This window comes from Rhinoraja longicauda, chromosome 37, assembly GCF_053455715.1.
Source record: "Rhinoraja longicauda isolate Sanriku21f chromosome 37, sRhiLon1.1, whole genome shotgun sequence".
NCBI classification, from domain to species: Eukaryota; Metazoa; Chordata; class Chondrichthyes; order Rajiformes; family Arhynchobatidae; genus Rhinoraja; species Rhinoraja longicauda.
In genome coordinates this window covers 4161354-4233040 of record NC_135989.1, presented here as the reverse complement: position 1 = coordinate 4233040, position 71687 = coordinate 4161354, and the positions used below count along the sequence as shown (strand labels likewise).

Below are 71687 nucleotides of genomic sequence, written 5' to 3'. Positions count from 1 at the left end.
GGCTGATCATTCTCAATCAGTACCCCGTTCCTGCCTTCTCCCCATACCCCCTGACTCCGCTATCCTTAAGAGCTCTATCTAGCTCTCTCTTGAATGCATTCAGAGAATTGGCCTCCACTGCCTTCTGAGGCAGAGAATTCCACAGATTCACAACTCTCTGACTGAAAAAGTTTTTCCTCATCTCCGTTCTAAATGGCCTACCCCTTATTCGTAAACTGTGGCCCCTTGTTCTGGACTCCCCCAACATGGGATCGATGGTCAGTGCAGACTCAGTGGGCCGAAGGGCCTGTTTTCATACTGCATCTCTAAAACTAAACTAAACACCTTAAAGCTCCGCCCTCTAATCTTTGACATATCCACCCTGCGTTAAAGGATCTGACTGTCTACCCTATCTAGGCCACTCACCACTTGATAGACTTCAGTCTGGCATCTCCTCAACCACTGACTGTCATTCCAGACTAAACAATCCAAGTTTGTTCAAGCTCTCCTAAATCTAATAAACTTTAATCCAGATATCAGTTTAATTTAGTTTAGTTTTGAGATACAGCGCGGAAACAGGCCCTTCGGCCCACCGGCTCCGCACCGACCAGCGATCCCCGCACACTAACACCATTCTACACCCACTAGGGACAATTTTTACATTTGCCCAGCCAATTAACCTACAAACCTGCACGTCTTTGGAGTGTGGGAGGAAATCGAAGATCTGGGAGAAAACCCACGCATGTCACTGGGAGAACGTACAAACTCCGTACAGACGGCGCCTGCAGTCGGGATGGAACCCGGGTCTCCGGCGCTGCATTCGCTGTAAGGCGGCAACTCTACCGCTGCGCCACCCTGGTCAAATTATGGTAAAGCTCTTCTTGAAGGGAGGGACTGGGGAGTGAGTGGGGAGGGAGGGGGAATGAGTGGGGTGAAGGGGGAGTGAGCGGGACAGAGAGGGTGTGACCGGGGTCGAGAGGGAGTGAGCAGAGTTTGAAGAGGGAGTGAGTGGGATGAGAGGGAGTTCCGATCCATTCATATACGGTTCCATTGTGGAACAGCATTGAGACCAAACATGAGCTGAATCGAAGGTAGACACAAAGTGCTGGAGTATCTCAGCGGGTCAGGCAGCATCTCTGGAGAGAAGGAATGGGTGACGTTTCGGGTCGAGACCCTTCTTCAGACCGGATCTTTGGGTCTCGACTTGAAACGTCACCCATTCCTTCTCTCCCGAGATGCTGCCTGACCCGCTGAGTTACTCCAGCATTTTGTGTCGACCATTAGAAACGTAGAAACAGCAAATAGATGCAGGAGTAGGCCATTCGGCCCTTCGAGCCTGCACCGCCATTCAATATGATCATGGCTGATCGTCCAGCTCAGTATCCCGTACCTACCTTCTCTCCATACCCCCTGATCCCTTTAGCAAAAAGGGCCACATCTAACTCCCTCTTAAATATAGCAAATGAACTGGCCTCAACTACCTTCTGTGGCAGAGAATTCCACAGACTCACCACTCTCTGTGTGAAGAAATGTTTTCTCATCTTGGTCCTAAAAGACTTCCCCCTTATCCTTAAGCTGTGACCCCTGGTTCTGGACTCCCCCAACATCGGGAACAATCTTCCCGCATCTAGCCTCTCCAACCCCTTAAGAATTTTATATGTTTCTATAAGATCCCCCCTCAGTCTTCTAAATTCCAGTGAGTACAAGCCCAGTCTATCCAGTCTTTCTTCATATGAAAGTCCCGCCATCCCAGGGATCAATCTGGTGAACCTTCTCTGTACTCCCTCTAAGGCAAGAACGTCTATCCTCAGATTAGGAGACCAAAACTGCACACAATACTTCAGGTGCGGTCTCACCAAGGCCCTGTACAACTGCAGTAGAACCTCCCTGCTCCTAAACTCAAATCCTCTTGCTATGAATGCCAACATACCATTCGCTTTCTTCACTGCCTGCTGCACCTGCACGCTTGCTTTCAATGACTGGTGCACCATGACTCCCAGGTCACGTTGCATCTCCCCTTCTCCTAATCGGTCACCATTCAAGTAATACTCTGCCTTCCTGTTCTTGCCGCCAAAGTGGATAACCTCACATTTATCCACATTATATTGCATCTGCCATGCATTTGCCCACTCTCCTAATCTATCCAAGTCACTCTGCAGCCTCCTAGCATCCTCCTCGCAGCTAACACTGCCACCCAGCTTCGTGTCATCCGCAAACTTAGAGATATTGCATTCAATTCCCTCGTCCAAATCATTAATATATATTGTAAATAACTGGGGTCCCAGCACTGAGCCTTGCGGTACCCCACTAGTCACTGCCTGCCATTCCGAAAAGGACCCGTTTATTCCTACTCTTTGCTTCCTGTCCGCCAACCAATTCTCTATCCACCTCAACACTGAACCCCCAATACCGTGTGCTTTAAGTTTGTACCCCAATCTCCTATGTAGGACCTTGTCGAAGGCCTTCTGAAAGTCCAGATATAACACATCGACTGGTTCTCCCTTATCCACTCTACTAGTTACATCCTCAAAAAAATTCTATAAGATTCGTCAGCCATGATTTGCCTTTCATAAATCCATGCTGACTTTGTTCGATGATTTCACCACTTTCCAAATGTGATGCTATCACATCTTTAATAACTGACTCAAGCATTTTCCCCACTGCCGATGTTAGGCTAACTGGTCTATAATTCCCCGTTTTCTCTCTCCCTCCCTTTTTAAAAAGTGGGGTTACATTAGCTACCCTCCAATCCTCAGGAACTACTCCAGAATCTAAAGAGTTTTGAAAAATTATCACTAATGCATCCACTATTTCTGAGGCTACTTCCTTAAGCACTCTGGGATGCAGCCTATCTGGCCCTGGGGATTTATCGGCCTTTAATCCATTTAATTTACCTAACACCACTTCCCGACTAACCTGGATTACCCTCAGTTCCTCCATCTCGTTAGACCCCCGGTCCCCTGCTATTTCCGGCAGATTGTTTATGGCTTCCCTAGTGAAGACAGAACCAAAGTAGTTGTTCAATTGGTCTGCCATCTCCTTGTTCCCTATGATCAATTCACCTGTTTCCGACTGCAAGGGACCTACATTTGTCTTAACTAGTCTTTTTCTTTTCACGTATCTATAAAAGCTTTTGCAGTCAGTTTTTATGTTCCCTGCCAGTTTTCTCTCATAATCTATTTTCCCTTTCCTAATTAAGCCCTTTGTCCTCCTCTGCTGGACTCTGAATTTCTCCCAGTCCTCAGGTATGATACTTTTTCTGGCTAATTTATATGCTTCATCTTTTGTTTTAATACTATCCTTGATTTCCCTTGTTAGCCACGGATGCACTACCTTTCTTGGTTTGTTCTTTTGCCAAACTGGGATGAACAATTGCTTTGATTGAAACCGGCATCTGCAGTTTTGTTCCTACACACTGTGAGCTCGTGTGAAGGAGGATTGCTTAACGTAGTGTGGGCACTTGCTTGGCACTTCACATTTCTGTACACCTCAACGCACAGTTCCTCTTTACTTGTAAAGATACAACAGGCCATGCTTTGCGGATTTGCAAGCTGGTTATTCTGGGGGAGGAACCCGAGAGAAGGTGTTGCCGTTGGACAGAAATACCCTGACCCACGGTGGAAAGCCCAGTGCCAGCTCAGTGGTGCAGTGGGTAGAGTTGCTGCCTCTCAGCGCCAGAGACCCGGGTTCAATCCTCACCTCGGGTTAGGGGTTGCCAACTATCTCACTCCCAAATACAGGACAAGGTGACGTCACCGCCCCGCGCCCCTCGTGACCTCACCCAGCCAGCGGCCACATGCTCCCGCTCCACCGATGGCGGCCGCCCGGGCCAGGGGACGGGTTGCTATGCAACCTCCGTTAGGTGGCGCCCGGGCCTCCGGGCCTACACTGTCCAGAGCTAAAATGTCGGAAACCTAGAGTGTGTGGACCTAAACTGTCGGGGCTTACAGCATCCGAGCCTACAGTGTCAGGGCCTACAGTATCCGGGCCTGCAGTGTCCGGGCCTACAGTGTCCGGCCCTGCAGTGTCCGGGCTTACAGTGTCCGGGCCTACAGTGTCGGGGCCTACAGTGTCCAGGCCTACAGTGCCGGGGCCTACAGGGTCAGGGCCTACAGCGTCGGGGCCTACAGTGTCGGGGCCTACAGTGTCGGGTCCTACAGTGTCCGGGCCTACAGTGTCAGGGCCTACAGCGTCCGGGGCCTACAGTGTCAGGGCCTACAGTGTCGGGGCCTTCAGTGTTGGGGCCTACAGGGTCAGGGCCTACAGCGTCAGGGCCTACATTGTCAGGGCCTACAGTGTCGGGGCCTACAGTGTCGGGGCCTACAGCGTCCGGGCCTACAGTGTCGGGGCCTACAGCGTCCGGGCCTTCAGTGTCGGGGCCTACAGTGTCGGGTCCTACAGTGTCCGGGCCTACAGTGTCAGGGCCTACAGCGTCCGGGGCCTACAGTGTCAGGGCCTACAGTGTCGGGGCCTACAGGGTCAGGGCCTACATTGTCGGGGCCTACAGTGTCGGGGCCTACAGTGTCGGGGCCTACAGCGTCCGGGCCTACAGCGTCAGGGCCTACAGCGTCCGGGCCTACAGGGTCAGGGCCTACATTGTCAGGGCCTACAGTGTCGGGGCCTACAGAGTGTGTAGGATAGTGTTAGTGTGCGAGGATCACTGGTCGGCGCGGACTTGTTGGCCAAAGTGCCTATTTCCGCGCTGTATCTCTAAACTAAACCAAAGGCTCTGGAGGCCACAAGTCAGTGGATATTTTTAAGGCAGAGATAGATGGATTCTTGATTAGTACGGGTGTCAGGGGTTATGGGGAGAAGGCAGGAGAATGGGGTTAGGAGGGAGGGATTGAATGGCGGAGTAGACCTGATGGGCCGAATGGCCTAATTCTGCTCCTATCACTTATGATCTTTTGAACTGATGAAACGTTGACTCAGTTGCGGGCTGAGCTACTGAGTACTTGCAGCGGGCTGCATTTTAGATGTAAATGTCGTGGGCTGACCGAGTGAGTATTTGCAGCGCGTTGTGTTCTAGTTGTAAATGAATCCCATCCATGGTTTTTCACTGAGATCAACACATTCTGAAGTCCAGCCACATCACCACATTTTGTGCAGTTCAATTTAGCTCATTTTTCTCAGAATTAGCTCGGTGCTTCACAGCTGCAGGTCCTTCAGCCCAACATGGCCGTGCCAAACAGGATGCAAAGTTCATCTCATCTCTGACCGCATGTGATCCAAATCCGTCCATTCCCTGCATATATACACCGATCAGCCAAAACATCATGACCACTGACAGGTGTAGTGAATAACATGGATTATCTTGTTACAATCGCGCCTGTCAAGGGGTGGGATATATTAGGCAGCAAGTGAACAGTCAGTTCTTGAAGTTGATGTGTTGGATGCAGGAGAAATGGGCAGGAGTAAAGACCTGAGCGACTTTGACAAGGGCCAAATTGTTATGGCCAGACGACTGGGTCAGAGCATCTCTGAAACGGCAAGGCTTGTGGGGTGCTCCCGGTCAGCAGTGGTGAGTACCGACCGACAGTGGTCCGAGGAGGGACAAACCACAAACCGGCGACAGGCAAGGGTGTTGGGCGCCCAAGGCTCATCGATGCTCGAGGGCAACGAAGGCTATCCCGTCTGGGTCGAACCGACAGAAGGTCGACTGTGGCACAAGTCACAGAAAATGTTAATGGTGGTCACGGGAGGAATGTGTCACAATACACAGTGCATCGCACCCTGCTGCGTATGGGGCTGCACACGGAGGACCAACAGCATATTAGGCAGGTGGTCATAATGTTTTGGCTCATCGGGTCATAATGTTTTGGCTGATCGGTGAATATACATGATATCAAAGTGTGGGACCAAAGTCGGTCACAGTGCAAGCTCATACTGCCAGAGATTTGAAAAGACAGAGATCAGAGATCTGATTTGATTTGGACGAGGAGACTCAAGGCTTTGTGGCCAAGTTTGCAGATGATGCTAAGATAGGTGGAGGAGGAGATGAGGAGAAATTTCTTTAGTCAGAAAGGGTGGTGAATCTGTGGAATTCTTTGTCACAGAAGGCTGTGGAGGCTGTTAGTGGATATTTTTAAGGCAGAGATAGATAGATTCTTGATTGGAACGGGTATCAGACGTTATAGACAATAGGTGCAGGAGGAGGCCATTCGGCCCTTCGAGCCAGCACCGCCATTCAATGTGATCATGGCTGATCATTCTCAATCAGTACCCCGTTCCTGCCTTCTCCCCATACCCCCTGACTCCGCTATCCTTAAGCGCTCTATCTAGCTCTCTCTTGAATGCATTCAGAGAATTGGCCTCCACTGCCTTGTTAGGCAGTGAATTCCACAGATTCACAAATCTCTGACTGAAAAGGTTTTCCCTCATCTCAGTTCTAAATGGCCTACCCCTTATTCTTAAACTGTGGCCCCTTGTTCTGGACTTGATGGGCCGATTGGCCTAATTCTATCCCTATTCCTTATGAACTTATGTAGAGGAAGCGAGGACTCTGCAGGGTAGGAGAGTGGGCAGAGAAGTGGCAGATGAAATTCAGTGTTGCAAAGTGTGCAGTCATGCATTTTGGTAATAAGAATAAAGACATAGATTATTTTTTGCAAAATGGGGGGAAGATAATCCAGAAATCGGAGGTGCAGAGGGACTTGGAAGTGCTGGTGCGGGAAACCCAAAAAGTTACTTTGCAACTTGAATCGGTAGCAAGGAAGGCAAATTCAATGCTAGCAGTCATATCAAGAGGACTGGAATACGAAAACAGATGTGATGCCGAGACTCCATAAGGCGCTGGTCAGACCGCATTTGGAGTACTGTGAGCAAATTTGGGCCCCATATCTGAGGAAGGATGTGCTGGCTCTGGAGAGGGTCCAGAGGAGGTTTACGAGAACGATCCCAGGAATGAGTGGGTTTGGCTTAGGATGAGCGTTTGTCAGCACTGGGCCTGTACTCACTGGAGTTTAGAAGGTTCAGGGGGGACCTCATTGAAACACACAGAATAGTGAAAGGCCTGGATAGAGTGGATGTGGAGAGGATGTTTCCAATGGTGGGAGAGTCTAGGACTAGAGGGCACAGCCTCAGAATTAATAATAATAATAATAATGCATTACATTTATATAGCGCTTTTCATACACTCAAAGACGCTTTACAGGGATTTATATAACATAGAGAAGTGAATAAATAGATAAATATGTAAACGAACAGAGAAAGGAGACAGAAGGTGAGGTGACCTTCAGTGGTTGAAGGCAGTACTGAACAGGTGAGACTTCATTGATGTTTTGAATGTGGTGAGTGAGGAGGAGTCTCTGACGTTTTGGGGTAGTATGAGCCAGAGGGTGGGAGCAGCGATGGAGAAAGCCCTTTCTAAAAGGGCGCTCTTTTAGAAAGGAGATGAGGAGGAACTTCTTTAGTCAGAGGTTAGTGAATCTGTGGAACTCATTGCCACAGAGATCTGTGGAGGCCAAGTTAGTGGATATTTTTAAGGCAGAGATAGATAGATTCTTGATCGGTACGGGTGTCATGGGTTATGGGGAGAAGGCAGGAGAATGGGGTTGGGAGGGAGAGATAGATCAGCCATGATTGAATGGTGGAGTGGACTCGATGGGCCGAATATCCTCATTCCACTCCTGTAACTTGGGAAGTGCAAAGCAGCGGACAGCTGATAGTGCTGCAGTCTCACTGCGCCAGAGACCCGTGTTCGATCCTGACCTTGATAGATTCTCGATTAGTGCGGTTGTCAGGGGTTATGGGGCGAAGGCAGGAGAATGGGGGTTAGGAGGGAGAGATAGATCAGCCATGATTGAATGGCGGAGTAGACTCGATGGGCCGAATGGCCTAATACTGCTCCTAGAACTTATGAGCTCGGGTGCTGTCTGTACGGAGTTTGTACGTTCTCCCGGTGACCGTACGGGTTTTCTCCGGGTGCTCCGGTTTCCTCCCAGACTCCAAAGATGTACAGGTTCGTGGGTTAATTTGTCCTCTGTAACGATCCCCCAGTGTGGAGGGAGGGCCGATTCAGCGGGATAATGTAGAACTAGTGTGAATGGGTGACCGTTGGTCGGCCTGGACTTGATGGGCCGAAGGGCCTGTTTCCACGCTGTGCTTCCAAGTGAAAGTAAACGGTGGGAGGGAAGGGAGTGTTCCTTATCAGCGAGAACAATGAAAGTGTTGAAGCAAATGGCTATCAGCAACTGATAACAAAGTCTCATTCCATGCATCAAAAATGCCTTTACAATTCCATGTGTGTGTGTGAGTGTGTGTATGTGTATGTGTGTGTGTGTGTGTGTGTGTGTGTGTGTGTGTGTGTGTGTGAGTGTGTGTGTGTGTGTGTGTGTGTGTGTGTTCAAAGTCCAAACACTTGTGCTGAACTAAGATTTTCGTGCCGAAAGCCATAAAATATGGGAAGTGAAGATAGACACAGAGTGCTGGAGTAACTCAGCGGGTCAGACAGCATCTCTGGAGAATATGGATAGGAGACGTTTCAGATTGGGACCCTTCTTCAGTCTTAAGACATCATCCATCCATGTTCTCCGGAGATGTTGCCTGACTCTGTTGAGTTACTCCAGCACTTTGTGTCCTTTTGTGTATAAATCAGCACCTGCAGTTCTATGTTTCTATCCTGATGAGGCAGGTTTACTCTGAGTTTTACCCATTTTAGACTTTAAACTTTAGAGATCCAACATCTAAACAGGCCCTTCGGCCCACTGAGTCTGCGCCGACCAGCAATCTCCATGCACTGGCGGTCACGGTGGTGCAGCGGTAGAGTTGCCGCCTTACAGCGAATGCAGCGCCGGAGACCCGAGTTCCATCCCGACTACGGGTGCCGTCTGTACGGAGTTTGTACGTTCTCCCCGTGACCTGCGTGGGTTTTCTCCCAGATCTTCGGTTTCCTCCCACACTCCAAAGACGTGCAGGTTTGTAGGTTAATTGTCTTGGTAAATGTAAAAAATTGTCCCTAGTTTGTGTAGGATAGTGTTAATGTGCGGGGATCGCTGGTCGGCGCGGACCCGGTGGGCCGAATGGCCTGTTTCCGCGCTGTATCTCTAAACTAGCACTATCCTACACACACCAGGGGCAACTCCGTACAGACAGCAGCTGTAATCAGGATGGAACCCGGGTCTCTGGCAGCAAGCTCCCCATTGTGAGACTGTGTCGCCTGTTTTCTTTGGCCTTTATCTCTCCCCTCACAAAGTTTTGTTGTCGAGTAACATTGGGTGAAGCAAGATACTGCAGGTGTTGGTATCTGGAGCAAAAGTGCTGAAGGTAGTTGATAGGTGAAAATTCATCTCTAGAGGTAGAGGGATGTCCAATGGTTCGGACCAAGTGTCTGCATCTGTTCAACATTGACCATCACTTTGCCTCCATAGATGCTGCTTGACCCACTGAGTTCTTCCAACACGCCTTTTGGCCCAACTTGCCAATACTGACCAACATGTTCCATCTATACGAGTCCCACCTGCCCATGTTTGGCCCATATACTTCTAAATCTGTCCTATCCTTGCCCTTGTCTAACTTTCTTAAACGATGGGATAGTCCCAGCCTCAACCACCTCCTCTGGCAGCTTGTTCCATACACCCACCACCCTCTGTGTGGAAAAATTACCCCTCAGATTCCCATTAAATCTTTTCCCCTTCACCTTGAACCTATGTCTTCTGGTCCTCGATTCCCCTAGCCTGGGCAAGAGACTCTGTGCATCTACCCGATCTATTCCCCCCATGATTTTACACACCTCTATAAGATCATCCCTCATCCTTCCTCCTCCATGTTGTGTAAAACAGAAAGTGCTGGAGGAACTCAGCGGGGCAGGCAGTATCTGTGGAAGTAATGGGTGGACAATGATTTATGGGTTAGATTTATTCACAAAATTCTGGAGTAACTCAGCGGGTCAGGCAGTATCTCAGGAGAGAAGGAATGGGTGACGTTTCGGGTCGAGACCCTTTAAAAAATTTTTTTTTAGAGATACAGCGCGGAAACAGGCCCTTCGGCCCACCGAGTCCGCCCCGCCCAGCGATCCCCGCACACTAACACTATCCTACACACATCAGGGACAAATTTTACATTTACCCAGTCAATTAACCTACAGACCTGCACGTCTTTGGAGTGTGGGAGGAAACCGAAGATCTCGGAGAAAACCCACGCAGGTCACGGGGAGAATGTGCAAACTCCGTATAGACAGCGCCCGTAGTCGGGATGGAACCCGGGTCTCCGGCTCTGCATTCGCTGTAAGGCGGCAACTCTACCGCTGTGCCACCGTGACGCCTTCTTCAGACTGATGTCAGGGGGGGCGGGATTTAGATTTAGATTTAGTTAGATTGAGTTAGATTTAGCCCTTCGAGCTAAGGTGAGTTAAATTTAGCTCTTAGAGCTAAGGGAATTAAGGGATACTAGCACAAGTGTCCTCGTAGGGTTTCCATTGTAACCGGGAGGGGAGTGGGGGGGAGAGAAGGGGGAGGGAGGGAGGAGGGGAGGGGGAGGGAGGGGGGAGGGGAGGGGGAAGGGGGGGAGGGGAGAGGGAGGTGTGGAGGGAGGAGGGGAGGGGGGGGAGGAGGGAAGGGGGTGGAGGGTGGAGGTAGGGGGGGAGGGAGGGGGGTAGGGGGGGAGGGAGGGGGTAGGGGAAGGGGGAAGGGAGGGGGACCTCCCCTTTTCCCAGTACCGGAATGGGTTACTGATTTGGATGATCATTGTGGTTCTTACTCGAAGGGCCGAATGGCCTACCCCTGCACCTTCCAACATTCGATGAGCTTTAATTAAACGTTCATCCTTTTTGTAAGGGAAGTATTCTCTCAGTGCTTGGCATTGATGCTGCTAGCCAGCGGCAAGATGGCACAGCGGGTAGAGCCGTTGCCTCACAGTGCCAAGGGACCTATGTTTGGTCCAGACCTCAGGAGCTGTGTGTGTGTGTGTGGAGTTTGCACGTTTTTCCTGGGACCGCGTGGGTTTCCTCCGGGTGCTCCGGTTTCCTCCCACACTCCAAAGACATGTTCCCAATGTTGGGGGAGTCCAGAACCAGGGGCCACAGTTTAAGAATAAGGGGTCGGCCATTTAAAACTGAGACGAGGAAAAACCTTTTCAGTCAGAGAGTTGTGAATCTGTGGAATTCTCTGCCTCAGAAGGCAGTGGAGGCCAATTCTCGGAATGCATTCAAGAGAGAGCTGGATAGAGCTCTTAAGGATAGCGGAGTCAGGGGGTATGGGGAGAAGGCAGGAACGGGGTACTGATTGAGAATGATCAGCCATGATCACATTGAAAGGCCTCCTCCTGCACCTATTGTCTATTGTCTAATGTCTAAGACGTGCGGGTTTGTAGGTTGGGCAATGCCCCTCTGCAAGTTTCCCCCCAGTGGATGAGCAAGTGGGATAACATAGAACTAGTGTGAACCTGTGAACGATGGTGGGCTCGGTGGGACGAAGGCAATAGACAATAGACAATAGGTGCAGGAGGAGACCATTCGGCCCTTCGAGCCAGCACCGCCATTCAATGTGATCATGGCTGAAGGGGCTTCATTAGTTTAGTTTAGAGATACAGCGCGGAAACAGGCCCTTCGGCCCACCAGGTCCGCGCCGCCCAGCGATCCCCGCACACTAACACTATCCTACACACACTAGGGACAATGTTTACATTTATACCAAGCCAATTAACCTACAAACCTGTACGTCTTTGGAGTGTGGGAGGAAACCGAAAATCTCGGGGGAAACCCACGCAGGTCACGGGGAGAACGTACAAACTCCGTACAGACAGCGCCCGTAGTCGGGATGGAACCCGGGCTCCGGCGCTGCATTCACTGTCAGGCTAGTGTGAACCTGTGGTCAATGGTGGGCTCGTTGGGCCGAAGGGGCTGTTTCAATGTTGTATCTTTAAACTGAACTAAACCTCTTGCCCCCCTCCCCCTCTCCCATTCCTGTCATCTGAAGAGAAGGATATAAAATGATGAGAGGCATAGATGATGTAAGAAAATAACAGCAGATGCGGGTACAAATCGAAGGTATTTATTCACAAAATGCTGGAGTAACTCAGCAGGTCAGGCAGCATCTCAGGAGAGAAGGAATGGGTGACGTTTCGGGTCGAGACCCTTCTTCAGACTGATGTCAGGGGGGCGGGACAAAGGAAGGATATAGGTGGAGACAGGAAGATAGAGGGAGATCTGGGAAGGGGAGGGAAAGAGAGGGACAGAGGAACTATCTAAAATTGGAGAAGTCGATGTTCATACCGCTGGGCTGCAAACTGCCCAGGCAAAATATGAGGTGCTGTTCCTCCAATTTGTAGTGGGCCTCACTATGGCACTGGAGGAGGCCCATGACAGAAAGATCAGACTGGGGGTGGGAGGGGGAGTTGAAGTGCTCAGCCACCGGGAGATCAGGTTGGTTAGATGAGGTAGGCAGTCAGCAAACCTTTCCCCCAGGGAAATATCAACTTCTGGAGGGCATAGCTTTAAGATGAGAGCGGGACAATTTTTAAAGGAGATGTGTTGTGCGAATCTTGTTCAATCAGAGGCTGGTGGGCGACTAACAGACAGCACCAGTAGTCAAGATTGAACCTGGCGCTGTGAGGCAGGAACTCTACCGCTGCGCCACCGTGCTGCCCCTTAGAGGGGCAAAGCTTGAAGGAGAGTTGCCAGGCAGGTTTAGGACATGGTGGCGCAGCAGTAGAGTTGCTGCCTCACAGCGCCAGAGACCCGGGTTCCATCCCGACTATGGGTGCTGTCTGTACGGAGTTTGTACGTTCTCCCCGTGACCTGCGCGGGCGCTCCGGTTTCCTCCCGCACTCCAAAGACGTGCAGGTTTGGAGGTTAATTGGCTTGGTATAATTGTTAATTATCACTAGTGTGTGTAGGTTAATGTGCTGGTCGGCATGGGCTCGATGGGCCGAAGGGCCTGAATCTGTAAACTAAACTAAACGCAACACAGCAGGTCAAGCAGCATCTCTGTCGAAAAAGGATGGGTGACATTTTGGATCAGAACCCTTTCAGTCTGAAGAAGGGTCTCGACCTGAAAGGTCACCCATTCCTTCTCTCCAGAGATGCTGCCTGTCCCACTGAGTTACTCCAGCACTTTGTGTTATTGCCAGCGGAGTTAGTTCAGGCAGGTACTACAACAACAATCAAAAGACAATGGAACAAGTACGTTGATAGGAAAAGTTTAGAGGGGTATGGGACTAGCAATTGATGTGGCATGTTGGTCAGCATAGAAACTAGGTGCAGGAGGAGGCCATTTGGCCCATCGAGCCAGTACCGCCATTCATTGTGATCATGGCTGATCATCCACAATCAGTAACCCGTGCCTGCCTTCTCCCCATATCCCTTGATTCCACTAGTCCCTAGAGCTCTATCCAACTCTCTTTTAAATTCACCCAGTGAATTGGCCTCCACTGCCCTCTGTGGCAGAGAATTCCACAAATTCACAACTCTCTGGGTGAAAACGTTTTTTCTCACCTCAGTTTTAAATGGCCTCCCCTTTATTCTTAGACTGTGTGGCCCCTGGTTCTGGACTCGCCCAACATTGGGAACATTTTTCCTGCATCTAGCTTGTCCAGTCCTTTCATGATTTTATACGTCTCTATAAGATCCCCTCTCATCCTTCTTTTTTTAAATTAAAAAAAATATATATTTTATTTAAGTTTTAACAGAACCCATACGTTATACATTTTACATTCCTTAGTAAACAATAGTCACTGACCTATAACTTTGATTATACACGTATTGTTCTGTATTTTTCTCCCCACCCCCCCCACCCCCCCCCCACCCCCCCCACCCCCCAGTTCAAAAGAAGGAAAAAGAAAAAGCATAAGAAAGAAAGAAAAAGAAAAACCTGGAGTCCCGAGGGAGTCACTTCCGAGTAATTTCTTTTTAAATTCTTGTTAGGTATCAAAGCAATCCTGAATTTAACTACTTCCTATTCTTAATCCTAGCTTTGCTATGAATGGGTTCCACACCTTCAAAAAGAAGTCATATCCATTTCTCAGATTATACGTTGCTTTTTCTAATGGGATGCAACTCCGCATTTCTGCATGCCATCTTTCAAATCTTATTTCATTTTGTTCTTTCCATGTGACCGCAACACATTTTTTTGCGACTGTTAATGATATTTTGAGAAATCTTTCCTGATGTTTATCCAAACTTAGCTTTGGTATTATTCCTTTTGTATCTCCTAGCAAAAACAACCTTGAATCCATTGGTATGATCTTATTCATCAATTGATCTAAAAACTTTTTTAGGTCTTGCCAAAAAGGAATTACCTTCTGGCATGCCCATGTAGAGTGTATAAAAGTGCCCACGTCTTGGTTGCATCTAAAACACCTTTCAGATGAGTTTGGTTTAAATTTATTTAATTTTTCCGGGGTTAAATATAGTTGCTGCAAAAAATTATACTGTACTAAGCTGTATCTCACATTAATAGTATTTTTCATACTATCTAAACACAGTCTTTCCCAACTTGGTTCATCAATAATAATATTAAGATCTGTTTCCCATCTTTGTCTTGCTTTATGTATTCCTATCTTTGGACTAGATATCTGTAGTAGTTTATACATTGATGATATAAAAAATTTCATTCCCTTGCCCTGAATCAAGGATTCGATTCCTTTAATCTGAAATAGAGACATTGAATTACCTAACTTTTCCCTTAAAAAAGATTGTAATTGATAATAGAAAAAAATACTATTCCCTGGAATTTGATATTTATTTCTCAATTGCGAAAATGTCAAAAAGATATTCCCTTCATAGCAGTCTCCTATATTTTTAATACCCTTCTGTTCCCAGAGTTGTAGTATTTGATTATTCCAAGCAAACGGCAATAATCCATTTTTTACTAATGGAGTTTTAGCTGTTAAGAAAAATCTTTTATCCTTAACTTTAACTGTTTTCAACAATGTATTAATTAAATGTTTTAGCAAAGGTGACTCTTTATCCTTAACTAGTAGCTTCGCTTCCCATTTATATATAAATTCTTCTGGACAAGATTCTTTTATTTTATCCATTTCCGTTTGGCTGAGAGTTAACACAATAGTTCCCACTACTCAATGTGTGACGAAGGGTCTCGACCCGAAACGTCACCCATTCCTTCTCTCCATAGATGCTGCCTGTCCCGCTGAGTTACTCCAGCTTTTTAGAAACATAGACAATGGGTGTAGGAGGAGGCCATTCGGCCACTCGAGCCAGCACCGCCATTCATTGTGAGCATGGCTGATCATCCACAATCAGTAACCCGTGCCTGCCTTCTCCCCATATCCCTTGATTCCACTAGTCCCTAGAGCTCTATCTAACTCTCTTTTAAATTCATCCAGTGAATTGGCCTCCACTGCCCTCTGTGGCAGAGAATTCCACAAATTCACAACTCCCTAGGTTGTTTTTTTCTCACCTCAGTTTTAAATGGCCTCCCATTTATTCTTAGACTGTGTGGCCCCTGGTTCTGGACTCCCCCAGCATTGGGAACATTTTTCCTGCATCTAGCTTGTCCAGTCCTTTTATAATTTTATACGTCTCTATAAGATCCCCTCTCATCCTTCTAAACTCCAGTGAATACAAGCCCAGTCTTTCCAATCTTTCCTCATATGACAGTCCCGCCATCCCAGGGATGAACCTAGAGCTCTATCTAACTCTCTTTTAAATTAATGGGCATGTTGGGCCGAAGGGCCTGTTTCCATAGATACTGTAGACACAAAGGGGTTGGACACGTTAGAGGCAGGAAACATGTTCCCAATGTTGGGGGAGTCCAGAACTTGGGGCCACAGTTTAAGAATAAGGGGTAGGCCATTTAGAACTGAGATGAGGAAAAACTTTTTCAGTCAGAGAGTTGTGAATCTGTGGAATTCTCTGCCTCAGAAGGCAGTGGAGGCCAGTTCTCTGAATGCATTCAAGAGAGAGCTGGATAGAGCTCTTAAGGATAGCGGAGTCAGGGTGTATGGGGAGAAGGCAGGAACGGGGTACTGATTGAGAATGATCAGCCATGATCACATTGAATGGCGGTGCGTACAGGCTCGAAGGGCCGAATGGCCTCCTCCTGCACCTATTGTCTATTGTCTATAAAATGCTGGAGTCAGTCAGCGGGTCAGGCAGCATCTCTGGAGAGAAGGAACAGGTAAGTGTGGGGTGGAAACCCTTCTCCAGACACGTTTCCACGCTGTGTGACTCTGTGATGCTAAACGTGAAACGCTCTGTCTCAGAAGCAATCGAGGAAATCCCACAGTCACATAAAAAGGTATCGGAACACACTTAAAATACACCGTTTCTTCTCAAAATAGCCGGTGACTGGTTGAAGGTGATTTGTCGACCGTGAGAGACCCTGGCACTTCCCCATTGAATGACTCACTGGGTTGGCAGAGATGGGGCAGTGGGAGGTGTTTGGAGCCAGTGGGATTGGCGACAGTCACCAGAAGCATTGTCACAGTTTCACACGCAGGCAGACTGCATTGTGGAGAGGATTGCTCTGCCGAGATGGCATCTCAACCCAGGCGACTGTTCGGTGAGTCAGGGGCACGTTCTCATGTGTCGTGTAGGATTTAACTGCCAGACAGGCAATCCAGCTAAACGGGTGGCTGACCTGCTGAGTTACACCGGCTCCTTACACAGAGAGAGAGAGACGTGTAGAATCATGAAAGGACTGGACAAGCTAGAATGCAGGGAAAATGTTCCCAATGTTGGGGGAATCCAGAACCAGGGGCCACACAGTCTAAGAATAAAGGGGAGGGCATTTAAAACTGAGGTGAGAGAAAAAAATAACCTCACCCAGAGAGTTGTGAGTTTGTGGAATTCTCTTCCACAGAGGGCAGTGGAGGCCAATTCACTGGATGAATTTAAAACAGAGTTAGATAGGGGCTAGTGGAATCAAGGGATATGGGGAGAAGGCAGGCACGGGTTACTGATTGTGGATGATCAGCCATGCACAATGAATGGCGGTGCTGGCTCGAAGGGCCAAATGGCCTCCTCCTGCACCTATTTTCTATGTAAAGCAAGTGCAATAGGTAGGGCAAAGGGGAAGATTCAGAGTGCTGAGTGCAATTGTCAACCAGTACCAGCGACAAAGTCTGTGGGAAGGAACCGCAGATGCTGGAGATAAGACACAAAGTGCTGGAGTAACTCAGCAGGTCAGGCAGCATCTCTGGAGAGAAGGAGTGGGCGACGTTTCGGGTTGAGACCCTTCTTCAGACTGGGTTGTAGGTGCCCTAGTGAAATGTGTGGTGCTGGATACACAGGCTGGCCGCTAAACCCACCTCCCTCCCTCCCTCCCTCCCTCTCTGTCCCCCTCCCTCTCTGTCCCCCTCCCTCCCTCCCTCTCTGTCCCCCTCCCTCTCTTTGTCCTCTCTCTCTCTCCTATTCCCCCTCTCTCCCTCCCTCTCTCTCTCCCTCTCTCCCTCCCTCCCTCCCTCTCTCCCTCTCTCTCTCTCTCCCTCTCTCGGCTTTCTACCTGCTTGCCTTGTGAATAGGTGAGGTGTTTGCAGTGTGTTTGCGGAGTGCATGTGTGTCTCCCTGTAGGTAGGGACTGCAGACAGACACAAAGCGCTGGAGTAACTCAGTGGGTCAGGCAGCATCTCTGGGGAGAAGGAATGGGTCGGGACAGTTCTTCCCACTCCAGTCCTGACCCGAAGCATCACCTGTCCATGTTCCACAGAGATGCTGCTGTCTGAGCTGCTCAGCTACTACAGGGTCTTGTGTCAATCTTCAGGAGAGTGTCTCTGTCTGTCTCAGATTGGGGAGGGGAGAGAGTGATGGAGAGAGAGAGAGGGATGGAGAGAGAGAGATGGAGAGAGAGAGAGGGATGGAGAGAGAGAGAGAGGGATGGAGAGAGAGAGATGGTGTAAACCAGCGTCTGCAGTTCCTTTCTGCACCTTCCACCTGTGATCGTGACTGTGTTTGGCATTGCGGGTGCGTTCTAACTCACTTCTGCTCGGGGTAAGGTTGCCCGTGTAGAAGGGGGGGAGGGGAGGGGAATTTCCTCAGGAACTAAGCGGTGGCAGGGCAACTAGCAGAGAGCTAGTGCCTGGGGTTTCCAACGTGTGTGCAGAAACCAGTCACGCAAGCTGCAGGGGAAGTGAGCTCCCTGGGGATGTATCTCACGCCTCATTCATAGAGTCATACAGTGAAACACTGTGGAAACAGGCCCTTCAGCCCAACTTGCCCATACCGCCCAGCTACACTAGCCCCACCTGCCTGCGCTTGGTCCATATCCCTCCAAACCTGTCCTATCCATGTACCTGTCTAACTGTTTCTTAAACGATGGGATAGTCCCAGCCTCAACTACCTCCTCAGGCAGCTTGTTCCATACACCCACCACCCTCCAGAAAAGGTTATAGACAATAGACAATAGGTGCAGGAGGAGGCCATTCGGCCCTTCGAGCCAGCACCGCCATTCAATGTGATCATGGCTGATTATTCCCAATCAGTACCCCGTTCCTGCTTTCTCCCCATACCCCCTGACTCCGCTATCCTTAAGAGCTCTATCTAGCGCTCTCTTGAATGCATTCAGAGAATTGGCCTCCACTGCCCTCTGAGGCAGAGAATTCCACAGATTCACAACTCTCTGACTGAAAAAGTTTTTCCTCATCTCAGTTCTAAATGGCCTACCCCTTATTCTTAAACTGTGGCCCCTGGTTCTGGTTACCCCTCAGATTCCCGTTAAATCTTTTCCCCTTCACCTTGAACCTATGTCCTCTGGTCCTCGATTCCCCGACTCTGGGCAAGAGACTCTGTGCATCTAACTCGACCCAAAACATCACCCGTTCCTTCTCTCCAGAGATGCTGCCTGTCCCGCTGAGTTACTCCAGCATTTTGTGTCTGTCTTCGGTTTAGACCGGCACCTGCAGTTCCTTCTTACTCATTTTGGTTTAGTTTGGTGTGTGTGCTCATACATGTACATAAAAGAAAGAATGATATATATATGGGAGCAGGCTTGGGGAGAGGGGGTGGGAGGTTGTATAGAGAGTTGAGAGGGGGTTGTAGAGAGTGGGATATGTGTGTGTGTGTATGTGTGTGTGAAAGTGGGATAGCAGAACTATTGTGAAAGGGTGCCTTGGTGGGTCGAATGGCCTGCATCTCTAAACTAGGTACGTGAATAGGAAAGGTTTAGAGGGAAATTAGCATTTGGGACTAGCCTAAATGGGGCGTCTCGGTCGGCCTGGACAAGATGGGCCTGTATGCTGGAAATCAGACACATTGATTGTAAAGGTTTAGAGAGACATGGGCCAAACACTGGCAAGTGGGATTTGCTGAGATGAGGCATTTTGGTCGGCATGGAGTCGATGGGCCAAAGGGCCTGTATCTATGTTGTATCTGGAAACTAAGTGCGTGGATAGGACAGGTTTAGATTTTTAGATTTAGATTTAGAGATACAGCGCGGAAACAGGCCCTTCAGCCCACCGGGTCCGCGCCGCCCAGCGATCCCCGCACACTAACACTATCCTACACCCACTGGGGACAATTTTTACATTTTACCCAGTCAATTAACCTACAAACCTGCACGTCTTTGGAGTGTGGGAGGAAACCGAAGATCTCGGAGAAAACCCACGCAGGTCACGGGGAGAACGTACAAACTCCGTACAGACGGTGCCCGTAGTCAGGGTCGAACCTGAGTCTCCGGCGCTGCATTCGCTGTAAGGCGGCAACTCTACCGCTGGGCCACCGTGCCGCCCTTTTTCCCCCCCAAGGTCTGAAGAAGGATCCCAATTTAAGACATTGGCCGTCCACAGAAGCTGCCTGACTCACTTAATTACTTCAGCAGGTTTAGAGGGATACTAGACCAGGTGGACCCATTGGGCCCAAACCTCTCCTGCATTGGTGCAGCACCCTCTCCTCAACCCCCCCCCCCTCCCCTCTCCCTTCTCCCCCCTTCCCCCCTCCCTCCCTCCTCCCTGCTCCCCCCCCCCCCCCCTTTTAAACTTTAAAATGTGAATAACTTAAAAAATATAACACCGATTTCAATAAAACTACTTGCACTATCACTAAAGTGATGATGGTGAGTAAGGTGGGCCTAAAATTGTCGCGCTATCGTGTACCGTTTTGGCTGAAGTTCAGTCACAAACAAGATCACAAACGAGAGTTTTAGTATATAGATGGGCCGAACATGGGCAAATGGTACTTGCTTAGATGGAGCATCTTTGCCGCCATGGGCACGATGGGCCGAAGGGCCTGTATCTGGAAGCTAAATAAGGTAGACAAAGGAGGGGACGAGTGGGGTGAGGGAGGGAGGGGTGCGGAAATTGGGAGAAATACCCTGAGCGGACGAGAAGCAGCAACACCAAGACACTGAGGAGCTAGTGCAAGCTCAGGCTCAGGGAGTGTGTGACAATAGACAATAGGTGCAGGAGGAGGCCATTCAGCCCTCCGAGCCAGCACCACCATTCAATGTGATCATGGCTGATCATTCTCAATCAGTACCCCGTTCCTGCCTTCTCCCCATACCCCCTGACTCCGCTATCCTTAAGAGCTCTATCTAGCTCTCTCTTGAATGCATTCAGAGAATTGGCCTCCACTGCCTTCTGAGGCAGAGAATTCCACAGATTCACAACTCTCTGACTGAAAAAGTTTTTTCCCATCTCCGTTCTAAATGGCCTACCCCTTATTCTTAAACTGTGTGGCCCCTGGTTCTGGACTCCCCCAACATTGGGAACGTGTTTCCTGCCTCTAACGTGTCCAACCCCTTAATAATCTTATACGTTTCGATAAAATCCCCTCTCATCCTTTGTAATCATGTGTTGTCTTTCCACTGACTGGGTAGCACGCAACAAAAGCTTTTCACTGTACCTCGTTACTAGGGTTGCCAACTGTCCCGTATTAGCCGGGACATCCCGTATTTTGGGCTAAATTGGTTTGTCCCTTACGGGACCGCCCTTGTCCCATATTAGACCCGGGGGGCGCTGTAGACCCGGACGTTGTAGGCCTGAACACTGTAGGCCCAGACACTGTAGGCCCGGACAGTGTAGTCCTGGACGCTGTAGGCCCGGACACTGTAGGCCCAGACACTGTAGGCCCGGGGGGGGGGGGGGGCTGTAGGCCCGGACACTGTAGGCTAATGGAGTGTGTTTGCTGGGGAGCGGGGCCAAGTGTGTTTGCCTAATGCCTCCTGGTCTGGGTGGCCGCCATTTGTGCAGCGGGAGCACATGGTCGCTGGATGGGTGAGGTCACGTGGGGCGCGGGGAGGTGACGTCACCTTGTCCCGTATTTGCGAGTGAGGTAGTTGGCAACCCCTACACATGTAAATAAACTAAACTCAAGCTCCAGTCTTTGATGGTTCCACCGTGGGAAAACGTTTCTGAACAGTCCATCCAGTCGGTATTTCTCAAATTTTGCACATAATTGTGAATGGAATTGAATATTGTATGATCACTGACATTCAGTTCCTCTTTTGACCTTAAGTGGAGCGCAAGGCTTCCATCAACGCCCTGGATGTGGTTTGGGCATCTGACCATGGGATGATAGAGTTAGCTCGGGGTTTATCGATATTTCCTAATACAAATCTCACGTTATTAATTGTGGTATCACAGCGGCACAATGGAACAGCGTTGCACAACGGTCTTCATCAGTCTAAAGAAGGCTCCCGACACAAAACGTCGACTGTCCATTTCTCTCCACGGATGCCGCCTGACCAGTGGTGGAGTCACTGCCTTACAGCGCCAGAGACCCGGGTTCCACCCTAACTCCAGCCTCTGTCTTTACGTTCTCCCCGTGACCTGCGTGGGTTTTCTCCGGGTGCTCCGGTTTACTCCCACACTCCAAAGACATGCAGTTTTTTAGATTAATTGGCTTGGTGTCATTGTAAATTGTCCCCAGTGTGTGTAGGATAGTGTTAGTGTGTGGGGGACACTGATCGGTACGGACTTGGTGAGACGAAGGGCCTGTGTTGGCGCTGCATCTCTAAACTAGACTCAATGAAAGTAAACCACCAGAAAGTGGACAGACTGGCGCTAGTTACGTGTCCCTTTGATGGCGGTACCACTAACAGTTCACTCTGTATTATTCGGGAGGGTCGGGCAAAATGTTTGTGGTCAGTCTACAAGATGGGGTACAACTCATAGTCCAAGACCCATTAAAACAGACCTGTACGATCTAGACCCTAAAGCATCATGGGGAGAGGGCAGGCACGGGGTACTGATTGTGGATGATCAGCCATGATCACATTGAATGGCGGTGCTGGCTCGATAGGCCGAATGGCCTCCTCCTGCACCTATTGTCTACTGTCTAGTAAGGCCAAATAAACAGCTTTTGTTTATAGTTTTATTTTAGTTTATGGTGGAGTAGACTTGATGGGCCAAATGGCCTGATTCTGCTCCTAGAACTTATGAATGTTGTTGCTCCAGGGACATCTGACTTTTTTGCACCAGAGTTGGGGTCATTAATCTCCTATTATTTTTTTGTTTGTGATATTTTATCGATGAGTATTGTGCTTCGAGGCCTGTTCTGCTGCCGCGAGTCAGTGTTCTGTGGTCCGGACATAGGAGGATTCGTATGATCTGTTGTTTTCACACCTCACCCTTCCATATCTCTATGTCTTCCTGTCCTCTGACTCCTAGTCTGAAGAAGGGTCTCGACCCGAAACGTCACCCATTCCTTCTCTCCAGAGATGCTGCCTGACCTGCTGAGTTACTCCAGCATTTTGTGTCTATCCTTGAGGATTAAACACTCTTGACTCTTAACTTTCAGTCACTGCTTAGCAAAGAGTTTGAGCAAACAGATTCTTCCAACTACTCACACCAGTATCTTGGCTTAGTTTAGTTAAGAGATACAGCGCGGAAACAGGCCCTTCGGCCCACTGAGTCTGTACCGACCAGCGATTCCCGCACACTAAGACTATCCTACACACACTAGGGACAATCTACACAAACACCAAGCCAATTAACCTACAAACCTGCACGTCTTTGGAGTGTGGGAGGAAACTGAAGATCTCGGAGAAAACCCACGCAGGTCACGGGGAGAACGTACAAACTCCGTACAGACAGCGCCCGTAGTCAGGATGGAACCCGGGTCTCCGGCGCTGCATTCGCTGTAAGGCGGCAACTCTACCGCTGCACCATCTGTGTGTGTGGGGAATGTGTGAAATCTGTGTGTGATTTCCCAGTCAGACGTACGTCTCTGGGAAATGTTCCGTTTGGAGAAATGGGACCAGATCGTGAAAAATAACCCCAGGGACATTCTTCTGTCGGCTTTGACTTGTCCTTTCACTGAGGCCCATTCCCTCGTCTAATATATTTGTAGATCCTCAAAGAGCCGGCTTCACTCTGACTGGGTGCCCTGCTGTGAGTGATGAATTTACAACTTACTGTTGGCCGGAAAAACTGATCAATAATTAAACCCTAACCGCAGACAGGACTTCGTGCAAAGTTGAGGATAGGAGCAAAGAGGTCCTTCTGCAGTTGTACAGGGCCCTAGTGAGACCGCACCTGGAGTACTGTGTGCAGTTTTGATCTCCAAATTTGAGGAAGGACATTCTTGCTATTGAGGGCGTGCAGCATAGGTTTACTGGGTTAATTTCCAGAATGGCGGGACTGTCGTATGTTGAAAGACTAGAGCGACTAGGCTTATATACACTGGAATTTAGAAGGATGTTAACTTATTGAAACACACAAATGTTATCTTATTGAAACATATAAGATTATTAAGGGGTTGGACACGTTAGAGGCAAGAAACATGTTCCCAATGTTGGGGGAGTCCAGAACCAGGGGCCACAGTTTAATAATAAGGGGTAGGCCATTTAGAACAGAGATGTGGAAAAACCTTTTCAGTCAGACAGTTGTCTCTCCACTTATCACTGCAACAATAAACTCCTCCCTGTCCACTGGCATCGTCCCGCCATCCCTCAAAACCGCTGCTGTCACTCCCATTCTGAAAAAACCTGGTCTCAACCCTGACACCCCAAACAACTTCAGACCAATCTCCAACCTACCCTTTCTGTCCAAAGTTTTGGAACGTGCTGTAGCTTCCCAACTCAAATACCACCTCTCTACCAATAACCTGTATGAAACTTTCCAATCCGGATTCCGCTCCAACCACTGTACTGAAACTGCGCTCCTCAAAATCACAAACGACATTCTCCTCTCCTCCGACGCTGGCAACCTCAACATCCTCATCCTACTTGACCTCAGCGCCGCCTTTGACACCATAAATCACTCCATTCTCCTCACCCGACTTGAAACCTCCTTTAACATCACCGGCACAGCCCTATCCTGGTTCAAATCTTACCTCTCTGACAGGCACCAGTTCATCTCCATTAACAACTGTAAATCCCCCACCGCTCCCTTCCCCCAAGGTGTCCCCCAAGGCTCAGTCCTTGGCCCCCTCCTCTTCATCCTCTACCTGTTCCCCCTTGCTCCTCATCTCCACCAAGTCAATCTCCCCCACCACACACTCTACACTGACAAACTGCATCACTGAAATAAAATCTTGGCTTCAATCAAATTTCCTCAAACTCAACTGCAACAAATCTGAAATCATCATCATTGGTCCAAAAACGCTCACCAAATCCACCCAAAACATCATCCTCAATATTGATGGTCTCCCAGTATCCACCTCCCCTCACATCCGGAATCTTGGAATCATCTTTGATCAAACCCTCTCCTTCGACAAACACATCAAACACATCACAAAGACAGCCTTCTTCCACCTCAAAAACATTGCCCGTCTCCGTCCATCCCTCTCCTCCACAGCTGCAGAAACCCTCATCCACGCCTTCATCACCTCCCGTCTGGACTACTGCAACAGCCTCCTCTATGGCGCACCCTCAAAAATCATCAGTAAACTTCAATACATTCAAAACTCCGCTGCCCGTCTACTCACCCACTCCCCGATCCGTGACCATATCACCCCCATCCTTTACAAACTCCACTGGCTCCCCATCCCCCAGAGAATCCAGTACAAAATCCTCCTCATGACCTACAAAGCCCTCCATAACCTGGCCCCATCCTACCTGACTGACCTCCTCCACAGGCACACTCCCACCTGCACCCTCCGCTCTGCTGCTGCCAATCTCCTATCCCCCCCCATCCGGACCAAACTCAGATCCTGGGGGGACAGGGCTTTCTCCATCGCTGCTCCCACCCTATGGAACTCACTACCCCAAACCGTCAGAGACTCCTCCTCACTCACCACATTCAAAACATCACTGAAGTCTCACCTGTTCAGTACTGCCTTCAACCACTGAAGGTCACCTCACCCTCTGTCTCCTTTCTCTGTTCGTTTACTTATTTATCTATTTATTCACTTCCCTATGTTCTTTAAATCCCTGTAAAGCGTCTTTGAGTGTATGAAAAGCGTTATATAAATGTAATGCATTATTAAATCTGTGGAATTCTCTGCCTCAGAAGGCAGTGGATGCCAATTCTCTGAATGCATTCAAGAGAGAGCTAGATAGAGCTCTTAAGGATAGCGGAGTCAGGGGGTATGGGGAGAAGGCAGGAACGGGGTACTGATTGAGAATGATCAGCCATGATCACATTGAATGGTGGTGCTGGCTCGAAGGGCGAATGGCCTCCTCCTGCACCTATTGTCTCTTGTCTATTGTCTATTGACCTGCGTGGGTTTTTTCCGAGATCTTCGGTTTCCTCCCACACTCCAAAGACGTTCAGGTTTGTAGGTTAATTGGCTTGGTAAATGTAAAAATTGTCCCTAGTGAGTGTAGGATAGTGTTAATGTGCGGGGATCGCTGGTCGGCGCGGACCCGGTGGGCCGAAGGGCCTGTTTCCACGCAGTATCTCTAAACTAAACCAAACTAAATAAACTAAACTAGAACCTTGTGGTCACAGGGAGAATGTACAAACTTTACTGGACCTTAGTGGAATTTATCTTGAACAAAACATTATTTCCTTTACCCTGTATTCCTGTATCTCTAGGCTGTAAGATAAACAGCTCAATTGTAATCATGTATTGTGTTTTTGTTGACTGGATAGCCCACAACAAAAAGCTTTTCACTGTACCAATGTACATGTGACAATAAACTGAACTAAAACTAAAGTAAACTAAACTAAAGGGCGGCACGGTGGCGCTGCGGTAGAGCTGCTGCTTTACAGCGAATGCAGCACCGGAGACTCAGGTTCGATCCTGACTACGGGTGCTGTACTGTATGGAGTTTGTACGTTCTCCCCGTGACCTGCGTGGATTTTCTCCGAGATCTTCGGTTTCCTCCCACACTCCAAAGACGTACAGGTATGTAGGTTAATTTGACTGGGTAAATGTAAAAATTGTCCCTAGTGTGTGTAGGATGGTGTTAGTGTGCGGGGATCACTGGGCGGCGCGGACCCGGTGGGCCGAAGGGCCTGTTTCCACGCTGTATCTGAAATATGAAAAAAATAATAATAAAAAAATAAAACTATCCTTCGCACTAGGGATAATGTACAATTATTACCGAAGCTAATTGGCCCACAAACCTGTATGTCTTTGGAGTGTGGGAGAAAACCGGAGCACCCGGAGAAAACCCACGCAGGTCACGGGGAGAAAGTACAAACTCCGTACAGAGAGCACCCATGGTCAGGATCGAACCCGGGTCTCTGGCGCTGTGAGGCGGCAACTCTACCGCTGCGCCACCGTGATGTTTACAGAGTACTATATTTACTTATCTGTTGTGCTGCTGTGTGTAGGATGGGAGTGCAGGTGCTGGTTTAAATCAAAAATAGACACAAAACGCTGGAGTAACTCAGCGGGACAGGCAGCATCTCTGGAGAGAAGGAATGGGTGACGTCTCGGGTCGAGACCCTTCTTCGGAATTTCATTGTTCCGGTTTCGGGACATTTGGCAATAAAATATGCTTGAATGCTGAGAGGAAAACAAGAGTAGAATACAGAATAAACAACTTCCAGGGATTATTAGGCAGTGACTGCTTTCCTGTGACTGATAGTTTATTGTGACGGTACCTCAGACAAATAAAGGGAAGTAGTTGTCCTTGGCACATCCTTATTCACTAATCAATAGGACTTGGCCACAAACTAGCCAGCAAAGTTAAAAGTTGTGTGATTCTGAACAAGTTCCTTTGGGAAATCCACCCGCCCTTCTTAGAGTCATAGAGTCATCGTTTAGTGCAGAGATACAGCGTGGAAACAGGCCCCCTCGGCCCACCTAGTCCGCACCGACCAGCGATCCCCATACACTAGCACTGCCCGACACACACTGGGGACAATTTACATTCATGCCAAGCCAATTAACCTGCAAACCTGCACGTCTTTGGAGTGTGGGCTAAATTTTGGGCTTGTCCCGTATTATGCCCGGGGGACGCTGTAGGCACGGACACTGTAGGTCCGGACAGTGTAGGCCCGGGCGTAGCCTAACGGAGGTTGCGTAGCAACCCGCCTCCCAGCCCGGGAGGCCGAACATTGGTGGAGCGGGAGCACGTGGCCGCTGGCTGGGGGAGGTCACTTGGGCCGCAGGGCAGTGACGTCACCTTTTGTCCCTTATTTAGGAGTGAGATAGTTGGCAACCCTAACCTTCACCCTCTGCTTCCTCCCAGGAAGCTAAATCTCTATCCAGCCCACTAGCTCTCCCTGGATCCCATGCGATCTAGCTTTGCAGAGCAACTCACCAAGTCATGTCAGAAAGGCAGTGGTGAGCCTACAGGCAAAGATGCTGGTAATCAGATAAGGTTCTCTGAAGGCCCGGACACTGTTCTCGTTCTAGGTTTGCCGCTGAGAGTAGGGTTAAATATCACATCTGTAGAAATTATGTGAAGTGTGAAAACTTCACTGGTCTTTACTTAACCACAACAAACACTTGGCTACACTTTGCACAGTATCCAACCTGCCGCCAGTCCCACTACGGGACATCTGTGTATCGGAGTAAAGAGGTCCTTCTGCAGTTGTGCAGGGCCCTGGTGAGACCGCACCTGGAGAATTGTGTGCAGTTTTGGTCTAATTTGAGGAAGGACATCCTTGCTATTGAGGCAGTACAGCATAGGTTCACCAGGTTAATCCTCGGGATGGCGGTACTGTCATATGAGGAAAGATTGGAAAGACTGGGCTTGTATTCACTGGAGTTTAGAAGGATGAGAGGGGATCTTATAGAGACGTATAAAATTATAAAAGGACTGGACAAGCTAGACGCAGGAAAAATGTTCCCAATGCTGGGGGAGTCCAGAACCAGGGGCCACACAGTCTAAGAATAAATGGGAGGCCATTTAAAACTGAGGTGAGAAAAAAACAACCTAGGGAGTTGTGAATTTGTGGAATTCTCTGCCACAGAGGGCAGTGGAGGCCAATTCACTGGATGAATTTAAAAGAGAGTTAGATAGAGCTCTAGGGACTAGTGGAATCAAGGGATATGGGGAGAAGGCAGGCACGGGTTACTGATTGTGGATGATCAGCCATGCTCACAATGAATGGCGGTGCTGGCTCGAGTGGCCGAATGGCCTCCTCCTACACCCATTGCCTATGTTTCTAAAAAGCTGGAGTAACTCAGCGGGACAGGCAGCATCTATGGAGAGAAGGAATGGGTGACGTTTCGGGTCGAGACCCTTCGTCACACATTGAGTAGTGGGAACTATTGTGTTAACTCTCAGCCAAACGGATTAAAGAATAATTAGCGACCAGGACAAAGGAACAACGAGTTCAAAGTTACAAAAACACAATATTGAAGAGTGAATTGTGGCGACGCAGTTGGCAATAGACAATAGACAATAGGTGCAGGAGGAGGCCATTCGGCCCTTCGAGCCAGCACCACCATTCAATGTGATTATGGCTGATCATTCTCAATCAGTACCCCGTTCCTGCCTTCTCCCCATACTCCCTGACTCCGCTATCCTTAAGAGCTCTATCTAGCTCTCTCTTGAATGCATTCAGAGAATTGGCCTCCACTGCCTTCTTAGGCAGAGAATTCCACAGATTCACAACTCTCTGACTGAAAAAGTTTTTCCTCATCTCCGTTCTAAATGGCCTACCCCTTGTTCTTAAACTGTGGCCCCTTGTTCTGGACTCCCCCAACATTGGGAACATGTTTACTGCCTCTAACGTGTCCAACCCCTTAATAATCTTATACGTTTCGATAAGATCTCCTATCATCCTTCTAAATTCCAGTGTATACAAGCCTAGTCGCTCCAGTCTTTCAACATACGACAGTCCCGCCATTCCGGGGATTAACCTGGTGAACCCACACTGCACGCCCTCAATAGCAAGAATATCCTTCCACAAATTTAGAGACCGGTCGAGCTGCTGCCATACAGCGCCACAGACCTGGGTCCATCCTAACTGAGACTGCTGTCTGTTGGGCACCCGAGTTTGTACGTTCTCCCCGTGACCGCGTGGGTTTTCTCCGGGTGCTCCTCTCTCCTATCACCCTCCAAAGACGTGCGAGTTTGTCGGTTAATTGGCTTCGGTAAAATTGTAAATTGTCCATAGTGTGTGTAGGATCGTGCTAGTGTACGGGGTGATCGATGGTTAGGCTTGCCAATTGTCCCGTATTAGCTGGGACATCCCATATTTTGGGCTAAATTAGTTTGTCCCGTACGGGACCGCCCTTTTCTCGTAATAGGCTGGAAACTGTAGGCCCGGACACTGTGGGACTGGAAACTGTAGGCCAGGACACTGTAGGCCCAGAAACTGTAGGCCCGGACACTGTGGGCCCGGAAACTACAGGCCAGGACACTGTAGTCCCGGAAACTGTAGACCAGGACACTGTAGGCCCGGAAACTGTAGACCAGGACACTGTAGGCCCGGAATCTGTGGGCCCGGACACTGTGGGCCCGGAAACTGTAGGCCCGGACAGTGTGGGCCGGGGGGCTGCCGTAGGCCCGGACGCCACCTAACAGAGGTTGCATAGCAACCCACCTCCCAGCATGGGCGGCCACCATTGGTGGAGCGTGACCGCTGGCTGGGTGAGGTCACGTGGGGCACGGGGTGGTGACGTCACCTTTTGTCCCTTATTCGGGAGTTAGAAAGTTGGCAACCCTATCGATGGTCGACGTGGACTCGGTGGGCCGAAGGGCCTGTTTCCACGCTGTGTCTCTAAAGTCTAAAATATTGGGCTGTGCAACTAGTTGGCGGCTGAATAAGTTGTGACCTTTCACAAGTTCATGACTTTCCGTGAACATGTGAAAGTCAGGAAGTGGTTATTGTTTTTAGTTGTAACTAAAATAAGATTCCAAACTTGTAGGAATTAACTTTCATTGTCAAAGAGAACATTAGGTGGCAATGAAAACTTGGACTGGAGTCGAGTACTAGAGCAGAACACACACAGCTGGGTCAGGCAGCATCTATGCAGGGGATGGATAGGTAATGTTTCAGGTCAGGGCCCTTCTTCAGACTGGTAGACTGGAATCATATTCAAATGGCAAAGCATTTTCTTTGCTGCCATTTTGGATAAGGATATTTTATGTCCTTTTTTTGTATGCCAGCATCTGCAGTTCCTTGTTTCTACATGATGGTGGAGAGTGTTTTTTTAGACTGGAGGCCAGTGACTAGGGTTGCCAACTGTCCCGTATTAGCCGGGACATCCCATATTTTGGGCTAAATTGGTTTGTCCAGTACGGGACCGCCCTTGTCCCATATTAGGCCCGGACACTGTAGGCCCGGACACTGTAGGCCCGGACACTGTAGGCCAGACGCTGTAGGCCCGAACACTGTAATCCCGGACACTGTAGGCCCGGACGCTGTAGGCCTGGACACTGTAGGCCCGGACACTGTAGGCCGGGACACTGTAGGCCCGGACACTGTAGGCCCGGACACTGTAGGCCTGGACACTGTAGGCCCGGACACTATAGGCCCGGACAGTGTAGGTCCGGAGGCCCGGGCGCCGCATAACGGAGGTTGCGTAGCAACCCGCCTCCAGGCCCGGGCGGCCGCCATTGGTAGAGCGGGAGCACGTGGCCGCTGACTGGGTGAGGTCATGTGGGGCGCGGGGCGGTGACGTCACCTTGTCCTGTATTTGGGAGTGAGGAAGTTGGCAAGCCTACCTGTGACTAGCGGTGTGCCTCAGAGATCGGTGCTGGGCCCATTGCTATTTGTTCAGCTAAGTTTAGTTTAGTTTAGAGATACAGCGTGGGAACAGGACCTTCGGCCCATGGAGTCCAGGTCAACCAGCGATCCCCCACACACTAGCTCCAACCTACACATTTGGGACAAGTTACAGTAGCCAAATAACAGACAAACCTGCACGTCTACGGAGTGTGGGAGGAAACCGAAGATCTCGGAGAAAACCCACGCAGGTCACGGGGAGAACGTACAAACTCCGTACAGACAGCACCCGTAGTCGGGATGGAACCCGGGTCTCCGGCGCTGCATTCGCTGTAAGGCAGCAACTCTACCGCTGCGCCACCGTGCCACCGTGATTTTAGTTTCGCCGGTGGATGTTCTGTCTCACTTGTTTAACCAACGCCTGTAATGTACCGTAGTCTGGACATTATTACAACTGTTCAATAATTAACCATTACCACAACTAAGATCTCATTCAAGGCGGGTATTCTCCAAGGTGACCTTAAATCACTAGCAGAGCAAGATACTAATCTAGATTTACAAGGTTTGCAGACCGAGGCAATGCCAGAATTAGTCCTACTCCACTGAACTTAAGGCTTCATTAACCACCTTGCTACTGCACAACTTGTTTGTGTGCAAATTCACGTCTTAGACTGATGAGTGGTTTGGGCTGGGAGATTGCTGATTACCTAGCCCTTTTTGTAAGCCAGCATCTGCAGTTCCTTGTGTCTACATGATGGTGGAGAGTGTTTTTTCGGCCTGTGATTAGGGTTGCCAACTGTCCCGTATTAGCCGGGGCATCCCGTATTTTGGGCTAAATTGGTTTGTCCCGCACGGGACCGCCCTTGACCCGTATTAGGCCCGGACAGCACTGTAGGCCCGGACACTGTAGGCCTGGACCCTGTAGGCCCGGACAGTGTAGGCCCGGGTGCCGCCTGACGGAGGTTGCTTAGCAACCCGCCTCCAGGCCCGGGCAGCCGCCATTGTTGGAGCGGGAGCACGTGGCCGCTGGCTGGGTGAGGTCACGTGGGGCGTGGGGTGGTGACGTCACCTTGTCCCTTATTTGGGAGTGAGGAAGTTGGCAACCCTACCTGTGACTAGCGGTGTGCCTCAGGGATCGGTGCTGGGGTACTTGCCGAATGGCCTACTCCTGTACCTATGTCCCAGTCCAGACTAGACTCCCCACCAGACCAGACTCCCCACCATTCGGTCTGAAGAAAGGTTCCGACCCAAAATGTCACCCATTCCTTTTCTCCAGAGATGCTGCCTGACCCGTTGATTTACTCCAGCACTTTGTGTCTATCCCCACCATTGACTGCATCTCCACTTCACGGTGTCTCAGAAAAGCAGCCAACATCATCAAGGCAGTGGAGGCCAATTCACTGGATGTTTTCAAGAGAGTGTTAGATGCAGCTCTTAGGGCTAACGGAATCAAGGGATATAGGGAGAAGGCAGGAACAGGATACTGATTTTGGATGATCAGCCATGATCATATTGAATGGCGGTGCTGGCTTGAAGGGCCGAATGGCCTCCTCCTGCACCTATTTTCTGTGTTTCTATGTTTCTATCAAAGAATGTAGAAACAAGGAACACCAGATGCTGGTTTACAAAAAACCCCCACAAAGTGCTGGAGTAACTTAACGGGACAGGCAGCATCTGTGGAGAGAAGGAATAAATAATGTTTCAGGTCGAGACCCTTCAGGCAGCACCTCTGGAGAACATGGATAGGTGAGGTTTCAGGTCAGGGTCCTTCTTCTGACTCTGAGGTGAGAAAAACCTTTTTAAAAACTGAGGTGAGAAAAATCTTTTTAAAAACTGAGGTGAGAAAAAACTTTTTTTAAACTGAGGTGTGAAAAAAAAATGTCACCCAGAGAGTTGTGAATTTGTGGGATTCTCTGCCACAGAGGGCAGTGGAGGCCAATTCACTGGATGGATTTAAAAGAGAGTTAGATAGAGCTCTAGGGGCTAGTGGAATCAAATGATATGGGGAGAAGGCAGGCACGGGTTACTGATTGTGGATGATCACAATGAATGGCGGTGCTGGCTCGAAGGGTCGAATGGCCTCCTCCTGCACCTATTTTCTATGTTTCTATGAAGAAGGGTTCTGACCTGAAACGTCAACTATCCATGTTCTCCAGAGATTGACCCGTTTAGTTACTCCAGCACTTTAAAAAAATCATAAGCAAAGACTTGTCCCAACCCGGCCATTTCCAGAGGTGTTGTCAGTCGGCCTGTTTCCACACTGTATCACTCTGACTCCATGACTCTGTGATCCAGGCCCAAAACCTCTCCATGTTCTCCAAAGAAGATGCCTGGCCCGCTGGGCTACTCCAGCACCTTGAGTCTTCTTATGGAAACAGGCCCGCTGATCGTGCGGCACGGTGGCGCAGCGGTAGAGTTGCTGCCTTACAGCGAATGCAGCGCCGGAGACTCAGGTTCGATCCTGACTACGGGTGCTGCCTGTACAGAGTTTGTACGTTCTCCCCGTGACCTGCGTGGGTTTTCTCCGAGATCTTCGGTTTCCTCCCACACTCCAAAGACGTGCAGGTTTGTAGGTTAATTGGCTGGGCAAATGTTTAAAAAAATTGTCCCTAGTGGGTGTAGGATAGTGTTAGTGTGCGGGGGTCGCTGGGCTGCGCGGACCCTGTGGGCCGAAGGGCCTGTTTCTGCGCTGTATCTCTAAATCTAAAATCTAAATCTCCAGAGATGCTGCCTGGCCCGCTGGGTTACTCCAGCACCTTGTGTCTTCTTATAGAAACAGGCCCATGATCTCCAGAGATGCTGCCTGACCCATTGAGTTCCGTCTCTTGATTAAGTCCATTGCCCTGGGCTGTGCAACACATCCAGTCAAGTGCTGCCACCTGCAGGCTTGGGAGAAGGTTGCGGCGAAGTTCAAAGCCCCAGAGAGGCAATAGACATTAAACAATAGACAATAGGTGCAGGAAGAGGCCATTCGGCCCTTCGAGCCAGCGTCACCATTCAATGTGATCATGGCTGATCATTCTCAATCAGTACCCCGTTCCTGCTTTCTCCCCATACCCCCTGACTCCGCTATCCTTAAGAGCTCTATCCAGCTCTCTCTTGAATGTATTCAGAGAATTGGCCTCCACTGCCCTCTGAGGCAGAGAATTCCACAGATACACAACTCTCTGACTGAAAAAGTTTTTCCTCATCTCAGTTCTAAATGGCCGACCCCTTATTCTTAAGCTGTGGCCCCTGGTTCTGGACTTCCCCAACATTGGGAACATGTTTCCTGCCTCTAATGTGTCCAACCCCTTAATAATCTTATACGTTTCGATAAGATTCCCTCTCATCCTTCTAAACTCCAGTGTATACAAGCCTAGTCGCTCCAGTCTTTCAACATATGACAGTCCTGCCATTCCGGGAATTAACCTAGTAAACCTACGCTGCATGCCCTCAATAGCAAGAATATCCTTCCTCAAATTTGGAGACCAAAACTACACACAGTACACCAGGTGAGGTCTCACTAGGGCCCTGTACAACTGCAGAAGGACCTCTTTGCTCCTATACTCAACTCCTCTTGTTATGAAGGCCAACATTCCATTGGCTTTCTTCACTGCCTGCTGTACCTGCATGCTTCCTTTCAGTGACTGATGCACTAGGACACCCAGATCTCGTTGTACGTCCCCTTTCCTAACTTGACACCATTCAGATAATAATCTGCCTTCTTATTCTTACCACCAAAGTGGATAACCTCATACTTATCCACATTAAACTGCATCTGCCATGCATCCGCCCACTCACACAACCTGTCCAAGTCACCCTGCAACCTCATAGCATCTTCCTCACAGTTCACACTACCACCCAGCTTTGTATCATCTGCAAATTTGCAAATGAGGCGCCGAGCTCAGGTTCATAGTCAAGTCCACAGGGCTGTGAGGAGCAGGTACAATGGAGAATCTCGCTGGCAGCAGCACCACAGGCAGATCGACAGTCAAACCTGCTGCAGCTAATCATTGAGGGTTTTACTATGGCGCAGCGGTAGAGTTGCTGCCACACAGCACCAGAGACCCGGGTTCCATCCCGACTACGGGCGCTGTTTGTACGGAGTTTGCACGTTCTCCCCGTGACCTGCGTGGGTTTTCTCCGGGTGCTCCGGTTTCCTCGCACACTCCAAAGACGTGCAGGTTTGTAGGTTAATTGGCTGTTGTAAATTGTCCCTGGTGTGTGTAGGATAATGCTAGTGTTCGGTGGGGGAACAGTCTTCATCAGTCTAAAGAAGGCTCCCCAACAAAACACATTGATTGTCCGTTGCTCTCCATGGATGCTACCCGTCCTGGAGTGGCCCGGTGGCGCGGCGGTAGAGTTGCAGCCTCACAGCGCCAGAGACCCGGGTTCCATCCTGACTATGGGTGCTGTCTGTACGGAGTTTGTACGTTCTCCCCGTGGAATCTAGACCATGACTCTAAAAACGCTTCACTAATTTCCTTTGTGGCTCAGGTCATGCTGCAAGGAATTGGTTTGAGGGTGACCATAGAACTGAACAGGAAGAGACCCATAGTGCCTGTGCCGAACATGAAGCCAAGTTATACTCATCTCCTCTGCCTGCATGCGATCCATATCCCTCCATTCCCAGCATATTAGGAAAAGGGGAGATGCAACGAGACCTGGGTGTCATGGTGCACCAGTCATTGAAAGTAGGCATGCAGGTGCAGCAGGCAGTGAAGAAAGTGAATGGTATGTTGGCATTCATAGCGAGGGGATTTGAGTATAGGAGCAGGGAGGTTCTGCTGCAGTTGTACAGGGCACTGGTGAGACCACACCTGGAGTATTGCGTACAGTTTTGGTCTAATCTGAGGAAAGACATTCTTGCCATAGAGGGAGTACAGAGAAGGTTCACCAGATTGATTCCTGGGATGGCAGGACTTTCATATGAAGAAAGACTGGATAGACTCGGCTTGTACTCGCTGGAATTTAGAAGATTGAGGGGGGATCTTATAGAAACTTACAAAATTCTTAAGGGGTTGGACAGGCTAGATGCAGGAAGATTGTTCCCGATGTTGGGGAAGTCCAGAACAAGGGGTCACAGTTTAAGGATAAGGGGGAAGTCTTTTAGGACCGAGATGAGAAAGTTTTTATTCACACAGAGAGTGGTGAATCTGTGGAATTCTCTGCCACAGAAGGGAGTTGAGGCCAGTTCATTGGCTATATTTAAAAGGGAGTTAGATGTGGCCCTTGTGGCTAAAGGGATCAGGGGGTATGGAGAGAAGGCAGGTACAGGATACTGAGTTGGATGATCAGCCATGATCATATTGGATGGCGGTGCGTACAGGCTCGAAGGGCCGAATGGCCTACTCCTGCACCTATTTTCTATGTTTCTATATCAAAGTCTTGTCCCATCCTGGCCATTCCTCCTCCTCCTCGCTGCCGTCTGGCGGACGATACAGAAGCTTGAAAGCGCGCTGCAGGTCAGGGGAGAACGTACAAACGGATCACCCGGAGAAAACCCACGCAGGTCACGGGGAGAACGTACAAACTCCGTACAGACAGCACCCGTGATCAGGATGGAGCCGGGGTCTCTGGCGCTGTGAGGCAGCAGCTCTACCTGCTGCACCACTGATTGTGTGTGCGACGATAAGCTAGTCTGAATCTGAATCTGATCTGGATCTTAATTGTGTTACTGGGGAGTATTTGTTGACTAACCTCTCTCTCGCTCTGTTTGCAGTGTTGTTCCTACTCTGTGCGCTGGTATACACTGTCGTTCCTTCTGATCCCTGCTCCTCTGGTAACAGAGACGAGTGTCTGGGTAAGTCATAGTCAAAGTGAGATACTGTGTGGAAACAGGCCCTTCAGCCCAACTTACCCACACCGCCCAACATGTCCCATCTACACTAGTCCCACCTGCCCACATTTGGCCCATATCCCTCCAAACCTGTCCTATCCATGTATCTGTTTCTTAAACGATGGGATAGTCCCAGCCTCAACTACCTCCTCTGGCAGCTTGTTCCATACACCCACCACCCTCTGTGTGAAAATGTTACCCCTCAGATTCCTATTAAACCTTTTTCCCCTTCGCCTTGAACATTTGTCCTCTGGTCCTCGATTCCCCTACTCTGGGCAAGAGACTGTGCGTCTACCCGATCTATTCCTCTCATGATTTTGTACACCTCTATAAGATCACCCCTCATCTTCCTGCGCTCCAAGGAATAGAGACCCAACCTGCTTAACCTCTCCCTGTAGTTCACACCCTCTAGTGCTGGCAACATCCTCGTAAATCCTCTCTGCGCCCTTTCCAGCTTGACAACACCTTTCCTGTAACACGGTGCCCAAAACTGAACACAGTACTCTAACGTCTGAAGAAGGGTCTCGACCCAAAACGTCACCCATTCCTTCTCTCCTGAGATGCTGCCTGACCCGCTGAGTTACTCCAGCTTTTTGTGACACCTTTGATTTGTACCAGAATCTGCAGTTATTTTCCTACTGCACTCTAAATGTGGCCTCACCAACGTCTTGTACAACTGCAACATGACCTCCCATCTTACATGCTCAATGGAAGTCCATTGGTCTGAAGAAGGGTCTCAACCCGAAACGTCTTCAGTCTGAAGAAGGGTCTCGACCCGAAACGTCACCCATTCCTTCTCTCCCGAGATGCTGCCTGACCTGCTGAGTTACTCCAGCATTTTGTGAATAAATTCCATGCTCAATGCCCTGATGGATGAAGGCCAATCAGCCAAAAGCCTTTTTGACCACCCTGCCTACTTGTGGCACCACTTTCAATGAACTATGTGCCTGTAAGATCTCCCCTGTGTGTCTTTGTGTCAAGCATTTGTTTGTTGAACCTTCCCTCTAGTTTCCCTCCCCCCTGAGTGTATCCACTGATGGTCTGCAATGTTGTTTCTCAGAGTCTGACCGTTGCAGCTCACAGAAGTGCCCTTACGGCTCATCCTGCAAGTCCAATGGCAGCGACTACTACTGTTACTGTAAGACAGGGTTTCGATTATGCATGGCAGTGAACGCCTGTACAACAGGACGTCCTTACTGTAAAGGTAAGCCTTCAGATTGTGTCAGGAGGGCGGCACGGTGGCGCGGCGGTAAAGTTGCTGCCTCACAGCGCCGGAGACCCGGGTTCCATCCTGACTACGGGCACTGTCTTAACGGAGTTTGTACGTGACCTGGGTGGGTTTTCTCCGAGATCTTCTCCAGGATTGTCGTATGTTGAAAGACAGGAGCGACTGGGCTTGTTCACGCTGGAATTTAGAAGGATGAGAGGGGATCTTATTGAAACATATAAGATTATTAAGAGATTGGGCACAGGGGTTATGGGGAGAAGGCAGGAGAATGGGGTTGGGAGGGAGAGATAGATCAGCCATGATTGAAGGGCGGAGTAGACTCGATGGGCCGAATGGCCTAATTCTGCTCCTATCACTGATGACCTTATGAACCTGTGGGTTACACACGTGAGCGCCCCTCTCAGCCAACATGCGGGCTGAGTCAGGAGGACGGTGGGCTTGACGTTCTGATCTATTTCCAGATGTGGACGAGTGTGAGAAGAGCTCGATGAAATGCGACCGCAAGGAGAACTGCCTGAACACCATCGGGGGATACTGCTGCCTCACCGCAGGGAGGCATGTCAACTGCACAGGTCAGGACATTGCTGCAGATGCCCATCGGGCAGTCCCCACCCTAGATGCCCAATGCCACCCTGGATGGGACAAAACCATCCTGGATGGGCCGAAACCATCCTGGATGCCCAATGCCACTCTGGATGGGCTGATGCCACCTTGGATGCCCAATGCCACCCTTGATGGGCCAAAACCATCCTGGATGCCCAATGCCACCCTAGATGGGGTGATGCCACCCTAGATGCCCAATGCCACTCTGGATGCCCAATGCCACCCTAGATGCCCAAAGCCACCCTGGATGAGCTGAAACCATCCTAGATGCCCAATGCCACCCTAGATGCCAAATGCCACCCGAGATGCCCAATGACACCCTGGATGGGCCAAAACCATCCTGGACGCCCAATAACACCCTTGATGGGCTGAAACCATCCTGGATACCCAACACCACCCTAGATGCCCAATGCCAACCTAGATGGGCCGAAACCATCCTAGATGCCCAATGCCACCCTAGATTCCCAATGCCACCCTGGATGGGCCAAAACCATCCTGGATGCCCAATGCCACCCTTGATGGGCCAAAACCATCCTGGATACCCAACACCACCCTAGATGCCTAATGCCACCCTAGATGGGCCGAACCCACCATAGATGCCCAATGCCACCCTCGATGGGCTGATGCCACCCTAGATGCCCAATGTCACCCTAGATGGGGTGATGCCACCCTAGATGACCAATGCCACCCTGGATGGGATGAAACCATCCTGGAAGCCCAATGCCACCCTTGATGCCCAATGCCACCCTGGATGGGTTGAAACCATCCTAGATGCCCAATGCCACTCTGGATGGGCTGATGCCACCCTAGAAACCCAATGCCACCCTAGATGGGCTGATGTCACCCTGGATGGGCCAATGTCACCCTAGATGCCCAATGTCACCCTAGATGCCCAATGTCACCCTAGATGCCCAATGTCACCTTAGATGGGCTGATGCCACCCAAATGCCCAATGTCACCCTAGATGCCCAATGCCACCCTAGATGGGCTGATGCCACCATATATGCCCAATGCCACCCTAGATGCCCAATGCCAGCCTGGATGGGCCCAAACCATCCTAGATGCCCAATGCCACCCTGGATGCCCAATGCCACCCTAGATGCCCAATGCCACCCTAGATGCCCAATGCCACCATAGATGCCCAATGCTACCCTGGAGGGCCAATGCCACCCTAGATGGACATTCCCCACCCAAGAAGGGCCGATGCCAACCTAGATGCCCAATGCCACCCTAGATGCCCAATGCCACCCTGGAGGGCCAATGCCACCCTAGATAGGCATTCCCCACCCAAGTTGGGCCGATGCCACCCTAGATGCCCAATGCCACCCTAGATGCCCAATGCCACTCTAGATGGCCAACACCACCCTAGATGCCCAATGCCACCCTAGATGCCCAATGCCACCCTAGATGGGCCAATGCCACCCTAGATGGGCTGATGCCACCCTAGATGCCCAATGCCACCCTGGATGCCCATTGCCACCCTAGATGCCCAATGCCACCCTAAATGCCCAATGCCACCCTAGATGCCCAATGCCAACCTAGATGGGCCGAAGCCATCCTAGATGCCCAATGCCACCCTAGATTCCCAATGCCACCCTTGATGGGCCAAAACCATCCTGGATGCCCAATGCCACCCTTGATAGGCCGAAACCATCCTGGATACCCAACACCACCCGAGATGCCTAATGCCACCCTAGATGGGCCGAACCCACCATAGATGCCCAATGCCACCCTCGATGGGCTGATGCCACCCTAGATGCCCAATGTCACCCTAGATGGGGTGATGCCACCCTAGATGACCAATGCCACCCTGGATGGAATGAAACCATCCTGGATGCCCAATGCCACCCTTGATGCCCAATGCCACCCTGGATGGGCCGAAACCATCCTAGATGCCCAATGCCACTCTGGATGGGCTGATGCCACCCTAGAAACCCAATGCCACCCTAGATGGGCTGATGCCACCCTGGATGGGCCAATGTCATCCTAGATGCCCAATGTCACCCAGATGCCCAATGCCAGCCTGGATGGGCCAAAACAATCCTAGATGCCCAATGCCACCCTGGATGCCCAATGCCACCCTAGATGCCCAATGCCACCCTAGATGCCCAATGCCACCCTAGATGCCCAATGCCACCATAGATGCCCAATGCTACCCTGGAGGGCTAATGCCACACTAGATGGACATTCCCCACCCAAGATGGGCCGATGCCACCCTAGATGCCCAATGCCACCCTGGAGGGACACTGCCACCCTAGATAGGCATTCCCCACCCAAGTTGGGCCGATGCCACCCTAGATGCCCAATGCCACCCTAGATGCCCAATGCGACTCTAGATGGCCAACACCACCCTAGATGCCCAATGCCACCCTAGATGCCCAATGCCACCCTAGATGGGCCAATTCCACCCTAGATGGGCTGATGCCACCCTAGATGCCCAATGCCACCCCGGATGCCCATTGCCACCCTAGATGCCCAATGCCACCCTAAATGCCCAATGCCACCCTAGATGCCCAATGCCACCCTAGATGCCCAAAGCCACCCTGGATGAGCTGAAACCATCCTAGATGCCCAATGCCACCCTAGATGCCAAATGCCACCCGTGATGCCCAATGACACCCTGGATGGGCCAAAACCATCCTGGATGCCCAATACAACCCTTGATGGGCTGAAACCATCCTGGATACCCAACACCACCCTAGATGCCCAATGCCAACCTAGATGGGCCGAAACCATCCTAGATGCCCAATGCCACCCTAGATGCCCAATGCCACTCTAGATGCCCAATGCCAACCTAGATGGGCCGAAACCATCCTAGATGCCCAATGCCACCCTAGATGCCCAATGCCACTCTAGATGGCCAACACCACCCTAGATGCCCAATGCCACCCTAGATGCCCAATGCCACCCTAGATGGGCCAATTCCACCCTAGATGGGCTGATGCCACCCTAGATGCCCAATGCCACCCCGGATGCCCATTGCCACCCTAGATGCCCAATGCCACCCTAAATGCCCAATGCCATCCTAGATGCCCAATGCCACCCTAGATGCCCAATGCCACTCTAGATGGCCAACACCATCCTGGATGCCCAATGTCACCCTAGATGCCCAATGCCACCCTAGATGCCCAAAGCCACCCTGGATGAACTGAAACCATCCTAGATGCCCAATGCCACCCTAGATGCCAAATGCCACCCTAGATTCCCAATGCCACCCTGGATGGGCCAAACCCATCCTGGATGCCCAATGCCACCCTTGATGGGCCGAAACCATCCTGGATACCCAACACCACCCTAGATGCCTAATGCCACCCTAGATGGCCGAACCCACCATAGATGCCCAATGCCACCCTCAATGGGCTGATGCCACCCTAGATGCCCAATGTCACCCTAGATGGGGTGATGCCACCCTAGATGACCAATGCCACCCTGGATGGGATGAAACCATCCTGGATGCCCAATGCCACCCTAGATGCCCAAAGCCCAATGCCACCCTGGATGCCCATTGCCACCCTAGATGCCCAATGCCACCCTAAATGTCCAATGCCACCCTAGATGCCCAATGCCATCCTAGATGGGCCAATGCCACCCTAGATGGCCTGATGCCACCCTAGATGCCCAATGCCACCCTAAATGCCCAATGCCGCCCTAGATGCCCAATGCCACCCTAGATGTCCAACGCCACTCTAGATGTCCAAGATGCCCAATGTCAACCTAGATGGGCTGATGCCACCCTAGATGCCCAATGCCACCCTAGATGCCCAATGCCACCCTGGATGGGCTGAAACCATCCTAGATGCCCAATGCCCCCATTGAATGGCGGTGCTGGCTCGAAGGGCCGAACAGCCTCCTCCTACACCTATTGTCTATTGTTTCGGGTCGAGACAATTGACTTCTCCAACGTTAGATAGTTAGGAGCGGTCCGGATGCCCAGAAGGATCCAGGGAAGTTGGTCTACCCAGTCCGGGCCTTCAAGCCTCGCACTGAGGGCCGCCTTGAGTTGTCGGTGGAACCTCTCCACAAGCCCATTAGCCTGGGGGTGGTACGCTGTGGTGTGTTGCAATCGGGAACCGTACAGCTCTGCTAGCGTGGCCCAGAGGGTCGAAGTGAACTGTGGCCCCCTGTCGGTGGTAATAACAGCCGGAACCCCGAAACGTGCCACCCAATGGAGGGCCAAAGTCCTGGCACAAGAGGCAGCAGAGGTATCTGACAATGGGAAAGCCTCTGGCCACCGGGTGAACCGATCCACCACCCTGAGCAGATGGGTGTAGCCCCGGGAGGAAGGCAAGGGCCCGACTAAATCCACGTGAATATGGAAAAAACGGACCGCTGGGACCTCAAACTCCTGTACCGGGGGCTGGACATGGCGTTGGACTTTAGCGGTCTGGCAGGGAACGCAGGAACGGGCCCAAACAGCTACCTGTTTACGCAAGCCATGCCACACAAACCGAGCGGCTACTAAGGCAGAGGTGGAGCGGATGGACGGGTGCGCCAGCCCATGAATGGCATCAAACACCCGGCGCTGAAGGGAGGGCGGCACCACCGGCCTGGGACGGGGAAGGGAAACATCACACCAGACTTTTGTGCCCTCCGGCCCGCAGGCCACCTGAGCCAACTTCAACCCCGAAGTAGTGGACTGGTATGCCGAGGCGGTATCCGCCAGAAGCTGTGCCTCCGCAAGCTCCTGGGGATCCACCTCGCAGTCCACCGTTGAAATGGGGGAAAAAGCAGGCCGAGACAGGGCGTCAGCAACGGCATTAAGGTTGAGGGGGGACTTGATAGAGGTTTTTAAAATTTTGAGAGGGACGGACAGAGTTGACGTGGGTAGGCTTTTCCCTTTGAGAGTGGGGAAGATTCCAACAAGGGGACATAGCTTCAGAATTGAGGGACAAAGATTTAGGGGTAACATGAGGGGGAACTTCTTTACTCAGAGGGTTGTGGCTGTATGGAATGGGCTTCCGGAGGAAGTGGTGGAGGCTGGCTCGATTTTATTATTTAAGAGTAAATTGGATAGGTATATGGATAGGAGGGGATTGGAGGGTTATGGTCTGAGTGCAAGTAGATGAGACTAGGTCAGGGAGAATGGTCGGCGTGGACTGGTAGGGCCGGACAGGCCTGTTTCCATGCTGTAGTTGTTATATGTTATATGTTATATGTTACCAGCGACATGACGGACATCGGTGGTAAACTCAGAGATGGCAGTCAGGTGCCGCTGCTGGCGGGCCGACCATGGGTCGGACAATTTGGAAAAAGCAAAAGTTAATGGTTTATGGTCCATAAAGGCCACAAACAGGCGGCCTTCAAGGAAATACCTGAAGTGACGAACAGCTAAATAGAGGGCCAGAAGCTCTCGGTCAAAAGCGCTATATTTCAGCTCATCCGAACTCAGCTGCCGGCTGAAAAACGCCAAGGGCTGCCAAAGGCCACCCACCTGCTGCCCGGTCCTGGTCTCAAGGTCGGTCGGTCGGCGGTACGATACTGACAATGGCTCCCGTGTCAACCAAAAATTCTGTGTATCCGTGAATCGGTCTCGGACGTAGAGGCGTCGGTTCTGGCCAATCGCAACTGCCTCTATGTACGATCGGCCGAGGCATTTCCCGAGAAGGTACAAGGCGAGCGGCAGTTGCGGGATTCTCCACCCCATCGTAGATGGTAATAGCACCAGCCGCGCTTGTACGGATCCTTTTGGCGGGCTTTTGGAGAAATGGCGGGAGACGCGGCGCCATCTTGATGTTGCTGTGGCGCGGCCGCTGATGTCGAGACCTTGTTGATCGAACCTCTTTCTTTCGATTTGGACGCCATGAGCGCATCGGCTTTTTCTGCATATGCCACGGGGTCCTTAAAAGAACAATCTGTGAGCATAAGTTTGACATCTTCGGGAAGCTTCTCTCGGAATGCCTGCTCGAACATGAGGCGATCCGTATGTTCACCTGCTAGCGTTAACATTTCAGCCATGAGGACGGACGGCAGCCGATCTCTGAGATCTGGTAGGTGCATAAGACGCTTAGCTCGGTCCTGCCTGCTGAACCCGTAGGTCCGTAACAACAGTGCCTTCATGGCCTCGTACTTGTTTTCTGCCGGAGGATTGATAATGAACCGCATGGCCCACGCAGTCGTCTCCGGCAGTAGAGCGCTGACGAGGTAGTAATACCTTGTTGCGTCTGCTGAGATGTTTCTTAAGTGAAACTGGGCTTCGGTATGAACAAACCAAGATTGTGGTTGATGTATCCAAAACGACGGAAGGTGAACGCTGACCGCGCTTAGCTCCGGTGTGCTGGGCGTAGGAACCAACAACGAGGCGTTTGATTCACTCATGGTAAGTGATCGGCTGGATCACGTCGGGGTCATCAATATGGCGAGTCTGGAAACTTGTTCTTTGTTGAAGAAGTTTATTGCGACAGCAATATTCGATTACAAAGTTTTCTTAACAAGATTACAGACAACCATTAAAACTAACTGTTCTCTTCGAAGACGTCTCCCAACTGACTCTTTTTGGGCGCCAAAAGCGCACATGACCACGCTGTCCAATCAGCGGTGTCGCTCTCTGGACCAATCCCTACGGTCGCGCCCACACATGACCTTGCTGGCCAATCTGAGGCTTCGACAACTAGGACCACTTTCTATGGTCGCTACATTGGCAGGATTTTGAAGTAGAATTAGTGGGTTGTAGGAAGAACTAAAAATGTGTATTTTTCAGTCGAGGGTAAACGGAACTAAGACTAAAATGAATGAAAGAATGTGGTACGGGTAGATTAAGAATGAACTTTAATATTGATGTATATTTATGTTCTAGAAGATTCTATGTTAAGATATGAGCTGTTAAATATCACGAAAATATTGATCATGACTTCAAATAAGCTTGCAGAATGAAATAAATATTTCAATAGAAACCGGGTCATCATTATTTTACATGCGACAAGATGCTCCTCCGTGCATCATCATTGCATTATCGGGCGGTCACGGTGGTGCAGCGGTAGATTTGCCGCCTTACAGCGAATGCAGCGCCAGAGACCCGGGTTCCATCCCGACCACGTGTGCCGTCTGTACGGAGTTTGTACGTTCTCCCCGTGACCTGCGTGGGTTTTTCCCGAGATCTTCGGTTTCCTCCCACACTCCAAAGACGTGCAGGTTTGTAGGTTAATTGGCTTGGTAAATGTAAAAATTGTCCCTAGTGGGTGTAGGATAGTGTTAGTGTGCGGGGATCGCTGGTCGGCGCGGACCCGGTGGGCTGAAAGGGCCTGTTTCCACGCTGTATCTCTAAACTAAAATTATTGTATCCTCTTAAGTTCATAAAGTTAGAAGTGATAGGAGCAAAATTAGGCCGTTCAGCCCATCGTCTTCTCCGCCATTCAATCATGGCTGATCTTTCTCTCCCTCCTAACCCCATTCTCCTGCCTTCTCCCCATAACCCCTGACACCCGCACCAATCAAGAATCTATCGCTCTCTGCCTTAAAAATATCCATTCTGTGGCAATGAATTCCACAAATTCACCACCCTCTGACTAAAGAAATCCCTTTCCATCTCCTTCTCCAAGGAACGTCCTTTAATTCTGAGGTTATGGTCCTAGCGTTCCCCACAACAAGGAGAAAAGCTTTGTGTCGCATGCTGTGTAAACAGGCCAGATAATACCACACATCAATGCAAACAGGTCAAACTCAAGTACAATGGGTAGAGCAAAAGGGGAAGATACAGAGTGTAGAATATAGTTCTCAGCATTGTAGTGCATCAGTTCCACAGACAAAGTCCAATGTCCGCAATGGGGTAGAGGTGAATCGGACAGTGCCCTGGCTTATGGAAGGGCCGTTCAGAAGCCTGATAACTGAGAGGAAGAAACTGTTCGTGAGTCTGGTGGTGCGCACTTTCAAGCTTCTGTATCTTCTGCTCGACGGGAGCGGGGAGAAGGAGGAATGACCGGGGTGGGATAAGTCTTTGATTGTGTTGGCTGCTTTTCCGAGGCAGCGTGAAGTGTAGATGGAGACAGTGGTGGGGAGTCTGGTCTGTGTGATGGACTAGGCTACATCTACAACACTCTGCAATTGCCAGTTATCTTGGGCAGAGCTGTTCATGGACTAATGCTCTAATAATCCAATCTATTTGTGGTCACAGAGAGGGTGAAGTATTCTAAGCTCATCACAAACTGAAAACATAATTGACAAACCAGGAAAGGTTCGGTGTAGTTTATTGTCACGTGTACCGAGGTACAGTGAAAAGCTTTATTGTTGCGTGCTATCCAGTTAGCGAAAAGACTATACATGATTCAAGCCGTCCACAGTGTACAGATGCAGGATAAAAGGAATAATGTTTGGTGCAAGATAAAGTCCAGTAATGTCCAATAAAATATATACTGAGGATCTCAAATGAGGTCGATGTAGGTCAAGACTGTTTTCATCTTTCTCAGTAAACGGTAGGGTACTGGGAAGTGTTGTAGAGCAGAGGGACCTGGTAGTACATGTACATATACAGTACATCCCTGAAAGTGGTGTCAGAGGTAGATAGAGTGGTGAACAAGGCTTTTGGCATGCAGGCCTTCATCAGTCAGGGTTAGGGTTGCCAACTGTCCCGTATTAGCCGGGACATCCCGTATTGTGGGCTAAATTGGTTTGTCCCGTACGGGACTGCCCTTGTCCTGTATTAGGCCCGGGGGGCACTGTAGGCCTAGACGCTGTAGGTCTGGACATTGTAGGCCCGGACGATGTAGGCCCGGACGCTGTAGGTCCAAACGCTGTAGGCCTGGACAGTGTAGTAGGAAAAAAACTGCAGATGCTGGTTAAAATCTGTGTCAACCTTCCGGACACTGTAGGCCCGGACAGTGTAGGCCCGGACACTGTAGGCCCGGGCAGTGTAGGCCCGGACAGTGTAGGCCCGGAGGCCCGGGCGCCGCCTAATGGAGGTTGCGTAGCAACCCACCTCTCGGCCCGGGCGGCTACCATTGGTGGTGTGAGAGCATTTGGCCGCTGGCTGGGTGAGGTCACACGGGGCGCGGGGCGGTGACGTCACCTTGTCCCTTATTTGGGAGTGAGAAAGTTGGCAACCCCTGGTCAGGGTATTGAATACAGAAGTTGATTACAGGGTGGCACAGCTGACCATGTGTGCATGGTCACAATTGGCCACATAGACACAAGGATCTGCAGATGAATGAATGAATGAATGAATGAATACGTTTATTGGCCAAGTATGCATATACAAGGAATGTGCCTTGGTGCTCCGCTCACAAATGACAACACAAACATACAGTTAACAATTAAGAATAAAGCATAACCACATCAAAACAATAAGGATACACCATTACGATCTAAACATGTGGGTGGAAATAAACCAGAGCAAAAAAGGAGACTCCGGACTTTGCTTATTGAGTAGAACTATCACTCGTGGAAAAAAAGCTGTTTTGATGTCCGGCTGTGGCTGCTTTGACAGTCCGGAGTCGCCTTCCAGAGGGAAGTGCTTCCAAGAGTTTGTGGCCAGGGTGAGAGGGGTCAGAGATGATCTTGCCCGCTCGCTTCCTGGCCCTTGCAGTGTACAGTTCGTCAATGGGGGGGAAGGTTGCAGCCAACAACCTTCTCAGCTGTGCGAACGATGCGTTGCAGCCTCCGGATGTGGTGCTTGGTGGCTGAGCCAAACCAGACCATGATGGAGAAGGTGAGGACGGACTCTATGATGGCAGTATAGAACTGGACCATCATTGCCTGTGGCAGATTGTGTTTCCTCAGTTGCCGCAGGAAGTACATCCTCTGTTTGGCCTTTTTGACTGTGGAGTCGATGGTGGCCTCCCATTTAAGGTCCCTGGAGATGATGGTTCCAAGGAACTTAAATGACTCCACAGATGTGAATGTGGTGTTGTTGATGGTGAGTGGGGAGATGCTGGAACCTTGTTAGAACACAAAGTGTAGGAGTAACACAACAGGTCTGGCAGCATCTCTGGAGGACATAAGGCCCTTCAGCACACCGAGTCCGCACCGACCAGCGATCCCCGCACACCAACATTATCCTACACACACTAGGGACAATTTTTACATTTACACCAAGCCAATTAACCTACAAACCTGCACGTCTTTGGAGTGTGGGAGAAAACCCACGCTGGTCACGGGGAGAACGAAGGGCCTGTTTCAGCGCTGCATCTCTAAACTAAACTAAACTCTACTAAAGCCGAATCGCCACCTATCCATGTCCTCCACAGATGCTGCCAGGCCTGTTGCATTACTCCAGCACTTTGTGTTGTAACAAGATTCCAGCATCTGCAGTTCCTTGTGTTTGTGTGGTCAATTGAGTGGAAACTCAGGAGATGCTGAGGAGGATATTGACCAGAAAAACCTACAGTTAATGAACCATGGGTGGTGAATCTGTGGAATTCATTGCCACAGACGGCTGTGGAAGCCAAGTCAATGGATGTTTTTAAGGCAGAGATAGATAGATTCTTGATTAGTGCGGGTGTCAGGGGTTATGGGGAGAAGGCAGGAGAATGGGGTTAGGGGGAAGAGATAGATTAACCACGATTAAATGGCGGAGTAGAATCGATGGGCCGAATGGCCTAATTCTGCTGCTATCACAGATGAACTTATGAAACCACCCTTCGAAACCATGAAGATTAATTAACAAGACGGCTTCAGAATATAGCAGTGATTGTCAGGATCCTGAGGGAACAATCACTCAGGAATTGGCTCCATGGATTGTCGGGATACTTTGGGAATAATCGCTTGGGAACGGACTCCATGGAACGGCGGGATACAGGGGGAACACTCACTCAAGGTACTGGTCCATCCCTCCAGCAACACAGGAGCAGGACATTCATTTCAACCTGTCTGAAATAAACACAACACATTCTGGGAACACTCAGCAGGTCAGTCAGCATCTGGAGAGAGAGGGGGAGAGAGGGAGCGAGAGAGAGGTTGGGGGAGAGAGAGAGGGAGGGGGCGAGAGAGAGGTTGGGGGGAGAGAGAGAGGGAGAGAGAGAATGGGAGAGGACAAGAGAGAGATTGAGAGGGAGAGGGAAGGAGAGAGAGAGAGAGAAAGACAGAAACAGAGACAGAGAAGAGAGGGAGGGGGTGAGAGAGAGAGGGGGTGAGAGAGAGAGAGAGAGAGAGAGAGAGAGAGAGAGAGAGAGAGAGAGAGAGAGAGAGAGAGAGAGGGAGGGAGGGAGGGAGGGAGAGAGGGAGAGAGGGAGAGAGAGAGAGAGAGAGAGAGAGAGAGAGAGAGAGAGAGAGAGAGAGAGAGAGAGAGAGAGAGAGAGAGAGAGAGAGAAATTGATAGGAAAGATTTAGATTGAGAAAGATAAGTCAAGTCAAGTCAATTTTATTTGTATAGCACATTTAAAAACAACCCACGTTGACCAAAGTGCTGTACATCTGATTAGGTTCCAATGGGAAAAAAAAATGAAACATACAGTAGCACGCAAACAGTTCACAGCGCCTCCTCAATGAGCCTCAAACGCTAGGGAGTAGAAATAGGTTTTGAGCCTGGACTTAAAGGAGTCGATGGAGGGGGCAGTTCTGATGGGGAGAGGGATGCTGTTCCACAGTCTAGGAGCTGCAACCGCAAAAGCGCGGTCACCCCTGAGCTTAAGCCTAGACCGCGGGATAGTGAGTAGCCCCAAGTCGGCCGACCTGAGGGACCTGGAGTTAGAGAGGGGGGTTAGAAGATTTTTGATGTAGGGGGGGGAGTGTCCATTTAGGGCTTTATACGTGAATAGGAGGAGCTTGAAGTTGATTCTGTACCGTACAGGGAGCCAGTGGAGAGAGGCCAGAATCGGGGTGATGTGGTCCCTTTTACGGGTACCCGTCAGGAGTCTCGCTGCGGCGTTTTGGACCAGTTGCAGGCGGGACAGGGAAGATTGGCTGATCCCAGTGTATAGGGAGTTGCAGTAGTCTAGGCGGGAGGAAATGAAAGCGTGAATGATTTTTTCTGTGTCGTCGAATTGGAGGAAAGGTTTGATTTTAGCTATGGTTCGAAGTTGGAAGAAGCTGGCTTTTACCACAGCGTTGACTTGCTTATCAAATTTTAATGCAGAGTCAAATATCATGCCGAGGTTTTTGACATGCGGTTTGACTAGGCAGGATAGGCTTCCAAGACTGCATGTTATCAATTTGATGGAGTCGGGGGGGCCGAATAGGATGATCTCAGACTTGCTCTCATTTAATTGGAGGAAGTTCTTTGCCATCCAACATTTTATGTCCTCAAGGCAGTGTAAGAGGCTGTTTAAATTTGACTGGTTGTTGGGTTTCAGGGGGCCAAACATGGGCAATTGGGACTGTCTGAGATAGGGCATCTTGGTCAGCATGGATGAGTTGGGCCGAATGGCCTGCTTCCATGCTGCATGACTCTATGACGAGTCTTCAAGCTGACAGGCTGACCTTTCCTCTTTCTCCAGATGCTGCCTGACCTGAGGGGTATTTCCGGTGCTTATTTCAGACTTGCAGCATCTGCAGGTTGACTTGACATCCATGGGCTTCACGGACGGCCTGGAGCTGAGCCCACTGACTGGTTCATTTGCAGAGCCCATATTCACCCATTCAATGTCCGACTGAGTTGTCTGAGTATCAGTTGTCTTCGAAACCTGAGAATAAAACCAAATAACAGACTTTACCTGCCACGACCAAACATCATCATAATCTGAGCACAGAGAAGATTTACCAGGATGTTTAGTTTAGTTTAGATTAGTTTAATTTAGTTTAGAGATACAACGCGGAAACAGGCCCTTCGGCCCACCGAGTCTGCACCGACCAGCGATCCCCACACATTAACACCATCCTACACACACTAGGGTCAATTTACAATCTTTTACCAAAGCCAATTAACCTACAAACCTGAAGGTGAACACAAAATGCTGGAGTAACTCAGTGGGTCAGGCAGCATGTCGGGAGAGAAGGAACAAGTGATGTTTTGGGTTGAGACCCTTCTTCAGACCCGACCCGAAAAGTCACCTATTCCTTCTCTCCCGAGATGCTGCCTGACCCGCTGAGTTACTCCAGCATTTTGTGTCTACTTTCAAGAGACAATAGACAATAGACAATAGGTGCAGGAGTAGGCCATTCAGCCCTTCGAGCCAGCACCGCCATTCAATGCGATCATGGCTGATCACTCTCAATCAGTACCCCGTTCCTGCCTTCTCCCCATACCCCCTCACTCCGCTATCCTTAAGAGCTCTATCCAGCTCTCTCTTGAAAGCATCCAACGAACTGGCCTCCACTGCCTTCTGAGGCAGAGAATTCCACACCTTCACCACTCTCTGACTGAAAAAGTTCTTCCTCATCTCCGTTCTAAATGGCCTACCCCTTATTCTTAAACTGTGGCCCCTTGTTCTGGACTCCCCCAACATTGGGAACATGTTTCCTGCCTCTAATGTATCCAATCCCCTAATTATCTTATATGTTTCAATAAGATCCCCCCTCATCCTTCCAAATTCCAGTGTATACAAGCCCAATCGCTCCAGCCTTTCAACATACGACAGTCCCGCCATTCCGGGAATTAACCTAGTGAACCTACGCTGCACGCCCTCCATAGCAAGAATATCCTTCCTCAAATTTGGAGACCAAAACTGCACACAGTACTCCAGGTGCGGTCTCACCAGGGCCCGGTACAACTGTAGAAGGACATCTTTGCTCCTATACTCAACTCCTCTTGTTACGAAGGCCAACATTCCATTGGCTTTCTTCACTGCCTGCTGTACCTGCATGCTTCCTTTCATTAACTGATGCACTAGGACACCCAGATCTCGTTGAACTCCCCCTCCTCCTAACTTGACACCATTCAGATAATAATCTGCCTTTCTATTCTTACTTCCAAAGTGAATAACCTCACACTTATCTACATTAAACTGCATCTGCCATGTATCCGCCCATTCACACAACCTGTCCAAGTCACCCTGCAGCCTTATTGCATCTTCCTCACAATTTACACTACCCCCCAGCTTAGTATCATCTGCAAATTTGCTAATGGTACTTTTAATCCCTTCGTCTAAGTCATTAATGTATATCGTAAATAGCTGGGGTCCCAGCACCGAACCTTGCGGTACCCCACTGGTCACTGCCTGCCATTCCGAAAGGGCCCCATTTATCCCCACTCTTTGCTTTCTGTCTGTCAACCAATTTTCTATCCATGTCAGTACCCTACCCCCAATACCATGTGCCCTAATTTCGATTTTAACTAGCATCTGCAGTTATTTTTCCTACACAACCTACAAACCTGCACGTCTTTGGGGTGTGGGAGGAAACCGGAGCACCCGGAGAAAACCCACGCAGGTCACGGGGAGAACGTGCAAACTCCGTACAGACAGCGCCTGTAGTCGGGATGGAACCTGGGTCTCCGGAGCTGTGAGGCAGCAACTCTACCGCTGCAATGCCGTGCAGTACGTGGAGGGAGGAGTGGAGGGTGTGTTGGAGCATTGGACAGGGGGCAGCAGTGCAGTGCATGCCACAGCGGCTGGCTGCGGCTCGCAGCTCCAATGCAACATGCGCGTTTGCTCGTCAGCACTCACCGTTACTTGAGAGATGGTGATGGGGGAGGAGGTTTCTGATGCCTCTGTTTTCTTCCTCTGGCACACACGTTTGAACAAGTTGCAGTATTCTCTCCTCACCTGCGCCCAGAAGGCAGCGTAAATAAACAAACCTGCACAAAAACACAGCCTGGAGACTTCACACTGACGGGCGTGAACACAAACCGTAGATTATTAATGGTCTTTAGTTTCTTAGTTTTAGAGATACAGCGCGGAAACAGGCCCTTCAGCCCACACTGACCAGCGATCCCCGCACACTGACACTTTCCTACACACACTGGGGACTATTTACATTTACACCAAGCCAATTAACCTACAAACCTGCACGTCTTTGGAGTGTGGGAGGAAACCGGAATTCCCAGAGAAAACCCCACGCAGGTCACGGGGAGAAGGTACAAACTCCGTACAGACAGCACCCGTGGTCGGGATGGAACCCGGGTCTCCGGCGCTGCATTCGCTGTAAGACGGCAACTCTACCACTGCGCCACGGTGACCGCCCACTTAGTGGCTTAGTTCAGTCCAGTTTTGTTTATTTTATTGTCAGGTGTACCGAGGTACAGTGAAAAGCTTTTTGTTGCCTGCTATCCAGTCAGCGGAAAGACTAAACATGATTACAAACGATCCATTTACAGTGTATAGGCACATGATCAAGGAATAATGTTTCGTGCAAGGTAAAGTTTAGAGATACAGCGTGGAAACAGGCCCTTCGGCCCACCAAGTTCATGCTGACCAATGATCACCTGTTCACACTAGTTCTATGTACAGAAATGAACTGCAGATGCTGGTATATGTTAATGTTAATGTTCATGGTGCTAGGAGCAGAATTAGGCCACTCGGCCCATCAAGTCGACTCTGTCATTCAATCCTGGCTGATCTACAGTATCTCTCCCTCCTAACCCCATTCTCCTGCCTTCTCCCCATAACCCCTGACATCCTTACATACCTGGTGTGCACCAAAGATAGACACAAAGTGCTGGAGAAACTCAGTGGGTCGGGCAGCATCCGTGGAGAATAAGGATGGGTGACGTTTCATAGGGTCCTGAAAGATCATCCATCCTTTTTCTCCAGAGATGCTGCCTGACCCACTGAGTTACCCAGCACCTTTTTGCCTATCACGCTAGTTCTATGTTTAGTTTAGAGATACAGTGGGGAAACAGGCCCTTCGGCCCACTGAGTCCATGCTGGCCATCCATCACCCGTTCACACCACTTCTATGTTATCCCAATTTCACATCCACTCCCTACACACTAGGAGCAATTTACAGAGGGCCGATTAACCTCCAAACCCGCACGTCTTTGTAGTGTAGGAGGAAACCGGAGCACCCGGAGGAAACCCATGGGGTCACGGGGAGAACGTACAAACTCCAAACAGACAGCACCCGTGGTCAGGATCGAACCCGGGACTCTCGTGCTATGAGGCTCTATGGCTGCCCCACTGTGCTGCCTAACATGTGACACATGTATTGTACATGTCCTGCCTCCCACCTCTTCCAATTTTCTCCCCCCTACCCCACTACAATCAGTTTGAAGAATGGTCCGGACCCTAAACGGCACCTATCCACGATCTCCAGAGATGCTGCCTGACCCGCTGAGTCCTTGTGTCCTCCTACTAGGGGTTGCCAACTATCTCACTCCCAAATAAGGGACAAAAGGTGACGTCACCGCCCTGCGCCCCACGTGACCTCACCCAGCCAGCGGCCATGTGTTCGCGCTCCATCAATGGCAGCCGCCCGGGCCGGGAGGCGGGTTGCTAGGCAACCTCCGTTTGGCGAACACACTCGGCCCCGCTCCCCGAACACACTCTGTTAGTCTACAGTGTCCGGGCCTACAGTGTCCGGGCCTACAGTGTTCAGGCCTACAGTGTCCGGACGTACAGTGTCCGGGCCTACAGTGTTCAGGCCTACAATGTCTGGACCTACACAGTCCAGGCCTAAAGCGTCCCCCGGGTCTAATACGGGACAAGGGCGGTCCCATACGGGACAAACCAATTTAGCCCAAAATACGGGATGTCTCGGCTAATACGGGACAGTTGGCAACCCTGCCTCCTACCTACATCGCCACTGTAGACTTCCAAACTGTTGTTTCAGAATAAAAGGGCGTTCCTTTAGGAAGGAGATGAGGAGGAATTTCTTTAGTCAGAGGGTGGTGAATCTGTGGAATTTATTGCCACAGACGGCTGTGGAGGCCACAAGTCAGTGGGCATTTGTAAAGTGGAGAATGACTGATTCATGATTAGTACAGGTGTCAGGAATTACGGGGAGAAGGCAGGAGAATGGGGTTCGGAGGGAGAGATAGATCAGCCATGATTCAATGGCGGAGTGGACTTGATGGGCCGAATGGCCTAATTCTGTTCTTATGAACGGATGAATTCTGTTGTAGGTAAAGAGCGACACGGTGGCGCAGCGGTAGAGTTGCTGCCTCACAGCGCCAGAGACCCGGGTTCCATCCTGACTACGGGTGCTGTCTGTACGGAGTTTGTACGTTCTCCTCATGACTGTGTGGGTTTTCTCCGGGTGGTCCGGTTTCCTCCCACACTCCAAAGACGTTCAGGTTTGTCGGTTAATTGGCTTTGGTAAGAATTGTAAATTGGTCCTAATGTTTAGGATCAAGTCACAGAGTCACAGAGTGATACAGCGTGGAAACAGGCCCTTCAGCCCATCTTGCTCACACTGGCCAACATGTCCCAGCTACACGAATCCCACCTGCCTGCGTTTGGTCCATATCCCTCCAAACCTGTCCTGTCCATGTGATGTGAGGATCGTGCTGGTGTTGATCGCTGGTCAGTGTGGACTGAATGGGCCGAAGGGCCTGTTTTTGTGCTGTATCTCTAAACCGAACTAAACGAAAGCTGTAGAATGTACTGAACAAATATCTGTATCGTATCTCCGCCCCCACTGCGGCCTAACATCGTGGAGTTGGCGGCCTTTCCTGGAGAACGGCCCGGCGCATCAGGCCACGGGCGCGACACGGACTTTAACATCGTGGAGCTGCCATCCTTTGCCGGGGATCGACTGTGGAGAGCTCCAACCGCGGGGCCTGTGGACTCTAACGCCGTGAAGCCCGCAGTCTCTGGTGAGAAGAGGCCGACTCAGGAGCTCCACGCCGCGGAGAGAGTTTCAACCGCCCCGACGCGGGGAGTTTCGATCGTCACGACGCGAGGGGTCAGATATCGAACAGTTGGCAGCGGCGACTGCAGACGGTTCAACAGTCCCGACCGCGGGTGAACAAAGAGGGAGATGATTGGACTTTATTACCTTCCATCACAGTGAGGAATGTGGAATCCGCTGTGGTGGATGTTTATGGTAAATGTTACTGTATGTGGCTGTGTGTCTTGTTGCTTTTCACTCAGTATGGCTGAACAGTAACTCACATTTCACTGCACATTAATTGGTGCACGTGGCAATAAGTTGATCTGGAATCTGGAACAATGCACTGAATGAAGGTCAGAGCAGAGGGGCGTGAGGGTGGGAGCAGATTACCTGGTGGTTCAGCAGGCAGTGAACGAGGAAGATGAACACTCCCTGGGCGCTGTTTAAAATGGTGAACATATACGACAACGCCATGGTATCCTCGTTCAGCTGGAAGAGGCCAAACACCCATGAGCAGCCCAACACAACGAACTGGGCCAGGGCCTTGAAGGTCCGTGTCCTGGCGATGTACAAAGGCAGGGTGAGGACATCAAGCAAGCAGTGACCAAGGCCCAACTTCTTCCCGTTCCCCCCCCCCCCCCCACCCACCGTCCACCTGCCCCTCTCCCTCGTCTCCCTCTCCCCGACTCTCAGCCTGAAGACGTGATCACATCCACCGTCTGAAGAAACATCACCCATTCCTCCTCTCCAGAGATGCTGCCCGACCCGCTGAGTTACTCCAGCTTTTTATTTAGTTTTAGTTTAGAGATACAGCGTGGAAACAGGCCCTTCGGCCCACCGGATCCGCACCGACCAGCGATCCCCGCACACTAACACTATCCTACACCCACTAGGGACAATGTTTACATTTAATAAGCCAATTAACCTACAAACCTGCACGTCTTTGGAGTCTAACTGCTATCTAACTTCCTGGTGACCCTCGGACTATCCTTGATCGGACTTTGCTGGCTTTATCTTGCACTAAACGTTACTCCCTTATCAAGTATCTGTGCACTGTAAATGGTCCGATTGTCATCACGTATTGTCTTTCCTCTGACTGGATAGCACTCAAGAAATGTTTTTCACTGTAGCTCGGTACACGTGACAATAAACTAAACTGAACTGGGAACATGAAGGAAGGAACTACATGTGCTGGTTTAAACCAAAGATAGACACAAAAAGCTGGAGTAACTTCATGGATCAGGCAGCATCTTTAGTTTACTTTAGTTTAGAGATACAGCGTGGAAACAGGCCCTTCGGCCCACTGGGTCTGGGCGATCCCCACACACTAACACTATCCTACACACACTAGGGACAATTTTTACATTTACCAAGCCAATTAACCTACAAACCTGCACGTATTTGGAGTGTGGGAGGAAACCGAAGATCTCGGAGAAAACCCACGCAGGTCACGGGGAGAACGTACAAACTCCGTACAGACAGCACCCGTAGTCAGGATGGAACCCGGGTCTCCGGCACTGCATTCGCTGTAAGGCAGCAACTTACCGCTGCGCCACCGTGCCAACATTAACTCTGGGGGAAAGGAACCAATGCCCTGTTTCCTTTATCATCGTTACTTTTTTGCACATCATTCATTTGTTCTATATCTCTCTACATCATCGTCCGTATCTCTCGTTTCCCTTTCCCCTGAATCTCAGTCTGAAGAAGGGTCTGGACCCGAAACGTCACCCATTCCTTCTCTCCAGAGATGAGGCCTGACCCGCTGAGTGTCTCCTGGGTTGTTGTTGGCCAGTGATCAATATCCTCACTGCCGCTGGGTCGACCCATCCACCCTACGATGGCTGACCTCTGCCTCCCACTGTTAATCACGAGATTCCACACATACCTGGAATCCATGATGGTTGACACATCCGTGTTCAGGGCAGCCATGCTGTTCCGCAAGATCCAGAGAATCATGACAAACAGAATCGTGTTAACCTATAGAAACATAGAAACATAGACAATAGGTGCAGAAGGAGGCCATTCAGCCCTTCGAGCCTGTACGCACTGCTATCCATTGTGATCATGGCTGATCGTCCACAATCAATAACCCGTGCCTGCCTTCTCCCCATATCCCTTGTTTCCGCTAGCCCCTAGAGCTCTATCTAACTCTCTTTTAAATTCATCCAGTGAATTGGCCTCCACTGCCCTCTGTGGCAGAGAATTCCACAAATTCACAACTCTCTGGGTGCAATTATAGTCTCAATAACCCCTCGCAGTCACTCCAATACTTGACAACACTTTCCCCACCCTAGTCGTTTCTTCATAAACATTCATGCTCATGTAATAGGAGCAAATGAGGCCGTTCGGCCCATCATGTCTATTCCACCATTCAATCGTGGCTGATCTATCGAAGATGGACACAAACTGCTGGAGTAACTCAGCAGGTCAGGCAGCATCTCCGGAGGGAAGAAACGGGTGATGTTTCGGGTCGAGACCCTTCTTCAGACTCACTCCACCAGTCTGAGGAAGGGTCTCGACCCAAAATGTCACACCTTCATTCTCTTCAGAGATGCTGCCTGTCCCGCTGAGTTACTCCAGCTTTTTGTGTCTATCTTCAGTTTAAACCAGTTCCTTCCTACACATGGCTGATCAATCTCTCCCTCTTAACCCCATTCTCGTGCCTTCTCCCCATAACCTCTGACACCTGTACTGAACAACAGTCTATCTATCTCTGCCTTAGGGTTGCCAACTGTCCCGTATTAGCCGGGACATCCCGTATTTTGGGCTAAATTGGTTTGTCCCGTACGGGACTGCCCTTGTCCCACTGTAGGTTCGGACACTGTAGGCCCGGACACTGTAGGTTCGGACACTGTAGGCCCGGACACGGTAGGCCCGGACACTGTAGGTTCGGACACTGTAGGTTCGGACACTGTAGGCCCGGACACTGTAGGCCCGGACACTGTAGGTTCGGACAGTGTGGGACAATTACTGCAGATGCTGGTATAAATCGAAGATAGACACAAAATGTTGGAGTAACTCAGCGGGACAGGCAGCATCTCTGGAGAGAAGGAATAGGTGACGTTTCAGGTCGAGACCCTTCTTCAGACAGAGGAAGGGTCTCGACCCGAAACGTCACCCATTCCTTCCCTCCGAAGATGCTGCCTGACCCGCTGAGATACTCCAGCATTTTGTGTCTACCTTCGATGTTAACCAGCATCTGCAGTATTTGTCTTACACTGTCTTTCATAGAACACAAAAAGTTTTTCTCACCTCAGTTTTAAAAGGCCTTCCATTTATTCTTAAGACTGTGGCCCGTGGTTTTGGACTCCCCCAACATTGGGAACATTTTTCCTGCATCTAGCTTGTCCAGTACTTTCATAACTTTATACGAGGTCTATGAGATCCCCTCTCATCCTTGTAAACTCCAGTCAATACAAGCCCAGCCTTTCCAATCTTTCCTCATAAGACAGTCCCGCCATCCCGGGGATTAACCTGGTGAATAGCAAGGATGTCCTTCCTCACATAAGGAGCCCACCACTACCTGCAGTCAGCAGCTTGGGCAAATGGTTCATTAGCCGAGCCGGGTGACATGTCCTGGCAGCGGTCACCCATGGACTGGTCACAGGGCAGTCACCTACAGTGGGCAGGGACACACACACCCAGAGGCACCGCGATCAACTGTCCCACCACAATATCACCCCTTGAACCTCACCAACACCACGAAGCACACTGGACCCAGCAAACTCCACATAAATCCATGCTTCAGATCCAGCCAACACCTGCAAACAAAGAACCATGTATTCATCCATTAAAGGGATTTTCAAACGTAACTAGACCAAGTGGACCCGTTGGGCCCAAACCTCTCCTGCATTGGTGCAGCACCCTCTCCCTCCCCCCTCCCCTCCTCCATCCCCCTCCCATCCCACCCCTCCCCCTTGTAGATCAATCCCCTAGGCGGATTGATCCATGCCTGACTTTCGTATTGCTGACCTGACCTATGATCCATGCCTGGTTTTTGTAGTGTTATCTGTATCATGCTGCTGTTTAAATTCGTTTAACTTCTATATAAGCGTTTTATTACAAATACAATGCAGAGAGCCAGTGAAAAAATCTCTGCATGCCACACATCACGCTTACAACATGAAACGAATTTAATCAGCAGCAGGAGGAGGCTATTTGGCCCTTCGAGCCAGCACCGCCATTCATTGTGATCATGGCTGATCATCCACAATCAGTAACCCGTGCCTGCCTTCTCCCCATACCACTTGATTCCGCTAGCTCCTAGAGCTCTATCTAACTCAGAGCTCTAACTGAGGATGTAACAAGTAGAATGGGTCAGGGAGAGCCAGTGGATGTGGTGTATCTGGACTTTCAAAAAGCCTTTGACAAGGTCCCACACAAGAGATTAGTGGGCAGAATTAAAACACGGTATTGGGAATAGGGTATTGACATGGATAGAGAACTGGTTGGCAGACAGGAAGCAAAGAGTAGGAATTAACGGGTCCTTTTCAGAATGGCAGGCAGTGACCAATGGGGTTCTGCAAGGCTCGGTGCGGGGACCCCAGCTGTTTACAATATATATTAAAGATTTGGGCAAGGGAATTAAATGTAACATCTCCAAGTTTGTGGATGACACAAAGCTGGGTGGCAGTGTGAGCTGCGAGGAGGATGCTATGAAGTTGCAGGGTGACTTGGATAGGTTGGGTGAGTGGGCAGATGCAGTATAATGTGGATAAATGTGAGGTTATCCACTTTGGTGGCAAGAACAGGAAGGCAGATTATTATCTGAATGGTGTCATATTAGGAGAAGGGGAGGTGCAACGAGACCTGGGTGTGCTCGTACATCAGTCACTGAAAGTAAGCATGCAGGTCCAGCAGGCAGTGAAGAAAGCCAATGGCATGTTAATAATACATTACATGTTGGCCTTGATTGTGAGAGGATTTGGGTTTAGGAGCAAGGAGGTCCTACCGCACCTGGAGTATTGTGTGCAATTTTGGTCTCCTAATTTGAGGAAGGACATTATTGCTATTGAGGGAGTGCAGCGTAGGTTCACCAGGTTAATTCCCGGGATGGCGGGATTGACATATGATGAAAGAATGGGTCGAGTGGGCTTGTATTCACTGGAATTTAGAAGGATGAGAGGGGATCTTATAGAAACAGAGAAAAGATTGGACAGGGTAGATGCAGGAAACATGTTCCCAATGTTGGGGGAGTTCAGAACCAGGGGCCACAGTTTAAGGATAAGGGGTCGGCCATTTAGGACTGAGATGAGGGAAAACTTTTTCACCCTATGCGTGTCATGGTGTGTGTGACGTTGTGTGACGGTGTGTGTGACGGTGTGTGTGTCATGGTGTGTGTGACGGTGTGTGTGACGGTGTGTGTGTCACGGTGTGTGTCACGGTGTGTGTGACGGTGTGTGACGTTGTGTCACGGTGTGTGTGACGGTGTGTGTGTGTGACGGTGTGTGTGTGACGGTGTGTGTGACGGTGTGTGTGTCACGGTGTGTGTAAGATTTGAGAAGTTTTCCCTCATTCTGAAATCAACACAAAACCAAAGAGCTGCAGTTTGGACATTTTAAACGGGAGACTGGGGCTGATAGCGGAGAAAGGCTGCAGTCAGTTTACCAAAGGATGTCACAATCTGTGGGTCCTAAAATGGCCGCAGGACCTCGTGACCAGCCACAAAAAAAGGTAAAAACCTTACATCCCAGTCTCTAGGTTTTCTGCAAAGCCATGGCCAGAACAAAGGATGGGTATTGGCCATGCAGAAACCTACGAAACCAGGTCGGAGTCCAGACACTGGGGCGCTGACATCAGCATACTCACAATGCCCCAAGCCGACCTAAAGTTCATCTCAGTGAGGGGGCACAATAGCCCATAGAAAACTACCTGGTAGGTGATGGGAAACCAGTTAACACCCATCACCTCACAATGAAATCCCAATTTACACCGTCTGGCCATCCCCGGTATCCCCGAACATAAGCGCAGATCAGAAGAAAACCTCATACATATCTTTTGGAACAAAGAGATTCCAAGATCTGGCGGGAGATAGGACGGGTCAGAAACAGTATAACTGGCCACTACTTTTGGGTTTTAAACTCAAGAAGAAATACTGGAAGAAGAAGCTGAAGCTAGAAGAAAACCTGCAAGAAACGCAAGCAGGCAAGAAGACGGACAGGAGGCAAGAAGCGCAGAGAAAACCGGGTTCGAAGTCTGAAGTCAAGAAGAAAGTCGGAAAGAAGAACGGATGCAAGAGAGAGGAACAGGCACGCAACTCGAAAAGAAATACTGCAAAACCGAACAGCCAGTAACCCCAGTAATAACCCCATGGTGAGCATGCACTTCAAATCCTACATATCCTGGACATAGTTTAGTGTAGAGAGGAGGGTGGTTGTGAATAAACGTTGGGTGTGTATTAAAAATAGGGTTTGGTCAAGGTTGCGATGCGTCGTGCATTCCCCATCTGACAGTCGTGTATGTGTCTTGCAGAACTGTTTAAGAATTCATAAGTAAAAAGGGTATTCGTGTATATGTTTTGTGGAACTGTGTGTGTTTCAAGAATTCAGCGAAGAAGGTATTCGGATATATGTCTCGTGGAACTGTGTGCTTTTAAGTTTTCAGCGAAAAGAGTATTCGGGTATATGTCTTCTGAACTGTGCGTTTTGTGATTAATAAATAAAAGATATTCATGTATTCGGTATGTGTATTATAGATATGTCTTATAGAACTGTATAATAAGTATTCATGGACAATAGTCCCAAGTGCTGAATAAAAGCCCTTTTCATTTAAACCCTGGTTTTAAAATCTGGTCTGGTTGAATTTTTTCTGCACTATAAGAGCTCCTGCACCTAAGTCCAGTGTCTAGAACCGTAAGGGGTGAGTGGGTCGAACCATTCACGGGGAACCAGTGTGCACGGCCTGGTCAAGGGATCAGAGCAAGGCACGGGGACCTTAGGTCGGGCGAAAGCTCGGCGCAGAAACCCCTTACAGATAATGGCGACCACGAAGGGACACTGGCAGCAGGATGATAGTGTACCAGAAAAGGATTTTAAAACTAGGGACATAATGGACGAGCGCATTGCGGACTATGTGTTTAGTAAGGTGAATATCACCAAACAATGGATGTGTGCGTTACTAGATGACAAGCGCCCACTGGATGCAGCGATCCGGTGGACGGCCAGTACAGCCCATAAGAAATCTGTAGAGAAGGCGGTCTGGCTGACCTGCTATAAAAAGCAGGTCCAGCTTTTGGACCGCGTGGTTGTGGCACAGGCAGCCCAGATCAGGGACCTTCAGGAGGAGGTAGAGGAGAAGGCTGCGGGTGGGAACCAGTTGATTGAGGCTCTGGACTCTTTAAACAAAGAGCGCCGGGTCGTGACCAACCGCCACGAAGCCAGGGTAGAGCTGATGGAGTGTCAGATCACTGAGGCTATGCGCAGTAAGGGCAAGCTCAGGGAGCAGTGCGCTTCCCTGAGCCACCAGCTGGAGACCCAGGAAGAGAAACTTAGGGGAGTTAGGGCAGCCTATAAAATGGTTTTGGAGGACAGGTCGGAAGGGGCCGACCACGGGGCCTGCCTGCAGGAGATAGAGGGTCTGCGGAGTGCTTTAAATAAAGCAAGTGGGCTGGTTTGTTTAATGAACCCCTCAGCGGGCCAGTCACTAGCGGGTGCGAAGGTCCCGGTTCCGATCCCTAGAAAGACCATGGTAGCTTCAGCCCCCAAACTTCGCGACCCCCCTAGCTACGAGGCATCCTGGGAAAGGGGTAGTGTAGGGGAAAGAGAGAGAGAGGAGCTCCCGGTAGAATACTCGGCACCGGCACCCATGTGCCCGGTCCTGGAAACCAGACGGGGACCCCCCATGGAGAATGGGGACACAGGACCCATTCAGAGCGAGATCGTGGTGCCCCACAACTCCCAGCATTTAAGAGCTATGATCGGACATGTAACAAAATTGTCCGGATCAGGGGACCCCTCAATACATTTCAGGGAGATCGAGCAAACCGCCGCAATCAACGGTTGCGACGAGGGAGAACGGGCAAAATTGTTGCTGTTCTCCCTGGACAGCTCGATCCTCCAATGCCTCTCAGACGAGAGTAAAAGAGGGACCAGGACCTACGATCTCCTGCGGGACGAGGTCCTGGAAGTCTTGGGGGTGGGGGATGAGGGTCCTTTTGCCCGATTAGGGAAGACCCTCCAGATGGAGGGAGAACCCCCAAGAGTTTTTGCGGCGCGACTATGGACAGTATATCAGAGTAGTTGCCCGCACGTCCCCGCGCGGGATGTCCTGGTCGGGAATGGGAGAGCCCAGTGGCTCAGATGTTTGGTATCAAACAGCCTGGCGGCCGTCAGGGAGCAGGCGAAAGCCTGGTTTGATCCCACAAATAGCACGGAGGAGGCAGTTTTAGACCGTCTCACGGTTGGGTATAGGAATACCCGGAGTACGACCACCCGGTTAGTAAAAGGGAAGGTGTACGTAGCGGAGGCTACTGCACTGGCCCAAAAGGAGTGGCGACAGGAGGGTAACCCTACCGCACAATCCAAGTGTTTCAGGTGCGGTAAGGTGGGACACTGGCAGAAGGATTGCAGGGCCCACACCAAGGAAGATAGGGTTGGCACCACCCAGCGCACCGAGGTCCCAGTTAAGCCCGAGATCATCGAAACGATGATCGAGGTGATGCAGTCCCTCATGGCCGCACAGGGGAAGGTGGCAGTCGCTACCGGCTCCCCGGGTGCGAGGGGGGCACTGGACATTCCCCAATGACATCAGCCCACGCAGCCTGCCTATCTGTGTCCTCTCCGCTACGATGCGTGGAAGAGGCCGCTTGTGGAGATGGTAGTGGAGAGGCAAAGGGGCAGTTATCTGTTGGACACGGGAGCTTCATGCACCGTGGTCCACACAGAGGAACCCTTTGACTCTCCCCTGTCCACGGGGGTCCCTTTCGCACTGGCGGGGTTCACAGGGAAGGAACAGGCTGGCGCGCGTTCACAGCCAAGGATGAGGCAGGTCACGCAGACAGGCAAGGTTGCCTGCGTGAGGGGGGAGGACATTCTCCAGGAATGGAGGGTCTCCCGTTTTGGGTGGGATTCAGGTGAGGAAGAGCCTGATCAGCTCGACCAGGGGCTGGATCCCATTACGGAGGAAGAGGAGTCGGAGGGGGACGACAGTAACGTCCCCGACTCAAGCACCAGGAAGGCGGGGGTAGCGAGCGAAGGCTCACCACCTGTAGATACAGGTAGAGTGAGGCCGAATGCCGCGGGTATACCCAGCACCAAGGGGGCAGAGCTGGATGAGGCGGGGCCAGGGTCGGCAGCTGCGGGGGGTACCCGAGCTGCGGCACGGCAGGAACCGGTCCTCAGCCAGGCTGTCCAGGGGGCAGTGCCTAAGGTGATCCTCCGTAGATCCAGCAGGAAACCCCAACTTAGAAAGTTTTGGCCAGAGGTCGATCACGCCCCGAGGGAAGGGAGCCAAGTAGGGAGGAGGGAGCTTACGTTTCAGCGGAGGTGTAGCCCCCGCCAGGCAGCGACAGGCTGCGGAGCATCAAAGGTGGGAGACAGCGTGGTGCAGCCGCAGGAGACGAACCGCTGCAGCCCTGACAGGGATTAGCGGAGCCGCCCGGGGAAGGCGGCACTGTATTATATTTTAGATAATATAAAATAAGGATAGGTATTTTAGATAAGGATAAGCTATTTAAGATATTTTAGGTAATATAGATAAGGATAAGCTATTTTAGATAAGTTTTGTGGGGATAGTTAGCGTTTAAATAAAGATGATGCGTCCAGGATGTGTGGGTGTGGGGTGCAGGCTGGGGGTCAAGAGACCCGCCCGCAGAGGCGTTTAACAAAGCCAAGCGCTCCCCAAGAGGCTGGCTATACCATTCTTCTTTATCTGTTTTCTGGAGTGGAAGAAGGCACTCGTATGGTGGATCTTTGCCACGGCGATTGGATGTGGGTGGACCTATCGGGGCCACACCAAGGACATCATCGTCTACGGCTGCTCCGGGGACACGGCTCCCATCATCACGACCGATGGGACTGGAAGGAGAGAAGCGGAGGAGACCGCAGTTTACTTCCATGAAGGCCGGTGGCCGGGGTGGCTGGGATCGAACTCTTCAGAGTATTCCAGCGCCCCAGGTTTTGCTTATCGGGACGCTTCATTATTGTGCCCGAGAATCAAGATCATCGCCCAAAAGATCAGCGCCACCGTTGGCAAAAGGATCTGCCTGTATGCACGGGGAAGGTCCCCGCGAGCAGGCGGTGGTGACTGAGGAAAACGAGCAGGACAATGGCCAACTCCACTGTTGAGTGGGAGAGACTTAACAACGACACTCACAGGACTATTTCTGGGACTAAAGAACAGTTGAGTGTGTGTTGGGACAAATGGTGGGAACCGGATGAGGGGATTTATATGTGTTTGTGGGGTTCGAGGTATCGTTGCCCCACGGGCAACAGCATATTTTTCCAGAGACAGTGGCAGGATGACGGTAAGGGAATGAGGTGGGATGTTAGCTCGCGGGCTTGTGGGGTCCCCCTTTCCCCGATCCGGGTAAACGCCACTGAACTCATCACCAGACCACGCATGACACCTCCCACAGTTCCACTGGCAGTAGCACAGGAGGGTGAGTGCCCAAAAACCACTAAGGGGAAAATGTAAAAGAGGGCAGCACCTCAATAACCAAGTACATCAAGGGGAATGGAGAGACCATTACGTGCGGGTGGGCGAGCAGGACCCAGCCGCAAGCTGCTAGGAGGACGTGCCCCCCCCTCCGCACCGAGTAGACTGTGTTTTATATTGTCCCCTTTTAAAATTTGTATAAACTAGGTTTTTGTATTCGAATTTGTATCAAGAGTGATTGTGAAGGAATGTAAAAAAATGTATCGTTTTACTGTTGTATTGTTTTCATGTCCTACATTACAGCTGACACCAGTAGGAGGATGGCGGAGGCATCGGCCTGGGACAAGGTGTAGGTGTATATGTCCGATATGAAAATGTACATGTAATATAGTTTTGCCCGGGACACGGGCAGTAAAGGTCAGCCTAAGATGGGGACTGTACGTTCGCAATGAAACACTAGTTTAGTTAAAACCTCAGGGGTCTGGATATGGAGAATCGGGAAAACATTGCTCAACCACATTATTTAATTGATTCGATAAGCTGGGGTTATGCAAATCAACAGGAGGGACTGTAAGATTTGAGAAGTTTTCCCTCATTCTGAAATCAACACAAAACCAAAGAGCTGCAGTTTGGACATTTTAAACGGGAGACTGGGGCTGATAGCGGAGAAAGGCTGCAGTCAGTTTACCAAAGGATGTCACAATCTGTGGGTCCTAAAATGGCCGCAGGACCTCGTGACCAGCCACAAAAAAAGGTAAAAACCTTACATCCCAGTCTCTAGGTTTTCTGCAAAGCCATGGCCAGAACAAAGGATGGGTATTGGCCATGCAGAAACCTACGAAACCAGGTCGGAGTCCAGACACTGGGGCGCTGACATCAGCATACTCACAATGCCCCAAGCCGACCTAAAGTTCATCTCAGTGAGGGGGCACAATAGCCCATAGAAAACTACCTGGTAGGTGATGGGAAACCAGTTAACACCCATCACCTCACAATGAAATCCCAATTTACACCGTCTGGCCATCCCCGGTATCCCCGAACATAAGCGCAGATCAGAAGAAAACCTCATACATATCTTTTGGAACAAAGAGATTCCAAGATCTGGCGGGAGATAGGACGGGTCAGAAACAGTATAACTGGCCACTACTTTTGGGTTTTAAACTCAAGAAGAAATACTGGAAGAAGAAGCTGAAGCTAGAAGAAAACCTGCAAGAAACGCAAGCAGGCAAGAAGACGGACAGGAGGCAAGAAGCGCAGAGAAAACCGGGTTCGAAGTCTGAAGTCAAGAAGAAAGTCGGAAAGAAGAACGGATGCAAGAGAGAGGAACAGGCACGCAACTCGAAAAGAAATACTGCAAAACCGAACAGCCAGTAACCCCAGTAATAACCCCATGGTGAGCATGCACTTCAAATCCTACATATCCTGGACATAGTTTAGTGTAGAGAGGAGGGTGGTTGTGAATAAACGTTGGGTGTGTATTAAAAATAGGGTTTGGTCAAGGTTGCGATGCGTCGTGCATTCCCCATCTGACAGTCGTGTATGTGTCTTGCAGAACTGTTTAAGAATTCATAAGTAAAAAGGGTATTCGTGTATATGTTTTGTGGAACTGTGTGTGTTTCAAGAATTCAGCGAAGAAGGTATTCGGATATATGTCTCGTGGAACTGTGTGCTTTTAAGTTTTCAGCGAAAAGAGTATTCGGGTATATGTCTTCTGAACTGTGCGTTTTGTGATTAATAAATAAAAGATATTCATGTATTCGGTATGTGTATTATAGATATGTCTTATAGAACTGTATAATAAGTATTCATGGACAATAGTCCCAAGTGCTGAATAAAAGCCCTTTTCATTTAAACCCTGGTTTTAAAATCTGGTCTGGTTGAATTTTTTCTGCACTATAAGAGCTCCTGCACCTAAGTCCAGTGTCTAGAACCGTAAGGGGTGAGTGGGTCGAACCATTCACGGGGAACCAGTGTGCACGGCCTGGTCAAGGGATCAGAGCAAGGCACGGGGACCTTAGGTCGGGCGAAAGCTCGGCGCAGAAACCCCTTACATGTGTGTGTCACGGTGTGTGTGTCACGGTGTGTGTGTCACGGTGTGTGACGGTGTGTGTGTCACGGTGTGTGACGGTGTGTCACGGTGTGTGTGACGGTGTGTGTGTCACGGTGTGTGTGACGGTGTGTGTGACGGTGTGTGTCACGGTGTGTGTGTCACGGTGTGTGTGACAGTGTGTGTGACGGTGTGTGTGACGTTGTGTCACGGTGTGTGTGTCACGGTGTGTGTGTCACGGTGTGTGTGTCACGGTGTGTGTGACGGTGTGTCACGGTGTGTGTGACGGTGCGTGTGACGGTGCGTGTGTCACGGTGTGTGTGACGGTGTGTGTCACGGTGCGTGTGTCACGGTATGTGTCACGGTGTGTGTGACAGTGTGTGTGACGGTGTGTGTGACGTTGTGTCACGGTGTGTGTGACGGTGTGGGTGACGGTATGTGTGACGTTGTGTCACGGTGTGTGTGTCACGGTGTGTGTGACGGTGTGTGTGTGATGGTGTGTGACGGTGTGTGTGACGGTGTGTGTGACGGTGAGTGTGACGGTGTGTGTGTGACGGTGTGTGTGTGACGGTGTGTGTGTCACGGTGTGTGTGACAGTGTGTGTGACGGTGTGTGTGACGGTGTGTGTGACGGTGTGTGTGACGGTGTGTGTGACGTTGTGTCACGGTGTGTGTGACGGTGTGTGTGTCACGGTGTGTGTGTGTGACGGTGTGTGTGTCACGGTGTGTGTGTGTCACGGTGTGTGTGACGGTGTGTGTCACGGTGTATGTGACGGTGTGTGTCATCCTGTGTGTCACGGTGTGTGTGTGTGACGGTGTGTGTGTGTGACGGTGTGTGTGACGGTGTGTGTGACGGTGTGTGTGCCGGTGTGTGTCACGGTGTGTGTCACGGTGTGTCACGGTGTGTGTCACGGTGTGTGTGTGACGGTCTGTGTGACGGTGTGTGGTACTGACCGGTCGTCTCTCCAGTAGCCCTGGGGGTGGGCAGAGGCTGCCACGGCCACCACCAGCGCCGGGCACAGATAGGCAGTGGGGTACATGTATCGCCGCTTCATCACGCGTGTGCGGGTGAAGTTCACCACCTTCAGGTTGAGCACCATCAGCCACAGGTGGACGGCCTCCAGTAGCATCCAGCTAAACGCCACCAGCAACAGGTAGTGCACACTACCCAGCACCAACGCACACACCATCTGCAGAGACAGCAATGGTCACGGCAGGGAGACCACCCCTCACACACACACCCCCCACCCACCCCTCACCCACCCACACACACCCCTCACCCACACCCACCCCCACCCCTCACACACCCCTCACCCACCCACCCCCACACCCACCCACCCACACCCCTCACCCACCCACACACACCTCTCACCCACACCCTCCCCACCCACCCCTCACCCCTCACCCACCCCTCACCCACACACACACACCCCTCACCCACCAACCCACCCCTCACCCACCCCTCACCCACCCACCCCCACACCCACCCACCCACACCCCTCACCCACCCACACACACCCCTCACCCACACTCCTCACCCACCCACCCACACCCCTCACCCACCCACATACCCCTCACCCACACACCCACCCACCCAGCGCCAACGCACACACCATCTGCAGCGACGGCAATGGTCATTGCACCGAGACCACCGCTCACCCACACCCACCCACCCCTCACACACCCACCCACACACCCCTCACCCACCCCACCCAGCGCCAACGCACACACCATCTGCAGAGACAGCAGTATCACGGCAGCGAGACCACCCCTCACCCACGCACCCACCCCTCACCCACCCACCCAACCCCACCTGCCCTCACCCACCCCTCACCCACATACTCCCCACCCACCCTCACCCACCCACCCACAGGTTACCGAGTACTTGTTGATGGAGCCGGTGATGGTGATGATGAAGAGCAGCTCGGCCAGGAGGAGGTTGAGGCAGAGGTGGGCACGGATCAGGGTGAGGGGGCCGCGGATGGCCCTGCACCAGATGAAGGTGGCTGCGGACAGCAGCAGCAGGAGCAGGGACACTGGCAGCACCAGCATGGTGATCCACCAGAGGGCGACACTGTGCACCGAGGCCTGAGGACAGCACACATCAAAGTCAGAGAACCGTCATGTAAATGGACAATAGACAACAGACAACAGGTGCAGGAGGAGGCCATCCTTTTTAGGTTAGCTTTTTTAGCTTTTTTAGGTACATAAAGCTTTGTTAGGTATGTAAAGAGGAAAGCAAATAGTCAAGGAAAATGTGGGTCCCTTGAAGACAGAAGCCGGGGAATTTATTATGGGGAACAAGGAAATGGCAGACGAGTTGAACCGGTACTTTGGATCTGTCTTCACTAAGGAAGATACAAGCAATCTCCCAGATGTTCTAGTGGCCAGAGATCCTAGGGTGACGGAGGAACTGAAGGAAATCCACATTAGGCAGGAAATGGTGTTGGGTAGACTGATGGGACTGAAGGCTGATAAATCCCCAGGGCCTGATGGTCTGCATCCCAGGGTACTTAAGGAGGTGGCGCTAGAAATTGTGTACGCATTGGTGATCATTTTCCAATGTTCTATAGATTCAGGATCAGTTCCTATGGATTGGAGGGTAGCTAATGTTATCCCACTTTTTAAGAAAGGAGGGAGAGAGAAAACGGGAAATTATTTTTAATATAATATCTTAAGGATAGCGGAGTCAGGGGGTATGGGGAGAAGGCAGGAACGGGGTACTGATTGAGAATGATCAGCCATGATCACACTGAATGGTGGTGCTGGTCTGAAGGGCCGAATGGCCTCCTCCTGCACCTATTGTCTATTGTCATTCAGCCCTTCGAGCCAGCACCGCCATTCAATGTGATCATGGCTGATCATTCTCAATCAGTACCCCGTTCCTGCCTTCTCCCCATACCCCCTGACTCCGCTATCCTTAAGAGCTCTATCTAGCTCTCTCTTGAATGCATTCAGAGACTTGGCCTCCACTGCCTTCTGAGGCAGAGAATT

The 71687-nt window shown here is 50.5% G+C and overlaps 2 protein-coding genes across 2 annotated transcripts; one reads left to right on the top strand and one right to left on the bottom strand.

Annotated features, from left to right (window-relative positions):
* The first annotated feature begins 16372 nt into the window (after positions 1-16372).
* LOC144610568 (uncharacterized) lies at positions 16373-45350 on the top strand. The gene is made up of 5 exons (XM_078429374.1): positions 16373-16436; positions 36533-36613; positions 37710-37853; positions 38339-38449; positions 45274-45350. Exons 1-5 carry the CDS (start codon positions 16409-16411, stop codon positions 45348-45350), a joined length of 441 nt encoding a protein of 146 aa, XP_078285500.1. The 5' UTR covers positions 16373-16408.
* A 5104-nt stretch (positions 45351-50454) lies between these two features.
* LOC144610684 (uncharacterized) lies at positions 50455-56558 on the bottom strand. The gene is made up of 3 exons (XM_078429564.1): positions 56445-56558; positions 52949-53047; positions 50455-51028 (listed from the first exon to the last, which is right to left on the bottom strand). The coding sequence occupies exons 1-3, from the start codon at positions 56526-56528 to the stop codon at positions 50795-50797; spliced, it is 417 nt and encodes a 138-aa protein (XP_078285690.1). The 5' UTR covers positions 56529-56558; the 3' UTR covers positions 50455-50794.
* Between the last annotated feature and the right edge of the window lie 15129 nt (positions 56559-71687).

Excerpts from the sequence above, each read along its gene's own strand:
- LOC144610568 (XM_078429374.1), top strand. The coding sequence starts at position 16,409 with ATGGCATCTCAACCCAGGCGACTGTTCG. Across the intron at positions 16,437-36,532 it reads TCAACCCAGGCGACTGTTCG|TGTTGTTCCTACTCTGTGCG; the intron begins GTGAGTCAGGGG and ends CTCTGTTTGCAG. Across the intron at positions 36,614-37,709 it reads TAACAGAGACGAGTGTCTGG|AGTCTGACCGTTGCAGCTCA; the intron begins GTAAGTCATAGT and ends GTTGTTTCTCAG.
- LOC144610684 (XM_078429564.1), bottom strand. The coding sequence starts at position 56,528 with ATGGCGTTGTCGTATATGTTCACCATTTTAAACAGCGCCCAGGGAGTG. Across the intron at positions 53,048-56,444 it reads ACTGCCTGCTGAACCACCAG|GTGAGGAGAGAATACTGCAA; the intron begins GTAATCTGCTCC and ends TTCTGGGCGCAG. Across the intron at positions 51,029-52,948 it reads TCACCATCTCTCAAGTAACG|GTTTCGAAGACAACTGATAC; the intron begins GTGAGTGCTGAC and ends TTTTATTCTCAG.